Below are 70315 nucleotides of genomic sequence, written 5' to 3' on the forward strand. Positions count from 1 at the left end.
ACAATTAAAATGAAGACAAAAAGCAACATGAGGAGCTATTTAAAGGAAGAGGGGAAATAATTACATAAATATTAAATGAGTCAGTTACTGCAATTATATCCTAAAGTTCCTCTGAATTTCTGACGGCCAAGGCAAAAAGAGAAACAAAGAAATATGATCGTTTATATCATGCTCATTGTATGGCAAAAGGGAGCTTTTTTCTGGAGAAACAAACGTTTCCCTGGCAATAAATTCTCTGAGAAACTTACCACATGGATCCTCAGGAAAGGAATGTGGAGTAACAATGAACAGCCTTTAATTACATATGCCGCTTTCAGGCCCCAAAGAAGCATTTTTCAAGTATCCACCCCTTATCTGGACAATCAATAAAAACCAAGAGATTATGGCATCTCTATGGCAAATTAAGCCAACATGGTTCGAGTTTTTGTTTTCTGCTGGTTTACATTAAGGAATAAAGATTAGAGGCTTGAACTGAAACATCCCATAGCTATGGACTGGGTCTCTGAAGTGTCCGTTTTCTCTTGTCCCATGGTCACATAAGATTATAATGGGTAAAGGTGGCTGAAAGGTACACAGGAACCTTGTACTATTTTTGCAACTTCTTGTTAGTCTTCAACTATATAACCATATACATTTAATTATAAAATTAAATACACATATAAGATTTTATATATATGTATATAATTTTGTTGTCTTGTGCACTTTTGGCTAGGGTTGAAGTTGAAACAAGAGTAAACCCTGAGTAGTACCTGAAGTGGCAATGCCAGGCCTACAGGGTTGATGTGAGAGCACAGCATGTGTCATAAAGACTGAGATATTTGGGGCCGGGTGCGGTGGCTCACATCTGTAATCCCAGCACTTTGGGAGGCCGAGGCAGGCGGATCACAAGGTCAAGAGATTGAGACCATCCTGGCCAACATGGTGAAACCCCATCTCTACTAAAAATACAAAAATGAGCTGGGTGTGGTGGCGTGGGCCTGTAGTCCCAGCTACTCGGGAGGCTGAGGCAGGAGAATCACTTGAACCTGGGAGGCAGAGGTTGCAGTGAGCCAAGATCGCACCACCGCACTCCAGCCTGGACGACAGAGTGAGACTCCGTCTCAAAAAACAAAAAACAAAGAACAAAAAAACAGGAAACCTGACATACTTGACTTCTCAGAGGTGAAACCATCTTCTCTTGAAAATAAAGCACAGATGTGAACAATTGCAAAACTTCTCTTAAAAAATGTTTGAGGCCAGGCGCCGTGGCTCACACCTGTAATCCCAGCACTTTGGGAGGCCAAGGCGAGCAGAACGCTTGTGCCCAGGGTTCAAGACTAGCCTGGGCAACATGGTGAAACCACATCTCTACAAAAAATACAACAATTAGCCGGGCATTTTTGTAGTCCCAGCTACCAGGGAGGTTGAGGTGTGAGGATTTTAGAGTAAAATTGATCACCTGAGCCTCAGAGGTTCAAGGCTGCTGTGAGCCGTGATCACGCCACTATACTCCAGTCTAGGTGACAGAGCAAGATCCTGTCTCAAAAAATAAAAATAAAAAAGCTTTAAATATGTCCAAGTATCCTAACAAATATTCAGTTGAGACCTCCTTAGGATGCCATGTGATATAGCCAGATTCTTCATATTAATATCATGGAGATTTCCAGACATATACAAAAATCGAGAGAGAAGTCTAATGAATTCCTGTGACCCCAGTCCCCTACTTCAACAAATATCAACTCCTGTCACTTGTGGTTCATGAACATACCCCCACCCTCACCCAGAAGCCAGAGTGGTGAACCTGGAAGAAATCTAATGTATGCCACAAAACCCTCAAAAGGCCCGGGAATGATCAGGAGCAGATATCTCTGGAGGTGGAAGTGAAGGTAGGGCTGAAAACAGAAAAAAATCTGTTTAAGAAGCTGTTAGATCCACCTACTATCCAACACAGTGGCTAAAAACAGACCCACATCAAGTCCATCATCTTGAAATTTCAGAACACCAGAGTATAAGGAAAAAACTCCTCCAGACTTCCAGAGGAGTTAAGGAAAATTTTTATACAAAGGATCAAAAATCACAATTACAGGATACAAAATCAATGCACACAAAAGTTGCAATTTTTATATACTAACAATGTACTATCCAAAACGGAAATTAAGAAAACAATTGCATTTACAATTGCATCAAAAAGAATAAAATACTTGGGAATAAATTTAACTGAAGTGGCAAAAGACTGAAAACTACAAAACATTGCTGAAAGAAATTAAATACCAGTAAGTGGTGGATTGGAAGACTTGTTAAGATGTCGCCAGTACTACCCAAAGTGATCCACAGATTCACTGCAATCCCTATAAAAACCTCAATGACATTTTTGCAGAAACAGAAAAATCCATTCCAAAATTCATATGGAATCTCAAGGTACCCTGAATAGCCAAAACTATCTTGAAAAAGAAGAACAAGGTTGGAGGTCTCATACTTTCTGATTTCACAACTGCAACAAAGCTATAGCAATCAAAACAGTGTGATACTGGCATAAAAACAGACATACAGACCAGTGGAATAGAATATAGAGGCCAGATATAAATTCTCAAATATATGGTGAAGTGATTGTCAACAAGGGTACCAAGATCATTTAGTAGGGAAAGGACAGTCTTCTCAACAAGTAGTGTTGGGAAAACTGGATATATACACACAAAAGAATTAAGGTAGACCCTTACCTTACACCATATACAACAATTAACTCAAAATGAATCAAAGATCTAAACAGAAGAGCTAAAACTATAAAACTCTTAGAAAGCATAGAGGAAAAGCTTCATAACATTGGATTTGGCAATTACTTGGTGAGTGACACAAAAAGGACAGGCAACAAAATAAAAAATAGATAAGTTGTTTATGAGATTTGCAGTAATGTAAGCAATGCAGGCATGTATGTGAGATTTGGCTCCATACTAAATCTGGCATCATGCTTCATTGTATTAAAAACCCAAACATATTTTGTTTTCAAGTACACACATGAAGGCCCATCAGTGATAAACAGCTTGAGATTAAAAATTACTAGAAAGTCTCACCTTTTTTATTACTACTTAATCCAAGTGAATGTCACTTTAAATTAGTTTGAGAGAAATTCTAATCAATATAATTCCCTTAAGGACAAGGCCAGTGTTTCCTTAACATTAAAACTTTGTACCCATATCACAGTTCTTCTTCATTAAAGGAAAAGATCTAAAACCAACACAAACTATTGATTCAAGTGACTCACACTAGAACACTAGAAACAACCACTACTCAAACAGTTCCACTTTCATCCACCTCTCCAAACAATATATAATGTACTATTTCTTTTCAGAACTTATAAAAGCCTTCCACTAGAAACTAAAGAACATGGATGATTTTATACATATCCATACACAAGCAAAACACAAAGAAGAACAAACAGCAAACAAATAAAAATTAGAAGCAAAACAAACAGGAAACCAACCCCAACATTTCCCCACTCAGTCTACCCTGGAGACTACCATGTTACCCAGAGCCCAAAAAACCACATGATGAATATTTTATTCTTCATACACAATTCAATATCCTTAAGTCCACCAATATCACCATACATCCTGTGCAATCAAGAAATTCATTCTAGGTACATGACCTACTAGTAAGTACTCCAGTGCCAGCACTATTCATGCAAAACAGCAAACATAGTGGGAAGCAATACAAGCATGTATGTGAGATTTGGCTTCACACTAAATCTGGCTTCATGCTTAACTGTATTAAAAAGTAATTGCCAAACTGCCAATGCATTTGTTTAAAATATTTCTTATTTTGCCTTCATCAAGACTAAGAATTTTAACTCTGAAAGTGTTAATTATCCAGATTTCTCCAATTATCTATAAGGTTTTAAAGAATATTTTATTATCTAAACTTTCTAATTTATCTGTATGTGCAAAGAAACAACAAAAAAAAAACTACATGTGACTTACACAGACCATGCGTGACATGCCTGAGCTTTCCATCCAGTCCCAGATTTTATTCTTCAGTTTTCTTTAAAGAACCAATCATTTGGCTGGGCATGGTGGCTCATGCCTGTAATCCCAGCACTTTGGGAGGCCAAGGCGGGTGGATCATGAGGTCAGGAGATCGAGACCATCCTGGCTAACATGGTGAAACCCTGCCTCTACTAAAAATACAAAAAATTAGCCAGGCGTGGTGGCAGGCGCCTGTAGTCCCAGCTACTCAGGAGGTAGCTACTCAGCTACTGAAGCAGGAGAATGGCGTGAACCTGGGAGGCAGAGCTTGCAGTGAGCCAAGATTGCACCACTGCACTCCAGCCTGGGTGACAGAGCAAGACTCTGTCTCAAAAACAAAAACAAAAACAAAAAAACAGTTATTTTGCTCCAGGACAAAAATTCATCATACAAAATTCTTTCTCATACAAACTTACTATCTTCTCTTTATAACCAAAAAATATATCTTCATATCCATAACTTTCTCTCCCCTACCTTGTTGCATAAAAATATTTTCTCTTTTTTTTTTTTTTTTTTTTTTTTGAGACAGAGTCTCCCTCTGTCACCGAGGCTGGAGTGCAGTGGCTGGAGTGCAGTGACGCAATCTCGGCTCACTGCAAGCTCTGCCTCCCAGGTTGGCACCATTCTCCTGCCTCAGCCTCCCTCGTAGCTGGGACTACAGGCACGTGCCACCATGCCTGGCTAATGTTTTTTTGTATTTTTAGTAGAGATGGGGTTTCACCATGTTAGCCAGGATGGTCTTGATCTCCTGACTTCGTAATCTGCCTGCCTAGGCCTCCCAAAGTGCTGGGATTACAGGTGTGAGCCACTGTGCCCAGCCATAAAAAAATTTTTCATGTCCGTAATTTGAATTAACTTTTAATAACTTCTAAGTTAGACAAAATTATTTCTTTCTCACTAACAACGTCTTTTGGCCCATTTCATATACAGAATTATATATTAACTATAATTCTTATCCTTAATAACCTTAAATTTTAGTGAAACCCTAAAAAGCAAGAAATCCTGAACTATCAGATATGAGCATTTTATAGATGAGAACAATTCCACAACTTTTAGAAACATATTTCTCCATATCATAACCTTTTTTTTTTTATTTTTTGAGATGGAGTCTCACTCTGTCGCCCAGGCTGGAGTGCAGTGGCGTGATCTCGGCTCACTGCAAGCTCTGCCTCCCGGGTTCACGCCATTCTCCTACCTCAGCCTCCTGAGTAGCTGGGACTACAGGCACCTACCACCACTCCTGGCTAATTTTGTTTGTTTGTTTGTGTGTTTGTTTGTTTGTATTTTTAGTAGAGATGAGGTTTCACCGTGTTAGCCAGGATGGTCTCGATCTCCTGACCTCGTGATCCGCCCGCCTTGGCCTCAGCCTCCCAAAGTCCTGGGATTATAGGTGTGAGCCACCGTGCCCAGCCCATAACCCTTTCGTAATTGGAAATGACCCAGATACCTAGATAGCCAATGAGCATCAAAAATAATTTTAAGATTTTAAGTTACACAAAAAGTTTACCTAAAACATTTATCCCATTGACATGTATTTGGTTTCTTCATTTTTAACAGTTTATCTAGATTACTTCTGAAAACTGAGGTATTAGACACAATTATACAAAGTTAGTTATTTCCTTGTTAACCATTTCTTTTTTTTTTTTTTTTTTTTGAGATGGAGTCTTGCTCTGTCACCCAGGCTAGAGTGCAGTGGCACACTCTTGGCTCACTGCAACCTCTGCCTCCCAGGTTCAAGCAATTCTCCTGCCTCAGCCTCCCGAGTAGCTGGGACTACAGGCGCATGCCACCACACCCAGCTAATTTTTTTTTTTTTTTTTTTTTTGTATTTTAGTAGAAATGGGGTTTCACCGTGTTTGCCCAGGCTGGTCTCGAACTCCTGAGCTCAGCCAATCCGCCCACCTTGGCCTCCCAAAGTGCTGGGATTACAGGTGTCAGCCACTGTGCCTGGCCCAACCATTTTCTTAATAGCCAGTGAACATCAGGTGCTCACCTAAATAAGAGCCTCAAAGTTAAATACATAGGTATTTTTGCCAATAACTCAGAAGATTCACCTAACAACATTAAATTAGTCTCATCTGTCAAAGAAGGCATACCAAGATCATTTTGTTTTGGCTAGATTAACAGCTTTATAACCTTCTATGCCAAACACTGAAACCTCAAAATATCTAGCAGAGATGTATATAAAACCCAAACAAAAATATATGCTGACAATTCTGAAGACATATTTTCATTCTACCAATAATTTTAAAGCCAGTTTGTTTAGTAAAGATTTACATAATTCACGTGAACTTGAAAATTGCTTGGACTTTTTTACTTAATGTATGAGTGCTCTTTCACTTATAAGCCAATTTGGTAGATACAACATGTAACAATAAGTGTACATACAAATAAACACATACAAGTAGACACACACACAAACGAAAATCCAATAATTTTACCTTAGAACTCTAGCCATGAAATGCCAATACAAGCTCACTGGTTTTACATGGTTATACGTTGTTTGCCCCAATAGTTAATCCAGTGAAGAATGTGAACCAAAATTTTGGGTAAAGCAGTTTCCATGGCAGTTTGATTTTTAAAGGCCAAACTTCCCCAGACTCCAGAGAACACTGGGGCTAAACAGCACCAAAGGAAAACATCACATATTAACCAGGCCCAACTCTGCTTAGAACAGCAGCACAAAAGCCTGGATCCGTGCAACTCCATCCCACTTTTCCATTCAACAGCAAAGTCTAGATTCCAAACAAGATTGGGGCCAAACAGTATTGCAAAAGAATATCAAGTTGGCTAAATTCTGATTTCCCATGACTGTATCAAACACACACAATCACCAAAACGCTATCCAACTGCTGCAGCAACAAACAAGCCCCTAGTGTCCAAACTGAAACAGCCAGGGTGCTCCCTTTCTCTACTGGTTGGGCTTGATCGACCTGCAAATGGAAATTCCATAAAGAATTTCCCAAATTGAGAGGAGCTGATCCCACTGTCTGGTACCCAGAAGAGACACTCACTTGCCGGAACACAACACACAATTACAAACAAGTCCCCAAGAGTGTCCATACTGAAACAGGGTGCTTCCCTCTCAGTCAGTTGGGCTTGTTCCACCTACAAATGGAAATTCCTTTAAAATTTTCCCAAATTGAGAGGAGCAGATGCTGCTCACCTATCTGGGTACAGACGTCAAATTTCAAAGGCAGTTCTTCCAAGGCAATCAGGAACAAAGTTGGGGCTAGCTGTGGCAGGGCCAGAGAGAGATGGAAATTCACCTCCAGCCAAAATTAGGTGGGCAGCTGCTTAGGAGGGCTTCTGAGACTGCCAGCCCACAGCAACCGAGCTGCCATGAGCAAGACATTCCCGGTCAAGGAAACAAAATATATTGCTGAAACACCAGGAGTTTGGTCAAGGTCCTGCTGCTTGCAGCATAGAAAGCCAATCACTGGCTTTCTATTATTATTAATAGAAATTAATAATTTCTATTACCAAGTATTACCAATTTCTATTACCAAGTATTACCAAGGAAGAAGGCTTTAATCAGGTGCTGCAGCCAAGGAGGTGGGAGCTCAGTCTCAAATCCATATCTCTGACTGACTAAAACGGGGGGTTTATATACTAGGGAAGAAATGTTACATGGGAAAGAAAACGAGAACTAGGGAGGGGCCAAGGGCCACCTGGTGCAGTGATCTGGTGAGTTTCAGTTCTTTGACATTTCCTTTTTAAGGAGCCTGAAGGTCCTTTCCTGAAGAACGAACTCAGATAAAACAAATACAGGTTTCAGGCTTTAAGAGCAGAAGGGTCAATTTCTATGTTTATTCAAAAACAACTGTCTATGGAACTATTGAGACAGTTTCATTAGCAATATGTACATATAAAATTTCGCAAATGAAAAAACAAAGCAATTATTAACTTTAGGAAACACAAATTATTGTATGGAAAAGAGAAATGAATCATTGTATACTACGTGGCTCAACTGTGACCAGCAGTTATATAAATCATAATTAAATTCTGACTATTGATCTACTAAAAATTAGGAGGATGAAAGGATGTGAAGTATGCGGGGGCAGGGGAGGGTGCTGAAGGAAGGCTAAATCCTCGTCTTTCATAGAGAGAAGTCAATAGAGAATGCCTAAAAATGATAAGTCAAAGAAGCAATGTAAGCACATTAAAGCAGAGTATGGAAGTAGATATCAAAAGAATTAGCTAAACTAATTGAAATTGTTGCCTCTGAGGATTGAGAAATTGAATGGAATGTAGAACAAGAGATACTGTTATTTGTAATAAGCCTTATAGGGTTATTTGACTATGAGCATATATAGCTTTCATAAATAAATTAATAAAATATTAGGAAAACCTTGCTTTCCTTCCAGTTTACTATTGCAGGCACATTTTAATTTTTCTCCCCTTATGCATATGGGAAAACTGACAAGGATATCTGTTTTAAAAACAAAGAAAAAAAAAGAAAGAGTCAAAGCAAAATAGAACGAATTAAGAAACTAAAGGTTGACTAGAGGAGAAAACTTATCTTGCGTAAGAAGATGGGTGAGAAAGTGTTGGTGTCAGTCTTGGCTCTGGATGAAGGAAAGAAAAAACTTCAGACAAGGTCTCTGCATGACAATTTCTAACCAAAAGTCCCTACTCAGACAAGTTTTAGTCTAGAATTTGCATTCAGTTTGTGGCTCAAGGCGGTCTTAGCTGAAAATTTACCTTAAAAGGACCCCACAGTAGTAGTGTCCCTAGGCCCCAAGCAGAAGCAAATGCAAATTTTCTCTGGAGGAGTACCTTTTAAATACAGGCTTCAAAGAATTCCCATAAATAGTGTTCTGAGGAACATGAGCTCACAATCAAAAGTCACTAAATACTTGAAAAAATAAACCACCAGGAGTGAAAATCAACAAAAAAAATCAAACTACAGAATAAAACCAACAAAGACTCATAGCTAGTATGTTTATTAAAATAAGAAAATTTCGTGTCTGAAAAAATAAAAAAGGAATTTGAAAATAAGACAAAAAAGCAAAAGTCTTCCAAAATTGCATAGGCAGATTTGAAAAGGAACCAAATAATACTTCTAGAAATGAAAACTATTATAATTAGAAGCTCAATGGACAGATTGAACAGTAGATTAGACACATCTGAAGGGGGAATTTGTGAGCTAAAAGAATAAATTGCCCAGATTGCAGCCCAGAGAGATAAAGATATAGTAAAAGACAAAGAGGAGAGAGTGGGATAATGCAATGTATGTCTAATTGAAGTTTGAGAAAAAAAGAATGAGGAGAGGCAACATTACAATAAGGCACAGCCAAGAGTTTTTCCAGAATTGATGAAAGATGCCAATCATCAAATCCAGGAAGCCTAATGGATCCTAAGCAGGGCGCATGGGACAGGAGGACAAGGCAACTAGAACACTAAGGGTGCTGTTGGGAAGATGGAGGAAGAAACTCACTGGGGTCTAGCTGGCCAGAAAAGGGAGTAAATCTAAAAGGAGCCAATTTGGTAGGCAAGAAATTGAGTTGTGCAGGAAGAGGGGGTTCTCAGTTCAGTCCAAGATCATGTGTGTCATGCATAGAGCAGTTACAGCAGTTGTGGTCAGAGAACAGTGCTAGAGTGAAAGACCTAAAGCATGGCATCAGGGGAAGCCACAGGAGTGGGTGCTGGCATGGCGTGGAGGCCAAGGTCACTAATGCTGCAAGTTCAGCCTTGTGGGGCTGGGGTGAGCCGTGGATCCTGGTGGACACTGCCATTGCCCAGGATGATGCCAGCACCTGAGACAGGGAGGATGACTCAGGGGAGAAAGTCCTCAAGGAACAAGGTATGAGTGGACACACCTGGAGAGGCACAAAGAGGTCTGTCTCCAGGAGCAGGGGTTTTGCACAAGGAGAAAGACTGGCAGTTCAGAAGCCAACATAGGTCAGCAGAAGAGTGCCATCCTGCTAGGATGTGGAGAATGGGAGAAGGGGCAGCCTTCATGGGTGGGGGCCTCTGTGCAGGCGGATCTGGGGGCTCAGGAGAGGGGCTGGGCTGGGGTGGTTCTCAGTATTCACCTCATCACTCTGAAGTATGCTGCTTCACTTCTCCATCTCTCTGCAAGACAGCAACATGGCTTATCGCTGTACCTCCGGCATCTGGGATTGAGTGCTCCACAGTAGGTGCCCAATAAATGTTTGAGGAAGCAGGGAGGGAGGGGAGGAGGATCGGCTCTGCAGCAGTGCAATGGACATGCCCACATGAGTCCTGTTGTCCCTTACAGAACCCAGCAGGGACATGCTCAGCACGGCTCCCACCGCAAGGTTGAACGAGCAAGAAGAAACTGGGAGGATTATCGAAATGCAACGCCTCGAAATCCAGCGCCTCAGAGACCAGATCCAAGAGCAAGAGCAGGTCACAGGGTTCCACGCCCTCGCTGGAGTCCGGCTTCCTTCCCTCTCCAACTCTGAGGTAGACTTAGAGGTGAAGACCAACTGACCCCCTCTGGTGAGCCATCTCCAGCCACAGCCAGAAGAAACACAGCATGTCTGTCCCCAAGCCAGACTTGCGGTTGGAGTCTGTATGGTCCCTGCAGCACTGACCCAAGCAACCTCTTTCTCTTGCCCTGGGGAATTTGGGACACAGAATAAAGGTGTTTGCCCACACCTTGTCTAACTTCTGCTTAGCTGGGGGGCCGAGGCCAGGAGAGGGAAAGAGGAGAGGCTGAGGACTGGGGGCTCCAGCTCATCTGAAGCCACCTCTGCTTGTCTCTGTCTGGGCACAGGACTGCCTGGCACTGAGGGATCACACTGGACTGGGGGCTGGCTTTCCTGCTACCCCCTTTCTTCCGGGCCTTGCAGATGGGGCTCCCTGCTTCTCCTCGCCTGGTCTCTCCTCTGCCAGCTCAGTCAGGACCAACGCCTGCTCATTCCTATCTCCTTCAGGAAATGCAGTGAGGCTTTCTAAGGACTTTTTTTTTTTTTGAGACGAGTCTCACTCTGTCGCCCAGGCTGGAGTGCAATAGCGCGATCTCGGCTCACTGCAAGCTCTACCTCCCGGGTTCATGCCATTCTCCTACCTCAGCCTCCTGAGTAGCTGGGACTACAGGCACCCACCACCACACTCGGCTAATTTTTTGTATTTTTAGTGGAGACGGGGTTTCACCATGTTAGCCAGGATGGTGTCCATCTCCTGACCTCGTGATCCGCTGGGATTACAGGCGTGAGCCACCGCACCCAGCCACACTCAGCTAATTTTTGTATTTTTAGTAGAGACGGGGTTTCACCATGTTGGCTAGGTTAGTCTCGAACTCCTGACCTCAAGTGACCCACCTGCCTTGGCCTCCCAAAGTGCTGGCATTACAGGCGTGAGCCACCGTGCCCAGCCTCTGAGGGTTTTTTTTTTAAATCTGTGTAAAGAAGAAGGAAAAGATGACAGTAAAATAACAGACATGGAAGTGTTGGAAAAATTCCCCAAAGTCTTACATTATCTGCTCACCCTGTTCTTGGAACTGTAAGTAGAGCCCTGCCCTCATTTCCCTTGCCTCCATGTCATTCTAGACTTGTCATCTTTGTTCTGCAGGGTCCTGCTCTGCTCCTCCATTTCTGGGGTGAGAGAGGATGCACTTCTCCCTCTGGTTGTTCCTCTCAGGCCCCATCCTGGGAGACCCAGCCACACACAGGTACCAGGAGAGATAGTTCTTTATGCATTAAAGAGCAAAAGAATATAATCCAATGTCCCTCTCTTCTCCCACCTGCAGAAGCCAGACTCCCCTCTAATACCCAAATAAGAAATATTTAAGCCCACAGTCCCTGCTGGTCCCTGCTGGTCACCTCTGGCTGTCTTAAACCTGGCATTGTCCCATCTTTCCCTAGTCACTTTACTGAAACTGGGCACTGCACATGGGTTGACTTTCACAGAGAGCTGAGGCTTGGCAGTCACATTTGGCAAGGTCTGCCAAAGGCTGGGGTAGCAGAAGGAGCACGCAGGCAAAGGCCGTGGAGCAAAGGGCTCCACAGGGTCTGCAGGGGACTCTGTCTGCTGAGCAACAACCCCCACCCAGCCTGCACCCTGTCACAGCAGCCAGCCCATTCCCCCATGCTGGCATGTTCTTCACATGTACTCGCCCCACTGGGAAGTCAGATCCAGAGAGCAGGGAAGGATCCAGGCACCCCCAGAGAGGTTCAGCTGCAAAGATGACAGCCCATTACATTATTATGACGGGTAGGTGGGATCTTCCAGGACCCAAATTCCTCCACTCCAAACTAGCATGTTGGCTTCACCTTTGCAGAAGAAATGGACTTGAAATGAGACTGGAGATGAGGGGCCAGCAGGGGCAGATTGTGCAGGACCTTGAAGGCACACAGAAGCTACGGGCCACCCAGAGGCTAACGCTAAGGCGCTGGGACTCACTGCCGCTTCTCACCAAGCTCTTGCCACATTGGCATCCTTTCAGTTCCTACAAGAGGCCAAGGTCTTTCCTGCCTTCAGCGCTTTCCACATACAGTTTCCTCTGCCCCCTCTGCTCTTGCCCCCACACCTTACTTTGTGAACTTCTATTTATCCTTTAGATCTCACCTTAAATGTCACTTCCTCAGAAAGGCAGTCCTTGACTCTCTCCCATCTAAACTGCACCCACCGCATCGTTTTTCTTCATAATCATCACTGTAACATGTCTGTTTAGTTGCTTAATATCTGTCTGTCCTGCTAGGAGAGTTCTACAGGGTAAGGGGTGCAGTAGTGGACAGAAGGGATGTTTGGTTGCCCAGGTGAAACAGGACAGTGGCTTGGACCAGGATGATGGCAGTGGGGAGGAAGAGACGTGAACTCTTCGGACCTAAGGACTGGTAAGGATTAGCCAAACCAAGGTGCATGGAACAGGGGCCTGGGAAAAAGAAAAATGCACTAGAAACTGGAGCTTTCCTGAAGACCAGAAGGAAATTCTTAATGGCTAGGACATATCAATATTCAAGTGGTAGATTTTTCAACTGCAAAATGTCTTAGAATCGAGATGTCACATTTCACGTACAAGATGGACCTTGGTTCGCAGACAAGGAAATCAAAACCAAAGAGGAGTAAAGTGACTGGCACGTAGTCACACAGGCAGGGGTGGGGCCGCAGGCCAGTCGGCCCTATGACTCCAAAGGTGCTGCTCTTATGCACTGCACTGGAGAGATGCCCAAACAAAACACCATAGGCCAAGTGAAGGTTATAGGAACTTGAAACCCTGGGAGTCTAAATCAGAAGTTAAAGGAGTGGAAACTGGCAGGCTGAGCTAACCTAAGCCTAACCTAAACCTGGATGCTGTCCAGCTGGTGAGGAGGAAGTCTGGGCCAAGGGAGGGCCCCACCCTAGCAGAACCTGGCACCTTGGCCAGCAGGTCAACAAGGTCTTTTCTTGGCTGCACAGGGGTGCACACAGCTTCTTGTTAGTAAATGTAGGGCCAGAGGTTCAATCTTGCTTATGTCTCCATGTTCTGTCTTCAGTGCTTGCTCCTAATCCACCCATCGGGAGGCATTGGTTCTCTAGCATCCGAGACCTCCGTCCACTTTGTCTATCCAGACTCCGTGGGGAAACTGAAGGCACTCACCCCATTGGTGCCCCCTTTTCCTTCACGAGTCTCTTCATCCAGTTTACTGCTTCAGCCCCCTCAGTGCTGGAGCAGGCCTAGCAGTCACCTCCTCCTGTAAGCAGCCTTAGGGCCCCTTAGGGCCCCCCACTCAAGTGACTAGGCATTGGCACACAGACTCCACTCTTGCTCTCCCGGTTGCAGTCCATCATTGAGCTCTAGGTACTCATTCAATTCTAGTGTGATGGCTGGTGCCTTTGGGGAGTGCTGTACCTCTTTGGTATAATAGCCTCCAGAATTCCTCACTGGGCCCCTCACCTTCTTCTAGAGTTTTGGCATCAGCTGTGGCCAAGCCGTGTGAGCTACCTAGCTGAGACTCCCGTGGTGTCCTGTTACCTCAACACTGAAAAGCCTGACCTACAGAAGGTTCTAGCATCACTGTCCTGCTTCTTATACAAAATATGGCCAGCCATTGCTGGTCCCAGGAGGTACCTGAGGGCCTGGGAACATCTGTGTGCCCAGGCAGGACCCCCTTATAATCATTCCTCTGGATTCGGAGTGAGAAGTGAAAGGGAAGGCATCTTAGGGCCAGGAACAGGGGTTCACTCTTTCTGAACTCCAATGGGGTGAGCTCTCCTAGACCACTGGGGTTCAAGGGCCTACTTAGGCTTCAAGCATGTCTAAGATGTGCCCAGACTGCCCTGAGCTGAGGTGGGCTGGGGAGCAGATTTCCAAGAAAATAAGCCTGCTCTGTGCACCTGGAAGCAGGGGGGACTAGCATGACTAATCACCTACTATGACCAGTAGCATACACGAATTTGTATATGTTGCTCATCTACTATGTGTCACATGGTGGGATTTGGCAGGGACTACAAATAGGAATTAGTGCTAAAACACCTACTGCATGTATTAATATATTAAGTGTATTGTGAGTGGAACTATGAGAATGTTAGGGAAACACCTGAGGTTTGGTCCAGGTCCTGCTGCTCACCACACAGAAAGTCAATCACTGAGAGGACAAGTATTGCCAAGGAAGAAGGCTTTAATCAGGTGCTGCAGCCAAGGAGATGAGAGCTCAGCCTCAAATCTATCTCCCTGACTAAAACTAGGGGTTTATATACCAGGGAATAAATGTAACAATGTGTAAGAAAACAAGGACTACAGAGGGGCAAGGAGGCATCTGGTGCAGTGATCTGGTGAGTTTCAGTTCTCTGATACTTTTTTTGAAGGTCCTTTCCTGAGGGAGGAACTCAGATAAAACTAATACAAGTTTCAAGCTTTAAGAGCAGAAGCATCAATTTCTGTGTTCCTCCAAAAGAACAGTCTGTGGGAGTCTTGGGCCAATTTCAGTGCTCACTTTCTATTTATCAACTGCTCAATCATAAGGAATCTGGCTGTCGATCTTTCTGGCTGCTTCATGCTGAGGAGGGGTGTCGTAGGCAGCTCCATACCATGAGTGACCATGTGGCCACTGAGGAATCAAAGGTTAAGCTAATATAGAGTTTTCTTCTGAAACACAATCTATGTCTCCAGTCTGCCACTTCCACCAAAGACGAATCATAGCAGGACCAATCTACCTGTAAAATAGGCTTCAGTCCCATATGCTTGACCTGATTATCTACACAAAGTGCAGCGAGAATCATTGCCAACATAAGCTCTCCAAAACTGGCTTTGCTGGAACCTATCATAAGGCCATTTCAGTCAAAGCACTGGGAAAATAACCAGTTCCTCCAAGTGTGTCCCATTACAAAAGAAAACAGGTTCTTATTAAATGTATGAAAACAAACACATTGCCATGAATTAAGAATATTTGGCTGGGCACGGTGGCTCATGCCTGTAATCCCGGCACTTTGGGAGGCCAAGGCGGGCAGATGACGAGGTCAGGAGATCGAGACCATTCTGGCTAACACGGTGAAACCCCGTCTCTACTAAAAATACAAAAAATTAGCTGGGTGTGGTGGCAGGCGCCTGTAGTCCCAGCTACTCGGGAGGCTGAGGCAGGAGAATGGTATGAACCCAGGAGGCGGAGCTTGCAGTGAGCCGAGATCATGCCACTGCAGTCCAGCCTGGGTGACAGAGTGAGACTCTGTCTCAAAAAAAAAAAAAAAGTACAAAGAAAGCTGGGCACGGTGACTCACGCCTGTAATCCCAGCACTTTGGGAGGCAGAGGCAGGTGGATCACAAGGTCAGGAGATCGAGACCATCCTGGCTAACATGGTGAAACCCCGTCTCTACTAAAAATTAAAAAAAAAAATCAGCCGGGTGTGGTGGGGGGCCCCTGTAGTCCCAGCTACTCGGGAGGCTGAGGCAGGAGAATGGCGTGAACCCAGGAGGCGGAGCTTGCAGCGAGCTGAGATCACGCCACTGCACTCCAGCCTGGGCAACACAGTGAGACTCCATCTCAAGGGGAAAAAAAAAGAATATTCACAAATAATTTCCAAATTCTGGAGAAATTAGGCAGCGAGAGAAACATGTTTCAAATTCTGTTTACAAAAGTATACTCAATACACTTAAAGTATATTTCAAGGATATAAATAGCTCAAAAGAAAAAAATTCTCCAGACTCTGAAAAACAAAAGGAATCAGCAATATTCCAAACAACAAAAGCCATTAAAAACTTATTTCAGTCCCTTACTAGTTCAGTCCATGCAATCAACTCCTGCTCTGCTTCATATTGGGATATGAACACATTAGCCTTTCAATAAGGGCCCTGAAAGTTTTCTCTCTAATCCAATGGCACAATCTCCAAAGTTATCAGAAACCTGTGTTCAACAGTACAGTGTGGCACCATCTTGGCTCACTGCAACTTCCACCTCCTGGGTTCAAGAGATTCTCGTGTCTCAGCCTCCCAAGTAGCTGGGAGGCATACAACACCACACCCAGCTAATTTTTGTATTTTCAGTAGAGACAGGGTTTCGCCATGTTGGCCAGTGTGGTCTTGAACTCCTGGCCTCAAGTGATCCACCACTTCAGTCTCCCAAGAGCTGAGATTACAGGCATGAGCCCCCATGCCTGGTCCCAATTTTCTATTAAAGAGCAGATCAATACTCCAAGACAACCCTGTTATTCCAAAACATGGGCCCAGACGCTGGCCTTGCATCACTGTCCTGAGGATTTGACTGGTATCAATGCTGAAAATTTATCGGGTTGGTGCCTTCTTGAGGCTCAAGAGTCAAAGCCCTGTAACTTAACAGCACAAGCATTAGTTAATAGGATATTTATACCTCAGAAAGTCCTGTCGTTTTCTCTAACATGTTACAAATTAAAACACTGTGATTTGGTATTTAGGAATAACTGCCTGCAGTATTTCAAACCAGTGTATTAAAGTAGTTAGGTTACTCACTGCATATGTCTAACTGCTAGTATTCTAGTGACAGAACTGTGACCCAAAGTATCAAAAATGTGATAAGCCCTATGCCAAACTTTGATCAAACTAAGACAACTTTTTCCTCTATCATTGAAATATGGTAAATGCAAATATCAGTTTTGGAAATTCAATATGAGAAATAATCTCCTTTCACTTAAATACTGAGAGGTGAAGCTGGCTGGGCTTCTGGGTCGTGTGGGGACTTGGAGAACTTTTCTGTCTAGCTAAAGGAATGTAAACACACCAATCAGCACTCTGTGTCTAGATAAAGGTTTGTAAACACACCAATCAGCACTCTGTAAAAATGCATCAATCAGCGCTCTGTGTCTAGCTAAAGGTTTGTAAATGCACCAATCAGCACTCTGTAAAAATGTACCAATCAGCACTCTGTCAAAATGCACCAATCAGTGCTTGTGTCTAGCTAAAGGTTTGTACATGCACCAATCAGCACTCTGTAAAAATGGACCAATCAGTGCTCTGTAAAATGGACTAATCAGCAGGATGTGGGCGGGGCCAAATAAGGGAATAAACACTGGCCACCCGAGCCAGCAGTGGCAACAGGCTCGTGTCCCCTTCCACACTGTGGAAACTATGTTCTTTCGCTCTTCACAATAAATTGCTGCTGCTCACTCTGGGTCTGCATGCACTACCTCTTTTTTTTTTTTTTTTTTTTTTTTTGAGAAGGAGTCTCGCTCTTTCACCCAGGCTAGAGTGCAGTGGCGTGATCTCGGCTCACTGCAGGCTCCGCCCCCCGGGATTCAAGCCATTCTCCTGCCTCAGCCTCCCGTGTAGCTGGGACTACAGGCGCCCGCCACCTCGCCCTGCACTACCTTTAAGTGCTGTAACACTCACTGTGAAGGTCTGCGGCTTCACTCCTAAAGTCAAGGGAGATCACAAACCCACTGGGAGGAACAAACAACTCCGGACGCACCACCTTTAAGAGCTCTAACACTCACTGCAAAGGTCTGCGACTTCACTCCTGAAGTCAGCGAGACAACAAACCCACCAGAAGGAGGAAACAACTCTGGTCATGCCACCTTTAAGAGGTGTAATGCTCACTGCGAAGGTCTGCAGCTTCACTCCTGAAGTCAAGCGAGAACACGAACCCACCAGAAGGAAGAAACTCCAGACACATCTGAACATTGGAAGGAACAAACTCCAGACACACCATCTTTAAGAACTGTAGGCCGGACGTGGTGGCTCATGCCTGTAATCCCAGCACTTTGGGAGGCTGAGGCGGGCGGATCATGAGGTCAGGAGATTGAGACCATCCTGGCTAACACAGTGAAACTCCGTCTCTACTAAAAATACAAGAAATTAGCTGGGCGTGGTGGTGGGTGCCTGTGGTCCCAGCTGCTCGGGAGGCTGAGGCAGGAGAATGGCGTGAACCCAGGAAGTGGGTTGTAGTGAGCTGAGATTGCACCACTGCACTCCAGCCTGGGTGACAGAGCGAGATTCAGTCAAAAAAAAAAAAAACAAAAAACAGAACTGTAACATTCACCACGAGGGTCCGTGGCTTCATTCTTGAAGTCAGCGAGACCAAGAACCCACCAGAAGGAACCAATTCTGGACACAATACTATAGAACAAAACAAGGACAAAGTAAGAACAAGTACAAAACAATTTCTTCTCAGCTATTTTAAAAGCACATGATCACACTTCCAAGACTGGTTTCTAGACACAGTACTGACAACTGATTAGGTAAATTTTACTGCCAAAATCTTCAAACCAGTGCAACACTTGCACATATTTTGTTTTCAAGTTACACACATGAAGGTCAATCAGTGATAAACTACTTGAGATAAAAAAAAAATCACTAGAAAATATCACCTTTTTTTATTACTACTTAATCCAAGTGAATGTCACTTTAAATTCATTTGAGAGAAATTCTAATCAATATAATTTCATTAAGGACAAGGCCAATCTTTCCTGAACATTAAAACTTTGTATCCATATCACAGTTTTTCATCATTAAAGGAAAGGATCTGAAACCAACCCAAACTATTGTTGACTCACCCTGGAAACAAACACCACGCAAACAGTTCCACTCTCATCCACCTCTCCAAACAACAAAATATATAACATACTATTTCTGTTCAGAACTTAAAAAAATAAGTCTTTTGTTTTTTAGCTCTAGATCATCAGAGGCAAGCAAAACCAACCAAATTCCAAATGGCTGGTGTGCTCCATCAATTCTTGCAGACCCAGCAAAGGCAGCTTAGGAATTCCCCATAAACAGAACAAATGATGACTTCCTAGAAATGCACAGAAAACAAAATAACTATTCACAGAACCAAATAAAAGCCTTCCACTAGAAACTAAAAACCATAAATTGTTTTATATATATACATACACAAGCAAAACCCAAAGCAGAACAAACAGCAAACAAATGAAAATTAGAAGCAAAAACAAACAGGAAACCAACCCCAACCTTTCCCCAACTTAGTCTACCCTGGAGGCTACCATGCTATCCAGAGCCCCAAAAAAAAACACGTGATGAATATTTTATTCCTCATACACAATTCAATATCCTTAAGTCCACCAATATCACCATACATCCTGTGCAATCAAGAAATTCACTCTAGGCACATGACCAGTAAGTACTCTAGCACCAGCATTATCCATGCAAAACAGCAAACCTAGTGTGAAGCAATGCAGGCAGGTATGTGAGATTTGGCACCACACTAAATCTGGCTTCATGCTTAACTGTATTAAAAAAGAATTGCCAAACTGCTAATGTATTTCTTTGCAATATTTATTACTTTACCTTCATCAAGACTAAGAGCTTTAACTATGAAAATGTTAAGTATCCAAATTTCTCCAATTCTCTATCAGGTTTTAAAGGACATTTTATTATCTACATTTCTTCAACTTATTAATATTTTTTTTTTTTTGAGAGAGAGTCTCACTCTTGTCACCCAGGCTGGAGTGCAATGGTGCAATCTCAGCTCACTGCAACCTCCGCCTCCCGGGTTCAAGCAATTCTCCTGCCTCAGCCTCCTGAGTAGCTAGGATTACAGGCACTCACCACCACGCCTGGCTAATTTTTGTATTTTTGGTAGAGACAGGGTTTCACCATGCTGGCCAGGCTGGTCTCAAACTCCTGACCTCAGGTGATCCACCCATGTCAGCCTCCCAAAGAGCAAGGATTACAGGCGTGAGCCACTGCACCCAACCAAAACTTTTTCAACTTTCTATTTTTCTCTGCATGTGCAGAAAAACAAGAAAAACTACGTACAACTTACACAGACTATGCACAACATGCCTGGGCTTTCCATCCAGTCTCAGGTTTTTTTCTTCTTGTTTTTTCTTTAAATAACCAGTTATTTTACTCCAACACAAAAAATTCACCACACAAGACCCTTTCTCATACAAAATTATTATCTTTTCTTTACAATCTTCTTTGCCAAAAATACATCTTCATATCCATGACTTTCTTCACACCTCTCTCACTTACTTACTGGTTCCTTAGTACTTTGTTTTATAAATAATCATTTTCAAGTCCATAATTTGAATTAACTTTACTTTTAGATAACTTCTGAATTAGACATAATTATTCTTTTTCTCACTAATAGCACATTTGTGGCACATTTTATAGACATAATTATATATTAACTATAATTCTTGTCCTTGGTAACCTTAAATTTTAGTGAAACCCTAGGAAGCAATAAATCCTGAACTATCAGATATGAGCATTTTATAGCTGAGAACATTTCCACAATTTCTAGAAACGTATTTCCCCACATCATAACCCTTTCTTAACTGGAAATGACCCAGATGTTAATGAGCTTCAAAAATAATTTTAAGATTTAAAGTTACACAAAAGGTTTTCCTATATTTATCCCATTTACATGTACTCAATTCTTTCATTTTTAACAGTTTATCTAGATTACTTCTGAAAACAGTTATTAGACACCATCATTTAAAGTTGGTTATTTCCTTGTTAACCAGTTTTTTCTTTTTTCTTTTGCTTCCTTTTTTTTTTTTTGGTTTATTTGTTTGTTTGTTTGAGACAGAGTCTCACCCTGTCACCTAGGCTGGAGTGCAGTGGTGCAATCTCAACTCACTGCAACCTCTGCCTCCTGGGTTCAAGCAATTCTCCTGCCTCAGCTTCCCAAGTAGCTGGGATTACAGGCATGCACCAGCACACCCAGCTAATTTGTATTTTTAGTAGAGATGGGATTTCACCACATTGGCCAGGCTGGTCTCAAACTCCTGACCTCAAGTGATCTTCCCGCTTCAGCCTCCCAAAGTGCTGGGATTACAGGCATGAGCCACCACACCCGGCCTAACCAGTTTTTTCATAGCCAGTGAACTTCAGGTGCTCACTTGAGAGCCTCCAAGTTAAGGGCCGGGCACGGTGGTTCACGCCTGTAATCCCAGCACTTTGGGAGGCTGAGGCAGGCGGATCACGAGGTCAGGAGATCAAGACCATCCTGGCTAACACAGTGAAACTCCATCTCTACTAAAAACACAAAAAATTAGCCAGGCGTGGTGGCAGGCGCCTGTGATCCCAGCTACTCGGGCGGCTGAGACAGGAGAATAGTGTGAACCCGGGAGGCGGAGCCTGCAGTGAGCCGAGATCACGCCACTGCACTCCAGCCTGGGCGACAGAGCAAGACTCTGTCTCAAAAAAAAAAAAAAAAAAAAAAAAAGAGCCTCCGAGTTAAAAACATAGGTATTTTAACCAATAACTCAGAAATTCAGCTGTTTTCATTAAACCAACAACATTCATTAGTGTTATCAAAAAATTTGCACAAAGATCATTTGGTTTGGGCTGGATTTATAGTTTTATAACCTTCTATGCCAAACTCTGACACCTCAAACTATCTAACAGAGACAAATATAAAATCCAGACACAAATGTATGCTGACAATTCTGAAGACATTTATATTTTCATTTTACCAATAATTTTAAAACCAGTTTGTTTAGTAAAGATTTACTTAAGTCATGTGAACTTGAAAATTGCTTAGACTTATTTACTTAATTTGTGAGTGTTCTTATAAGCCAACACAACACATAACAGTAAGTGTACATACAAATAAAAACATCTAGGTACGCAGACACATACACGAGCGAAAATCCAATAGCTTTTACCTTGGAATTTTACCCATGCCATAGCAATACAAACTCAGCAGCTTTACATAGTTACACTTTGTTTGCCCTGACAGGTAATCCAACTAAGGCTATGAGCCAAAATTTTGGGTAAAGCAGTTTTCATGGCAGTTTGATTTTTAAGGGCCAAACCTCCCCAGACTCCAAAGAACACTGGGGCTAAACAGCACCAATGGAAAACATCACATATTAACCAGGCCCGACTCTGCTTAAAACAGCAGCACAAAAGCCTGGATACCTGCAACTCCATCCCACTTTCCCATTCAACAGCAAACTCCAGATTCCAAACAAGATTGGGGCCAAACAGTATTGCAAAAGATTATCAAATTGAATTCTAATTCCTCATGCCTATATCAAATACACACAATCACCAGAACACTATCCAACTACTGCAGCAACAGAAAAGCCCCTAGTGTCCAAACTGAAACAGTCAGGGTGCTTCCTCTCTCTTCTGTGTTTGGGCTTGATCAACCAGCAAATGGGAATTCCTTAAGGAATTTCCCAAATTGAGAGGAGCTGACCCTGCCATCTGGTACCCAAAAAAGAGGCTCACTTGCTGGGACATAACACACAAGTACAAACAAGTCCCCAAGAGTGTCCATACTGAAACAGTCAGGGTGTTTCCCTCTCAGTCAGTTGGGCTTGTTCCACCTACAAATGGAAATTCCCTTAAACATTTTCCAGGTTGAGAGGAGTAGATCCTGCTGTCTGGACCCACAAAGGACACTCACCCATCTGGGTGCCTAGCTTGAGTCTGAAGCTCTATCTCATCAACTATAGCTGCAGTGGTGGGTCGCAAAACATAATCTGGGTGTTGGGATTCTTCCTTGCAGTGAGGATGGTCATGGTGAGTGGGACCAATACTCCAAAAGATGTCTATCTCGGGGAACTATCACTCACTGAGAAGGGAATGGGTGCCTGGAGGCATTGGAAGCCTGTAGGTGCTATGCCTTATGCCCATTGTTTCCTGAGACTGCCCTCAGGATGGCAAGAACAGTGCCTCTCCACTTACCACTATATCTCCAGCACCTGCACAACACCTGGTCCACAGGAGGGATACTATCAATGGATGCTGAATGAACTAATTCTTTTTCTTTTTATTTTTTTTTTTGAGATGGAGTCTTGCTCTGTTGCCCAGGTTGGAATGCAGTGGGACGATCTCGGCTCACTGCAACCTCTACCTCCCGGGTTCAAGCGATTATCCTGCCTCAGCTGCCTGAGTAGCTGGGATTACAGGCACGTGCCACCATACTTGGCAATTTTTTTTTATTTTTAGTAGAGATGGGGTTTCACCATGTTGCCCAGGCTGGTCTTGAATGCCTGACCTCAAGTGATCTGCCCACCTCAGCCTCCCAAAGTGCCGGGATTACAGGTGTGAGCCACCGTGCCCGGCCTAATTATATTATTTAATCCCCCTACAACTATATAAACTAAGTTCTGTCATCCCCATCTTACAAATGAAAGAGACTGAGACACATGGAGGTTAAGCAGTTTTTCTCCGGTTATACAGCTAGAGCTGGGGCTTGAAACTTCAAGATCAATCTAGCTCCAAATCCAGTGTTCTTTCCACTATTCATTCATTCATTCAACAAATGTTTATTGAGCACCTACTCTATGCCAGTCCTATTCCAGCAGGTAGGGATAGGACAGTAAACACACACAAATCCTTTTCTTCATGAAGCTTACAGTCTAGGAGACAAAATTCCAGATTGATAAGAAAGATATATGGCATGTCAGAGTGACAGTGCTAAGGAGAAACATAAGGAAATAAAAGACATAAGGGCAGGGGATAGGAAGTACTGGGAGGTTGCAATTTGAGATAAGGTGGCCAAGAGGTCTCCCTGAGAAGATGCCATTTGAGAACATTCCTGAAGGAGGGAGGAAGGGCGGGGAGGGAGGGAGGGAGCCATGTGGGTCGGAAGCATTCCAGGCAGATGGAGCTGCTGGTGCAGAGGCTCTGAGGCAATAGGAATGAAGCCAGAGAGAGTCTTAAGGCCGTTGGAGGACTCTGTTCCTCTGAGGAAGGTGGGCCGCTGGAGGGACTCTGCATCTCTTAACTGGATCACTCGGGCCACTGGGTTGAGAACAGCCTGTGGTGGGAACATGGCAGCAGCTGGGAGACAGCCCCACAGCCTCTGTGTTCTCCCCACAGTACTCCCATTCGCCACCTTCTTGTGGATCTGTGGGTGGTTCATCTGCACCTTCCGCTCTGTGCCCGCTGCCGCCTCCTCCTCCTGACCTTCACCGTCACCAATCTGAATTACCCCAACAACCTGTGCTTTGGGGCGGAGTTTAACAGCCCTGTGAGGAGCCTGCCTTTCCACTTGACTCCAGGTTACTTGATAAGACCCAGAACTAGAATAGAGACTTGCCCAATCAATGTTTAAACCAACGAAGCTTTTAGGCTTTGTTTCTCCCCTCCAAAAATTTCCCTTCAAACCCCTAAGGGAAGGGGAAAAGGAAGGAAAATTTCATGGGTCCCCCGCGGCAGCTCTGCCTGGGACAGCTGGCCCATGGGTCTGGCTGGGACTGGACCTGAGGACCAGGGTGGGTAAATAAATGTCAGATGTTTGCAAGAGGGATCTGCAGCCAGCAAGCCCTGTTGGGCCCCTGGCTCCCCCGCTCCTCTGAGTCAAGCCCCTTTATTATAAAGGGGATACCTTTATAATGCTTTGCAAAGTGGCGGGACGAACACCTGCAATGTCACACCACTGTCTCCCTACCCCACTCCGCCCAACCATCCTCCTGATACAGCCTGCACTGACCTTCTTCTGAGGGGAAGGACATCTAAAGCCATGCCATGCAGTAAGGACACAGCCACATGACAGATGTGGTGCCTGGGCATTTGCAATGTGGCTGGGATAAATGAGATGCACTGTAAGTATAAAATAATACCTACCACATTTTCAAGACTTTTGGTTCACACCTGTAATCTCAGCACTTTGAGAAGCCAAGGCAGGAAGATTGCTTGAACCCAGGAGTTTGAGAACAGCCTGGACAACATAGCAAGACCCCCATCTCTATTTTTAAAAATAAAAATAAAATACCTTGTACAAAATAAAACTGTAAAATAGCTCATCAATAACATATATAAAAATGTGTTTTGGAATTAAAATATATTAATTTAAATGTATTAATTTCATGGGTTTCTTTTTCATTTTTGAATGCAGCTATTAGAAAAGTTTAAATTATTTATATATGAGGCTCACACTGTATTCCTTTTTTCTTCCCCGCGCCCCACCCCCCGGCCCCCAGACGGAGCCTTGCTCTGTCACCCAGGTCGGAGTGCAATGGCGCAATCTCGCCTCACTGCAACTTCTGCCTCCCAAGTTCAAGCAATTTTTCTGCCTCAGCCTCCTGAGTAGCTGGGATTACAGGGGCCTGCCACCATGCCTGGCTAATTTTTGTATTTTTAGTAGAGACGAGGTTTCACCATGTTGGCCAGGCTGGTCTTGAACTCCTGACCTCGTGATCTGCCCACCTCAGCCTCCCAAAGTGCTGGGATTACAGGCGTGAGCCACCATGCCCGGCGGCTCAGGCTATATTTCTAGTGGACAAGACTGTTCTAGAATTATGACTGGCCTCCAGTCATCTCCACGGAACAAAGGAAACAGATGCAAAAGCAGGTCGAACACCATTATTTTGTGAACTGATAATGACAAGATAAGGGTGATCTTGTTTTTCTTTTCTAGTTCATACACATCAGGAGGAGAAAGCAAGAGACATCACAGGGGCTGATCCAGGAGATGAGGGACAGCCTACAACAGCTCCAGCCAGCCTGCCCTTCACCAGTCCAGAGGGTGGGGTCTGTGGTGCCAGATTTGCCTATTAGAAGCTCCAACCATGTCCCTGTTAAACTTCAGAACCCTCCATGGGCCCCTTACACAGCCCAAGTGCCTCATTATGGGCCTTCAAGACCCTGAACAGCCTGAGCCGAACTTGTCTTTCCAGCTTCATCTCACATGCTTCCTGCTCAAAACCCCCACAGCTGTCAGTTCACGCTATCATTAGTCTGCTAATCAATCATTCAACAAATATGTATTGATTACATCCTACATACTAGCTACTGAGGTCACGATGATTAGCAAAAGAGGCACTGTCCGTATACTTGCTGGGGACCACACATCTAGCAGGGAATGCCAGGTAAATACATAATAGGCAATTAAGCACATTGCAGTGAGAGTAGCTGTTGGGGAAGCACAGGGGCCATGGGTGCACCAAAGAGGCACCTAAACCAGCCTGCAAGTCAGGGAGGGCTTCCTGGAGGAGGTGGCATCTCAGTTGAAGAATGCGAGTCACCCAGACTGAGGCTGGGGAGTGGCAAATATCCCAGGCAAGGGAGAACTCTTGAGTTCAAAAACTGGAAGGGCAGAGAGGAGGGCAGGGTGCCAGTGGCAAATGACTGGCCTGGTGTATATGGAAGGGGCTTTATGAGCCTTGTGAAGGAGTGTGGCATTTCTTCTGAAGTGTTTATTCTGGGAGCTCGTGTCTCCGGCCTGAAAGGCCTTCACCCCTCCTCCCTGTTCACTCAAATCCTGCTTCCCCAGTAGGAGCCAGTCTGTGGGGCAAGCCAGGCATTTGACAGAGAATGAGCAAAGGGCTTTTGGAGGCTCCAGCCTAGGGCCAAGGGATGGAGGTCCTGGGGCTGTGTTTGGGGGTCTGCTGGTGTTGGAATTTGGGGCTAAAGCTGGGTTTGAGGTTGGCGTTGGGTTTGGGGGCTGGATTCAGGAACAGGAGTTGAGGTTCCGGCTGAGCGTGAGGTTGGGATCTAGGACCTTAGTCCAGAATTTGAGTTGGAGTTAGCAGTTGGGGGCTGAGGTTTCTAGCCAGATTTGGGGTTGGATTTGGAGTTGGGACTTTAATTGAATTTGGAAATGGGGCTGGGGGTTGGGGCTGAGATGTGCGGCAGGAGCTGGGGCAGGGGTGGAAGCTGGAGGTTCTAGCTAGGGTTTGCAGCTGCAGCTGGAGTTAGGGGTTGGTTTTGAAGCTGGAGCTAAAGCTAAATCGGGGTGGGAGCTGGGAAATGGGTTGGCGCCCAGGCTCTGGGGCAGATAGACGACATTCCTCCTGCTGCCCAGGTCTGCGAATTGTGTTCCGAGCCCTAACTGCAGCGGACAGAAGCCCCTCCCTTCCCAGGAATGCCTCAGCCCAGCAGAAGGAGCAGTGCCACGTCAGCCAATCGGCTCAGGCCCTGCCCTGGAAACGACACCTGTTCATCCTCCTCCCCCCAGGCTCACCTGAGTGCAGGTTAGGCAGGTGAAGTGTCTCGCCGGAAACCAAGCTAGAGTGTGCCCCGCCTGCTCGGCCCTGCCTTATCGGATGGGACCCAGCACATCCAGGCTTCTCGTGAGTTCCCCCATTGTCCCCCAACGCCCCGCCGCCCCCACGTTCTCCCACTCGCTTTTCCCCTGAGAACCTCCACCCCGCCCCCATTCTGGCCCCCGTTGTCTCAGCACACCTGTGCAAGCACTTTCAGACCAGCGAAATCACAGCCCAGGGGAATGCTGGGACTGACTCCACGGCCACGCCCACCTCTCCCACTTCCTTGAGGGCATCGGCACCAGCCCCCGCCCACCTGGGGGGTAGGGGTCAGCCTCTGCAGAGGAGTCTCCGGGAGGACAGATACCTCGTCAGGATGTAACCTATGAACGGCCACACAGTAATATTCCCAGAATGACCCAGGACCTACGTCTTCTGCCCTGTCCTGCCTTGGAGGGGTAACATCGTTTTCATGTATTCAAAAAGCACGCTTTGAGCATCTATGAAGGCTCTAGGCCCCACTGGAATTCTGAAACGAAGATGTCAGGTGACTCATCCCCACCCCTCAGGATAAATGTTATTGTCCTCACTTTTCAGACAAGGAGACTGAGGCTGTAAGAGATGAACCACTCAGGCTTCCTGGCCCCTCCCCCAGACCCCTCTCCTGGGCTCTGCAGGGCTCTGAGCTGACTAACCCACACCCACAGTTAGCACAGGCACCAGCCTGCTTGCTTCTGTCTCTGTCTTCCGTTGCAAAACTGGGGCTCCTTGAGGGCAGGGACCTCATGTGCTTTATTTTTGCCCAATGTGAGACATGCTGTCCTCTGGAGGACAGGTTAAATCAGCAGCCACCGTTAGGTGCCTGGCCATGCTCCCACCGGTGGGAAGGACTGGAGCTGGGGGTTCAAATCCAGAGCCCTCCTTTTTCCTTTGCTCCACTTTAGAGAAATCATGGAGGAGGATGGCATGGGGGAATGGCGAGTGTGGAGAAGAGCAAGGGGAGCAGAAAGACCAGTGAGGAGGTGGAGGCAGGAGCTGAGGATACGAGAGCAGGGAGCTGGCTAGAGAAATGTTTAGAGGTGGAGCCCCAGGGACAGGATGTGGATTAGATACAGCAGAGGGAGGAGGAGCTGGCTGAGAGGGTGGTGATGCCATGCCTGAAGTGAGGAACACAGGAGGAACAGGTTGGAGTAAGATAATGAGCTTGGTTGGGACCTGTTGCATCACAGGGACATCAAGGTGACAATTGACTCAGGAGGGAGATGTAGGTTGGAGAGAGGAACTTGGGAACTGGCAGCTTATATCACCAAACTCATGGCTGTGAGATTGGATGGAATGTTAGGGGAAGGAGGGTGTTAGGGGTCTGGTCCTAACCCACAGAGAAGGAGGAGACACAGCCCTAAAAGAGAAGTGTCAAGGTCAGTCAGGCTTCTGGTTCCAGAAGGGTTAAGTCATAAGCACCCCCTCCGTCCCCACAGCTCCCCCCCAGGAACCAGTGGTGACAGCTGAGGCCATGTGAGTAGATCCTGAATGAGGCTTTATCTCTGGCTGTTCGTCCCATCGTCCACCGTGGCACCAGCTCCCCCAGCCAGCCGGGATGGGACCAGCGACTGAGACAGCCAGAGGCAGAGAGGTCAGGGCCTGGGTGAGGGGATACCCTGGAGGGTTTTAAGGGGTATCCTGTGGGCGGGGTACTCCCCTGGGGTCATCGGAGAGCCATTCCCAAGGGACAGTGCTGCAGAGGGGGCTATCCCAGGGGACATTCGGGGGGAACACCGGGGTGGATTCTCAGGGATCATCCCCAAGGCTCCCAGGTAGGACTATGGGGGACAGGTGGGCTGGGAAGGTAAGACTGTGATCCTTCCTCTACAGGTGAGGGTGACCATATCCTGGAGTGTGAGAGGAATGGGACTCTGGGCCTGTAGCTGCCAAGCAGGTGGCAGGTGCTCCAGGCTGTGATCTGCACCCTCTGACCCCCGACATTGACCTCCTACCCTGACCCCTGCCTGACCGAGCCATGTCTGAACAGGAGGGTCAAGCCCCAGGGGGCCGGGGGCTGCCCCCGGATATGCTGGCAGAGCAGGTGGAGCTGTGGTGGTCCCAGCAGCCGCGGCGCTCGGCGCTCTGCTTTGTCGTGGCTGTGGGCCTCGTGGCAGGCTGTGGCGCGGGCGGCGTGGCACTGCTGTCAACCACCAGCAGCCGCTCGGGTGAATGGCGGCTAGCAACGGGCACTGTGCTCTGTTTCCTGGCTCTGCTGGTTCTGGTGAAACAGCTGATGAGCTCGGCTGTGCAGGACATGAACTGCATCCGCCAGGCCCACCATGTGGCCCTGCTGCGCAGTGGTGGAGGGGCCGATGCCCTCGTGGTGCTGCTCAGTGGCCTCGTGCTGCTGGTCACCGGTCTGACCCTGGCCGGGCTGGCCGCTGCCCCTGCCCCTGCTCGGCCGCTGGCCGCCATGCTGTCTGTGGGCATTGCTCTGGCTGCCTTGGGCTCGCTTTTGCTGCTGGGCCTGCTGCTGTATCAAGTGAGCGTGAGCGGACACTGCCCCTCCATCTGTATGGCCACTCCCTCCACCCACAGTGGCCATGGCGGCCATGGCAGCATCTTCAGCATCTCAGGACAGTTGTCTGCTGGCCAGCGTCACGAGACCACATCCAGCATCACCAGCCTCATCTGACGGAGCCAGAGCCGCCCTTCTTCCCACACCGGCCTCAGCGTCCCCAGAGCCGAGCCAGGGTGTGAGTGCATGTGGACATTGAGTATACATGAGTGCGTGTATGCCCCCAGGCTGGGTCAGCTCTTCTGTGGATTGCATGGCATGTGATTAAGAGCCCATGTGTTCCCACATATCCGTATCATGTGAAAGTTAATGCGTGCCTCCTTGGAACTGGGTGTTTGTGTCCATGGAACTTCCTCTCTATATCTCAGGTCAGTAGGCGCAGAAACGCCTCATGATGAAGATTCTTGAGCCCCGTTTCCAAAACCCGTCAAATCCAATCCTGTCCTGTAACATCCATCAAGGATTTCCTTAGGGGTGACTGCTGCCCACCCAAGACTGCACCAGTGCCTGCTCATTGAGGAGAGTAACTGCTGGCCAGGCAGAAGGAATACGGGCTCTGCAATGAGACACACCTGGCGGGGACTCTCCCGTTGAGCACTAGCAGCTGGAGGAGTTGGGAGTTCGTGGCTATCATGGTTGTGTTCATCGATTGTGGGGATGAGATGTCATTGTGTATGGAAGGCAGGGCTCGTGGCTGATGTGCAATAAAATGGCGGCTGCCGTTGTCATTGTCTCCATCTCAGGATCTCACCTCAGAGACCCTTCCTCCCTTACCCCAAGCCCCGCCCCATCCAAAGCGAACTCCTCACTCCTATCTCAGCCTCATAAACGGTGCCTTGAGGGTCTCCTCAGTCAGGCCTGTGGTTTCTCCTCTTAGGTAGGGAGAGGACGGAGTGGATGCCAGCCTTGGGAAGGTGGTTGGTTTCCAGTCCCAGGGAGAGGTGAGGGACCTCAGTCCTTCACATTTGCTCACATGCTAGTTCAAGATGAGGCCTTAAGTGTTTGGTGTTATCAGCTGGTTTCTCTGGCAACTGCACCTCCCTTTGGCTGTGCCTCTTCAGCGGATTCCCTGAGGGTGGCTGGGAGGCTACGGCTCCCTGCCCCACCTCTGAAACCAGAACATCCCGCGTCTGGGCAGTGGCTGCACCAGCTGGCCTGCTCTAGGTTCCTGGGCATGGGAGAGGTGTTTCAAATCCCCTAGGGTGGTGAGAGTCACTTCCTGCTTGGAGTCAGCCCTGGGAGGATCTCCCCTCTGTAGCATGCGGTGCCATTTCCTGGGTGATGGAGTTCCACGGGAAGCAGCACTCAAGTGTTTCATGATTTCCTGCTTCTCGAGGTGCAGACTGCATGAAGCCCGTGGAAGAGGCCCAGAAAAGCAGGGAAATGAGACCTGTCTCCAAAGAGACGTTACAGTAGAGCTACAGCGGCTCTGACAACAAAAAGTTGGCTTTCAGCAGAAAAGGTCAAGGATGTCTCCTGGAGAAAACACCAGGCTGACAGATGAGGGGAAGAGTGTTGCCCATGGAGGGAGGGAACAGCGTGAACAGACCTGGGAGAGAAAGACAAGGCGTGTCCCAGAACGCCAAGGACAACAGAAACGGCTCCCCTGGGTGCTCCAGGGGTGCCTCATACCCACCATATTCAAAACTGACCCTGCTCCTCTCATCTTGAATGAGCTCCTCTCTCACCCGGAGGTGCCATGCTCAGGGGGCATCTAGGGTAGAGACTCGTTGCAGTGCTAGTTGACACCGTCACTGTCTCCTCACCCAAGTCCAGTGACAAATCACCAACTCCTCTGGTTTGCCTCACACAGATTTCTCTGACAATCCATATCTTCATGCTCACTGCCCAGAAGGGACCCTGTTCATTCCTGCCTGAGTGGCACATCAGCCTCCTCCTCTCTCCCTGCTTCTGCTCTTTTCTCTTCATTCCCCTTCCCCCTGCCATGCACACACACATCCCTTGAGCCAGAGTGATCATCCTAAAGCTAAAACGAAAATCTGCCTCAGAGCCTATCTGTGGCTGCCCATACCTCAGCCTTCCCAAGTGCTGGGATTATAGGCATGAGCCACCGCGCCCAGCTGACATAGAGTAGGTTCTTTATTGGATGGATGAAGGACTCCGGCATGGCCAGATGGCAATGAGTGTGCAAAGAGCAAGGAAAGACCCACCTATAACTGGGAGGGGATAGGGAAGGTAGGCCACTGCCCCTGTTGGCCCTGAATCTGTCCCTCCCAAAGCCCCCTGCTCTCTACTGCAGTTCTCACTCTTCCTGAGTTCCCAAGAGCAATCTATCACTATGACCCACTCCTGGCCTGATATAGGACTACAGAATGTCCTGCTTTCCTATAATATGGGGAGAAATACCCTTTCCTTTAATCTGAGACAGGGTTAGACTCTTTTGCAATTCTCACATTATTTCTTTTCTTTCCTTTTCTTTTGAGATCAAGTCTCACTCTGTCACCCAGGCTGGAGTGCAGTGGCGTGATCTCTGCTCACTGCAACCTTTGCCTCGCAGGTTCAAGCGATTCTCGTGCCTCACCCTCCCGGGTAGCTGGGACTACAGGCGCATGCCACCTTGCCTGGCTATTTACAATATTTCTTTTAAGAAACTAAAGAAAAAACAGAAGCACAGAGGCTTAGAAAATGGGGAAAGAGAGGGTTACCTGGCATAAGCATCTGACTGAGCAGCTGCCGTGGGTGAGTCCAGCACCAGGCTCTCCTGGGAAGGACGGGGGATGCAGACTAGGACTTATGGCCCCAGAGCACTGATCCCATAGGGTAATGGACACCCAACTGTAACAGGAGACAGGTGATGGTACCAGCTAGGTGAGGCACGGGCAGGGAAGAAATGTGTCTACCTCCTCAATCACTAAAGTAGGCTTCCCACAACCTCTTGCCTTCAGCCTGCTCAAATCATTTCACTAAATACTTTCTCTGCCTCCATTGCAAACAGAAGCCCACTGGCATCTCTGTTCTCCCTCTGTAAAGCTGCTGCCTCCTGACTTCACTGCCCCCTCCTGCCCATCCCCTTACCATCTAGTTAAGGTTCTGTGGCCATCATTTCACCTGCTCTTTGACAGACTTGTCAAGTCCTTAGCCCCCTGCCCTTGGGTCCCACCCTCCCAGCCAAACCCCCTCCATAGACAAATCCACCCATCTGCCTTGGATGCACCTGCCCCACTGTAAGTGGCCATTAGAGAAATCTGCATAGCCAGACAGCCTGCTGTCACTGCGAACTCCTCTATCAAGTTCTCAGCTGAGGCCAGGCATGGTGGTTCATGCCTGTAATCTCCGCGCTTTGGGAAGCTGAGGTAGGTGGATTGCTTGAGCCCAGGAGCTCAAGACCAGCCTGGGTAACATGGCAAAAACCCCGTCTCTACTAAAAATACGAAAAAGAAAAGTTCTCAGCTGAATCTGCACTGCGGCTCCTCAGTGACACTGCCTTTTCCTGGTTGGCTTCTGCTCCTACAGTGACTCTGAAGTTCTCTCCACCCTCTTCACCACCCCCACCCCACATCCCCTCCCTCTGCACTCACCTCCCACCCCCAACACCACTCTCAGCAGAAGACTTAGCCTCCTCTCTTCTTGAGAAGGTGAGAGCCCGTGACAGGAGCCCTTCACCATGGCTCCCACCAAATCCCTTACTCCTACTTGTCCAATGGCCTTGGAATTTGGACTTTGTCCTCAGGACACTGGAAAACATGGAAAGACTTTCCCCAGGGGAGTAGGGTACCGTGGCCAGAATAGGATTTGGGACATGCTGGCTGCTGTGTGGAGCCAGGGATTGGCCTTAGAAGAAAAAGAATGAGAAGAAATGGCCAAACAGCCTGTCTCAGCTGGCCACTGAGGGACGAGAAGCAGCTGGCCCAGCTAGAGAGGTTAGGAAGAGTATCCCGGAAAGAAGGAGTAGCACAAAGAAGGGTCCAGATCTGGAAATCTAAACTGGCATTGGATGAAGGAAAAATCCAAAACAGGGGCTGATGGAGAGACAGCATAGCCTGGTCTGGACCTAGAGGCTTCCATTGGTAGCAGTGAGGTGGAGAGAGGAGCTTGACACATGTCCCTCCTGGGTTTAACAGTCAAACTCTAGGTTCTCAGCCATGTCCCTTCATATCTGAGACTGGAAGAATATGCTCTAGAAACTGCCAAATCTGGTCCAGTCCAGGTGGTCCTCACATCACATCCAGTCACATCTCACAGGAGACCTCGAGCCTCTGGACACCCAGGTCTCAGACCTTGGAGGAGCTTCCTCCAGGCCCCAAGGGACCTGCACGTGCCCCATCATACTCAGCTCATGCGGGAGCACAAGGACAGGGGCTGCCTTCCTGCCTTTTACAGGGGACCTGTGAGACTCCCCTGGGCATAGCCCTGGCAGCCACCCCAGATACCAGGAGGGCAACAGAAGCTGAGGGCCAGGCCCAGCCAGGGACAGGACACACCAGCTCTACCAGCTCTACCCTCATGACCTGCTCTCCCAAAACTGGACCTTGTACTTTGAGACTTCAGAGCCCCTATTCACTATAGAGGGTAAAGGTGGGAGGACCCAGCCCAGGCAAGATGAGAGTCCAACAGCCGAGACGGTCCTTCTCTGAGTCTATTTCATCGTTACTTCAAGGTGAGATAATGGTGTTATTGCAGAGTGAGGTGGGCAAATTGCAGTGAACTTGTTTGAGCCTCATCTTCTCAATCTATAACATGGATTAAGCAGGGCTGTTGTAAGAAAATGCTAGAACAGCCTGGTGTGATGGCTCAGGCCTGTAATCCCAGCACTTTGGGAGGTCGAGGCAGGGGGATCACTTGAGGTCAGAAGGTCAAGACCAGCCTGGCCAAAATGGTGAAACCCCACCTCTACTAAAAATACAAAAAACTTAGCTGGGCGTGATGGCACGTGCCTGTAGTCCCAGCCACTCAGGAGGCTGAGGCAGGAGAATCACTTGAATCCAGGAGGTGGAGGTTGCAGTGAGCCGAGATCGCACCATCGCAGCCCAGCCTGAGTGACAGAGCAAGACCTCCATCTCAAAAAAAAACTGCTACAACAACATCAGTACTATTATTCTACAGCATCAGAGATTCTATTTCAAACCCTTTGCTGTCCTGACCAGATCTTCCAACCTAAGTCCTGAGAAAGAGACAGTCAAATCCCCAGCGGGAAGGGAATGAGGAGGAAGGAGACGGGGCAAGCGCCTCCCTCAGGATGAACACAGGTTACCTCTTATGAGGAGTGCCCACAGGGTACCCACAGGGATATCACTAACACTGCAGAGCACTTGCTCGGTTCCACTTGGCATAGACTCATTTACTCTTGCTAACTTTATGAGGTAAGTACTGTTATAATCCCCATTTCACGGAGAAGTTGGGGCACTGAGAGGCTAAGTAACTTGCCCAAGGTCTCCCAGCATACATGGCCGAGCCAGGATTTAAATTCAGGTAACATGTGCCCTCAACTCACCTTGTCAGTCTGCTAGGATACTGCTGGAGTTTCTTTTTTTTTTTTGAGACAGAGTCTGGCTCTGTCGCCCAGGCTGGAGTGCAGTGGCGCAATCTCGGCTCACTGCAAGCTCCGCCTCCTGGGTTCACGCCATTCTCCTGCCTCAGCCTCCGAGTAGTTGGGACTACAGGCGCCCGCCACCACGCCCGGCTAATTTTTTGTATTTTCAGTAGAGACAGGATTTCACCGTGTTAGCCAGGATGGTCTCCATCTCCTGACCTCGTGATCCGCCCACCTCAGCCTCCCAAAGTGCTGGGATTACAGGCGTGAGCCACCACGCCCGGCTTACTGCTGGAGTTTCTTAAACGTCATGTTGGTGGCTTTGTGTGACTCCATCTTTGGCCTCCACACAGTGCAAGGAATGTGGCCTTGCCTTTGAGATAGCAGGATGAGACAGTGGGTAACTGGGTTGGGATTCCCAAGGCAGAGTAGGTAGTGGCAGCTACCAAGGAGTGGAGGACAAGGTGCAGGGCTGGGGGCAGAGGCAGGCAGGGCCAGGACCCAAAGCCAGAAGAGGCCAAACCAGAGAGGGCCTGGCTGAATCCCAAGCTCCCAACACCCCCAGCCCTTTGCGCCTGTTGGCCCAGGTCATGCTCCCTCTTTGCAGTTGGGGCCAGGGATGCAAATCACAGTGGGAAGAAATTCCTCCAAGGCATCAAGGCCTTGAAGGACAGGGTCCAAAGTTCTTGTGACTACAGGGCCCTGCTCAGCCAGTCTTGCCACCCACAGCAGGTTCTGAGGGGAAGCCCCGGCTTGGGCACCCTGTGGGGCATAGGCTCAGCAAAATCAACTGCGAGTCTGGGATCAGGCCCCTACCTTCTTCTCCTGGGTCCCTCAGAGGTTCTGACTGAGGCCTCAAAGAGTGCAGAAGAACAGGGACAGCGAAGCATAGAACTGCACGCAGGGCAGCTCCTCTGTGGTGGCAACGGAAGGAGCCCAGGGGCAGGGGGTAGGCCCAGCTGCCTGGGCAGCAGCTTTTCCTGGTAGGCCAGGACATGCCCCTTAAGTCAGCCTCTGGGGTCCTCCTCCAGGGTCTCAGGCTGGGCAGCCTCTGCTCTCCCCAGGCCTGTGAGGGGCACACCGTCTCTGGACTCAGGAACCATGGCCAAGTTGAGGGTCACGTGAGCTGGGCTTCCCTCCTCTCTGCTTCCTCCAACTCCCCTGCCAGGCCTTGGTCCGCTGACAGTCTTGAGATGTGTTTCCCACTCCGCTCCTCTCTGGCAATCTCATCCATTCCTGCTCTCAGTGACCCTGGTGCCAAGTGTTCCCAAGCCCGTGTCTGCAGACTAGACTTCTCCCTGTGAACCCAGCAGCCCCAAGGCATCTTCCCTGGAAATCCCGTATGCAACACTGAATCCCCATTGCCCCGACCTGCTCTTTGTCAATGTACCCAGTAACCAAGCCAGAAGCCAGGGTGGTTTTTTCTGACACCTCTACCTACTCCCCATATCCAAAGTCAACAGGTCCTGTCAGCTCTTCCTCCCTCTTGTCTCAGAGTCTGTTCCTATGTCACCCCTTAGTCAGGTCTTATCACCTTCTCTCAGTGTCTCCCCTCCAATCCGTCTCTGCACAGCAGCCAGAATGATTATGTCATGCCCTTGCACAAAAAAAAGTCCACAGATGAGCTTCCGTTGCTCTCAGGTTGAAGTGTGAGCTTGGCATCCAAGGCCCTAACAGATCCAGTCCACTCTTGGGCTTCCTCACTGCCATGGGCACCCCTCAGACACGACACTCAAGTCCTCTTTAATCTCCTGCCTCTTTCCCAAGCACCTCACTACATTTGCCAATGTCTCACTTTCCTTCTGTACCAGCTCATTCCTCAAAGGCTGACACTGTACTTGGGGAACACATGGGGGTGGCTGCCTGGCTCATGAGAACTGCCCCTTGTCTGAGAATGATCTGGAACAAACAGATGGGCTCCCCAAACTATGCCCCCCACTCATAGCAGATTGTGCTTTAAGCCCATGTATACTTGACCCAAACTGGGCCAAACTGATTCTCTTGTCTGAGCAGTCTGGAAGTCCTGGTTACAGAGACTCCCATCAGTGCCCCTAAACGACAGGATGCTAGAGGTGAAATGCCTGACCTCTGGCTGCTGGGACCGCCTGCTTCCTACTGTCCCTTTGATTCTATGCAACAGCCAGGATTCTCCCCCAAAGTCCTTTCTATTGCTTGCAATTAAAAACAGCTTAACTCAAGTCTTTTCCGTCTTAAAACTAGCTCCCTTGTGCAAGAATCTGAGGATACAGAATAAGACACAGTCTGGGGCCTCAGGGAGCTCCCAGTTTAGCTATGGGGGCAGGCATAGTAAGGGGCAAGTATGAACTGTCATAAAGATTAAAATAAGCCTGTAAATCCCAGCACTTTGGGAGGCAGAGGCAGGAGGATCACTAAAGTCTAGGAGTTCGAGACAAGCCTGGGCGATACAGTGAGACCCCATACCTATAAAAAATAATTAGGCATGCGCGGTGGCACATGCATGTATTCCCAGCTACTTGGGAGGCTGAGATGGGAGGATCACTTAAGCACAGGAGGTCGAGGCTACAATGAGCTGTGATAGCCCCACCATGCTACAGCTTGGGTGACAGGAGACCCTGTGTCAAAAAAAAAAAAAAAACAAAAATGGCCAGGTGCGGTGGCTCACACCTGTAACTAGCACTTTGGGAGGCCGAGGAGGGCGGATCACCTGAGGTCAGCAGTTTGAGACCAGCCTGGCCAGTATGGCAAAACCCCATCTCTACTAAAAATACAAAAATTAGCTGGGTATGGTGGTGGGTGCCTGTAATCCCAACTACTCGGGAGGCTGAGGTGGGAGAATAGTTTGAACCCGGGAGGTGGAGGTTGCAGTGAGCCGAGACTGCGCCATTGCACTCCAGCCTGGGCAACAAGAGCAAGAGTCCGTCTCAAAACAAACAAAAAGATGAAAACAAAATGTGGACAGGACAATACTAGAGAAGGACTCATGGAAGGTGTCCTGGAAGGGGGAACATCTGAACAGTGTCTTCTAGCTCTGGGTCATAAAGCCCAGCTCAAGAAAAATAAAAATGAGTGACAACTTTTTATTTTTATTCAAAATGAAAATAGATTTATTAATTCCTGTGAAAAACATATTATAACCAGATTACCCACTTTATTTATAGCAAAATATTTCATTAAGAACCTGCCCGGGCACAGTGTCGCACGCCTGTAATCCCAGCACTTTGGGAGGCCGAGGCAGGTGGATTACCTGAGGTCAAGAGTTCGAGACCATCCTGGCCAACATGGCAAAACCCCGTCTCTACTAAAAATATAAAAATTAGCTGGGCATGGTGGCAGACACCTGTAATCCCAGCTACTCGGGAGGCTGAGGCAGGAGAATCGCTTGAACCTGGGAGGCGGAGGTTGCAGTGAGCCCAGATGTGCCATTATACTCCAGCCTGGGCGACAGAGTGAGACTCCGTCTCAGGAAAAAAAAAAAAAGAAGCTTGGCACTGGTTTTCACCTGCACAAATGTTACCATCTGGGCATATCTGAAATGCTGGCAGGTAGGCAGGCCATCACAGTCACAGAGGATATAGGAGAACAGTAGCATAGGCAGGTGGACCAATGTGAGCAAAGGTGCCTGGGGAAACTGCGTGGAAAGTGGTGGGAGGGAGAATAATATTTAGTTAGAGAGTAAAGTAGGGGAAGGCAAGAAAAGAAACCAAGAGGCCCAGAGGCATGATCACAGAGGGCCTTATGTCCACACTCAAGCCTTTGTTTGGCTTTATCCTGAGAACAGCAGGGAACCATTGAGAGTTACTGAGCAAGACAGGGTCATTGTCACTTTGCTGGCTAGTGTCAGGGAAGTGGGGTTTACTCCATCCCTGGCCAACCTTTAAGCCCCAGCCACCTCTGTCCCTGAGGTTCGAGGCCCCCATGTCATAACCACTGTCCTTAAGCTGTCAGGCATGGAGGGAGTGGGGAGGGTCCAAAGATGGGAGCTCAGAGGGAGAAGTGGTCCCTGCTACCCTCTGTCCCCAGCTCGCCAGTCCCAGGCTGAATGTAATTGTCCTCGATGAAGCCATCATCATCCTCATCTTCAGCCACCTGTGGGCGGCCCCCCCTTCCTGTCTCAGGCAGTGGGCGGTGCCGGTAGCTGGCATGGTATCGGCGGCAGAGGTGGCATTTGGCAGCAAGTGCGATGAGGAGCGAGAGGACCACAGCCCCCAGCACAAATCCTACCAGCACAGGCCATGCCCGAGCCCCAGTGCCTGGGCCAGGGGCCACAGCAGACGCTGTGGGGAGCTCCGAGGGCCCCACAAGTGCTGCAGAGAAAGGGACAGCATTATAGGTGAGCCCCAGAGGGGGCTCCCTGGAGAAACCAAGAGGGCTGCAGGTAGGGTCCTTCCCCCAACCCCAGCACCTAAGGGGAGGCTCCCCACCCCCATCATCCTCCCACTGTCACTCACTTTTGTTTGTCTCATTCATGGAGGGGCCTGATGACACCAGTGAGTCTCAGCCTCAAGCAGAAAGAGCCCTGGCTCTGAGGAGGCCCCCAGATGCCAGGCAGCCCCAGGGCACAAGTCCTAGAAAATAACACAGGTATGGGTGTCAGGGACGGTCACAGGGTGCACTTTCCAGGTCACACTCACAGCCATGGTAGCACTGCACAAACTCTGGGGACTGGACAACTGACCACACCAGCTGTCCACAGAAGAGAAACTGGCTATTTGTAAGGGACCATCACAGGGTTTGGCTCTGGAAGCTGCTAAAAAAAAAAATAAATTGTAGAACTTACTGAGCATTCCTTATAATTCAAGCAGCAGGCATCATGCTCACAAAACCCAGTAAGGTAGGTATAAACATTATCCCCACTTTATAGATGAGGGCTCTGAGGCTGCAAAAGGTGAACTGACTCAACCAAAGTCTTCAAGTTCGAACCCAGAGCCCAGTCTGTTGCACTGCTTGGTAAGCTGAGGATGGGAGACAGGGGCAGAGGTGGGTCCTGGCTCCCAAAGGTCAGAAAGCAGCAATTGCTTGAGCTACCCAGCCAAAGCAGAGACCACATATGGGGAGGGTGATGCAAGTTCCTACTGAGGACAGGGGCCCTGGACACGGCCAGAGAGGCCCTGGCCCTTCTAAGTTGAAAGCCGCTGCTGCCCACCTCTACCCTCAGCCCTTCAAGCAAACCCCTGTCCTTTCACCTCTACTCACAGGAGGCCCACGCTCTGCCCCCACAGGGAGGCTCAAGCCAGGGAGTATCCAAATGAGGATCACCTAAGTGAGGAAATTATCACCCAGGGCTGGGGAGACCTACAGGAGGAACACTTCAATTAGGGGAGTAGCTGGAGGAAGATCATCCAGGCATGGAAACACCTGTAGGAGGAGCACCTGAATCAAAGGAGTGTCTGGAGGAGGCACACCTGAATCTGGGGAGTATCTAGAGGAGGAGCATGGAAGTTAGAAGTACCTGGCAGATGAACAGCTAGGGCAGGAGCATATCTGCCAGTGGAGCACCTGAACCAGGGGAGTCCTTGGGGGCAGAGTAGCCGGGCTAGGGAAGTACTTAGGAGAGAAGTTGAGGGGAGTACCCCAATATATTCTCTGATACAAGTGCCTTCAAAATCCGCCCCCCCCCACCCCCTCACGTCCAACCTAGCATCAAGCCCCATCACGTCTTCCACTAAACATCTCTGGAATGACAATACCCTCTTCTCCACCCCACTGCCACAGCTGAGTCCAAGCCACCTTCCTCTTGTACTCTAGCCATAATCTCCTAACTGGGCTCCCCACCTCTGGTCTCTTCCCCAGAGTGATGGGCCTACAACCCAAATCTGACCCCATCACTAGCCTGGTTAAAATCCCTTCAAAACTCCCCATGCCCCACAGTGCCTTGCAATCCAGCATATGGCCCTCAAGCCAAACTCTTCTTCCTCTTCTCCACAGTTCCCTCCCCAGCACTTCAGACAGACACACACGCCCTCCTCCCACTCAGCCACCCTCCTGCTCCCTGGCCACGCCCTCCTCAGTTTTTAGGGCGCCAGTCTGTCAAGGCCAAATCAGACCACACCTGCCTGTGAGGTTGTCCCTGGACCTACCCTGGGTGACCTGTCACCATCCTGCCCAGTCAGCCACCAGTCAGAACCAGTCATTGCTAGGCAAGCAGCTTCCCCCCGTGGGCAAGGGCTGGCTGACGGATCTGTACCCTGGTGCTGCAGGGAGCTGGGCGCTCAGCCCCTCAGTGTGGTGCTTATGAAATTAACGAGGGGAGCGTGAGAGTGAATATACAGGTGGGAGCGGGAGAGACGTCCTGGGAAGGAGAGGTCAGCTGCTCATTCATTCCTCAGCCTGCCGTGGGCCTCATCCTAGCACTAGGTCCGCAAAACATGAGAATGTGTTACACTGGAATGAACTGAATTCAATCTGACGTTTCTAAGGTTGTACTCCTATTCCTTTCCTCCCTGCCCTGTGAATTCTTCCCAAGAAGACACACACACACACTAACCTTCCAAGGGTGCATATACACTCCCCAACAGGCCTCTGAACTCACGGCCCACACTGACCTGCCCATCCCCCATACGCACAGCCCCTCCCCCCAGGTCGCACTTTCCTCCACCAACAAACACCCCCTCTGACGTGCACAGACACCTACCCCAACTCTGATGTGTAGCTTCTTTCCTGCTGCCAGGAGCCCCTTGGGGATCTGTGCAGAGCCTGGGTACCCCCTCCCCGGCCCCCCCGGGCCTTCTCTTCTGTTCCCACCTTCAAGAACTGTGCACAATCCGCGGAGTAAGCTTCCGGCTGGGGCCGGCAGAACCTGGACAGGTGGGCGGGTCAAGGCCGAGCTTGGCTCACCTGCGGAGGCAGTGGGCGGGGCTGAAGCTGCAGGTTCGGGCAGAGGGCGGGCTGCGGCAGCGCCTCCAGTGGGGAGGGATCATTCTACCTCTCCCCCAAGCTTTTGCCAAGAACTTTATGGGTGTAGACCTCACCCTCACCCCCCAATGCTGGGGATTTGTACAGCTGGGATCCAGGGAAGGGTCCAGCGGGCCCTAGAGGGGCAGACACCTCAGCAGGCAGGTGCTCAGGCTGATAAACAACTGAACGTCTGGTGACTGGTACAAAGTCCAGAGTTGAAGAGGGAGCTTTGCAGGCCTGTAAGGGTGGTGGGCTGGAACCAGAGCGGGTGGGGAGGGCATTCTTTCCAGGCAAAGCCAGAAGGACCAAGAACACTCCCAAATTGCCTACAAATGTGTGTGTAACTGTGCAGGGGGTGAGGGGTGGATCTGGATGGGGGCTCAGCCTTCATCTGGATCTCAGGATCCTGTGACCCCACAAGCCAGGCTCTGAACCTCTCCTGGGTGCTCTCTGATTCCCTTTAGCTTTACTCCTCGTCTCTGGGCCTGGTGCCCCCTGTTCTTCAAGCTCCAGTTCAGGAATCACCTTCCCTGAGCCCTCCCTCTACCCTGCAAGTCCCCACTCTTCCATGCCCAGAGCACCCACTGTCACAGCATTCCTCATAATCTTGTGATTATTCGCTCTCCCAGGGTGGGGCCAGGCTTTGACAGCCTGCGGCTCCCAGCACAGTACTGACCCAGGGCAGACTCCCCGTAACTACCTAAGGGAGGAAGGACAGCACGTGCCAAGGCCTGGAGGCCCCAAATTCACAAGGATAGGCAGGGCACAGTGGGAGCAAGGGCTGCAGAAAGGCCAAGCATGGTGGCTCACGCCTGTAATCCCAGCACTTTGGGAGGCCGAAGCGGGTTGATTGCTTGAGCCCATGAGTTGGAGATCAGCCTGGGCAACATAGGGAGACCCCATCTCTACTAGAAACACAAAAATCAGCTGGGTGTGGTAATGCTCACCTGTAGTCCTAGCTACTGGGGAAGCTGAGGTGGGAGGGCTGCCTGAGCCCAGGAGTTTTAGGCTACAGTGAGCCGTGATTGCGCCATCATACTCCAGCCTGGGTGACAGAGCAAGACCCTGTCTCAAAGAAATAAAAGGGGGGTACAGAGAGGAGATGCAAACAAGGCATGGTAGAACTGTGGCTGGAAGGTGGAGGCCACTTCACACTTGGCCTTGAAGATCTTAGGATGAAATCTGAACCCTCAGGGTCATCCCTTCCCACCTTTCCTGCCTCCTCTGCTGCAGCTACACCAAACTATTTTCTTTTTTTTTTCTTTTTTCTTTTTTTTTTTTTGAGACAGAGTCACTGTGTCACCCAGGCTGGAGTACAGTGGTGCGATCTCAGCTCACTGCAACCTCCAGACCCTGGACTCAAGCGATTCTCCTGCCTCAGTCTCCCGAGTAGCTAGATTACAGGCATGTGTCACCACACCCAGCTAATTTTTGTATTCTTAGTAGAGACGGGTTTTCGCCATGTTGGCCAGGCTGGTCTCGAACTCCTGACCTCAAGCGATCTGCCCGCCTCGGCCTCCCAAAGTGCTGGGATTACAGGCATGAGCCACTGCGCCCGGCCACCAAACTCTTTTCTGTTCCCAGAACCCACCATGCCCTCTCATCTCCCTGGCTCTGCAGGCTCTGTTCCCTTCTCCTGGGACTCCTGCCTTCCCCACTCTCCACTGCACCCCTGCAGATGGTGGCCCTTCTCCCCTATATCCCTGAACATGTGGGGTGTGATTTTCTCTTTAGTTTCCCTGCCAACCTGTAAACTCTGGGAATGGACTCTGCATCTGTCTTGTTTCCGTCATATCCCTCATATAATATGCTAAAATGGCAACAGTATACCCTTCTGAAACAAATTTGAGGAAAGAAAGGATTATCCTGGATGGGGCAATGCGGTGCCAAGGAGGGCTTAGGGTTTTACTTTATTTTTGAAGCAAGGAAATCATGAGATTCAACTGATATTCATTGAGCACCTACCGAGTCCTAGACACTGTGCCAGGTTTTGTTAAATTGAGGTGTTCATATACCATAACCTAATTCATGTAACATAAAATTCCCCATGTTAGCCATTTCCGGGTACACGATTCAGTAGTGTTTAGTACATTCATAATGTCCTGTAACCATCACTCTAGTTCTAAAACATCTAAACACCCCCAAAGGGATACCCCTGACCAGTTAAGCAGTATTCCCCATGTCCCTTTCCCCCTGGCCTTTCACGACCATTAATTTGCTTTCAGTCTCTATGGATTTGCCTGTTCTGGATATTTCATATAAATGGAATCATATTTGTGCCAGCTTTTTAATGAACGATTTCACTTAATCCTTGTAACCATGCTATGAGATAGATGTTAACTGTCCCCTTAACAGAAAAGGAAAATGAGGCTGTGAGAAGGTAATTGGTATGAAGTCCTGCAGAGGAAAACAAGCAGAGGGGCTGCATATCCATCATTCAGTAATTTACTCAATGAATATTTTTTGAATGGCCACCAGAGTCACAGCCAGCCCATATGTCACACATTGCTAAATAGCAGATGGCTATCTGCTGAATGGCCCCACATCGTGGAGAACAGAGGGCAGACTAGGTGTCAGCACCCGCGGCTCCTCAGCCAGGAGCTCTGATGCAGTGAACAACCTTTACAACCTTCTGTGGCAGCCCTGACAACCATGCAGTAGGCTCTGTGCTGGCTTCTGGGACAATTTGTGCCACCATAAAGCTTCCATTCTGGTGGATAAGACGAACAATACACAAAGAAATAAATAAGATTATTTCAGATAACAGTAAGTGTTGGGAAGAAAACAGCTTCATGATAGCTCCATGTGAACATGAGAGGCAGGTGCTACGTTAGTCAGAAGAGGGGACTCACTGAAGAGGGCACATTTGAGCTGAGATCTGCCTAAGAGTGAGACAGAGATTGTGCCAATATCTGGGGGCAGAGCATTCCAGGCAAAGGGAACCACCAGCACAAATGCTGAGATGCCGGAGCACAGCTGGCTTGTTCAGCTACAGCAAGGCGGCTGCCTGAAGGAGTGCAGAAAGAGGGGGGCAGATCCAAGGGGCTATACCAGGTGCATGTCAGGAGCTATTCCTGAGGGGCCTCATCAGATCCCTCTGGGAGATGGGAAGCCACTGGGGGTTTGAGCAGAGGACAGCTGTTTGCATTGTAAAGGAACCTGTCTGTCTTCTGCATGAAGCACGGACCAGGGGAGGCCAGTTAGGAGGCTGCTGTGATCATCTAGGGGAAAGGATATGTGGCAGCCGGGAAGTCTGGTGGAGGTGGGGACAAGTGCTCAGACTCCAGATATATTTTGAAGGTAAAGTTGACATGACTGGCTGATTAAATGTGGGGCTTGAGAAAAAGAAAGGATTCAAGAATAACTCCAAAGTTTTGGCCTGAGCAACTGGAAGACTGGAGCTGTCGTTTAATGAAGTGGGAGGAGTCTGGGAGGGAAGCTTTGGGAGGGAAACTAGGACTTCAGTTTTGGACACATTGGATGCCTGTGAGCTATCCGGTAGCATCCTAAGTAGAGTGTAGCATCAAGTGGCCTGGATGCAACAGGCGGTGGGGACTAGAAACATACACTTAGGAACTAACAAAATGTAGATGATTTTCAAAGCCAGGCGTCTGGATGAGATCCTCAAGGATAAGTATAAAGAGAGGAAAGCCCTGGGATGTGCCAGGAGTAGAGGTCAGGGTAGGGAGGAAAAGCAGGAAAGGAGACCAGGGAGGGGCCCACGTGGTAGGAGGCAAATACGGGACAGTCCTGGCCAGGGAAGAAAGCGTTTCAAGGGCAAGGGCTTAGCTAGCTTGGTAAGTCAAATGCTGCAGGAAGGTTTGTGAAGATAAGGAGTGAGAATTGACCTTTGAAATTGGTGAAGTGGAGATCACCAGTGACCTTGACAAGAGTAGGGGTTTTTTTGTTTTTGTTTTTGTTTTTTGAGACGGAGTCTTGCTCTGTAGCCCAGGCTGGAGTGCAGTGGCGTGATCTCAGTTCACTGCAACCTCTGCCTCCCAGGTTCAAGCGATTCTCCCGTCTCAGCCTCCCAAGTAGCTGGGAGTACAGGCATGTGCCACTATACCTGGCTAATTTCTGTAGTGGAAACGGGTTTTCACCATGTTGGCCAGGCTGGTCTTGAACTCCTGACCTCAAGCAATCCTCCCACCTCGACCTCCCAAAGTGCTGGTATTATAGGCACGAGCCACCGTGCCTAGCAATGAGAGCAGGTTTTGTTTTGTTTTGTTTTGTTTTGTTTGAGATGGAGTCTTGCTCTGTTGCCCAGGCTGGAGTGCAGTGGCGTGATCTCAGTTCACTGCAGCCTCTGCCTCCCGGGTTCACACCATTCTCCTGCCTCAGCTTCCCAAGTAGCTGGGACTACAGGCGCTCACCACCAAGCCTGGCTAATTTCTTTGTATTTTTAGTAGAGACAGGGTTTCACCATGTTAGCCAGAATGATCTTGATCTCCTGACTTCGTGATCCGCCCATCTCAGCCTCCCAGAGTGCTTGGATTACAGGTGCGAGCCACCGCGCCCAGCCAAGAGCAGTTTTAAGAGACAAGAGAGTGTTCTGGGGACAACTGCCTGATTGGAGTGAAGCATAAGTATGGGACCAGAGGAAGTGGAGACCACACCTGCAAGGAATTTTGCTATAAAAGGAGCAGGGACATGGGACTGACATTGGAGGGGGTGTGGGACTAAGGGAGGATTTTGCTTTAAGGGGAGGGGCTGTTAGACCATGTGTGGTCTGGTCTCTTGGCCAGAATAAGCCAAGAGAGCCTGGAAATTGATGATGCAGAAGGAAGAGAAGGGACAAGGCAAGTGTGGAGTCCCTGAGGAATCGAGAGGGCGGGGTCAAGTGCACGGGGAGGGTTGGCCTTGGACGGGAGCAGCAGAGTCCCTCTGAGTCAAAGGAGGAAGGTGCCTTAGACAGGTAAAATGCACGAGGTCTGTGATGGAGCCTTAGGAAGCTTTCCCCTGATGGCTTCTGTTTTTCCAGAGACATAAGAAGCCGTGTCCTCAGCTGACTGAACAGCAGGAAGGGGGTGCTGAGGCTGAAGAAGAGAAGAGGTGTGAATTCACCACCCCAGAGCATGGCAGAGAGAATGGGCCCAGCCGTGTAACGGGCTTGCCAGACAGCCTCAGGCCTCCTTTAAGGTCGATGGGCATGGTCAGTTAGGGTGTCTGAGTTTTTTCCTTTTCTAGTCCCTCCAAGTGCAGGTGGGGAGAAGATGGAAAGAGGGGTTTCACCAAGATTAGGGATTTGCTGGGCAAATATGATAAAGCAAGAAGGGAGTGGGCAAAGGAGCTGAGCTGTAGACAAGGGAGTGGTTGTAGCGATGGCCCACAGTATCTGGTCAGGTTAAAGGGGGAAGTGGGTACAGAGGGGTGCAGAGAACCCAAAAAGGTGGTAGGATCGATGGATTTTAGGATGGGTTGCTGGTGTACTAGAGAGAGGGAGTAGAAAAAATAGATAAACAGGAGGTGGTGGGCAGATGGCGGCAGAAGGAAATTGAAGTTACACGAGGGATGCAGTTTTGTTTTGTTTTTTGGGTTTTTTTTTTTTTTTTGAAACAGTCTCACTCTGTCACCAGGCTGGAGTGCAGTGGCGTGATCTCGGCTCACTGCAGCCTCCGACTCCCTGGTTCAAGCGATCCTCCTGCCTCAGCTTCCCGAGTAGCTGGGATTACAGGCACGCGCCACATGCCCAGCTAATTTTTGTATTTTTAATAGAGACGGTGTTTCACCATGTTGGCCAGGATGGTCTCTATCTCCTGACCTCGTGATCCACCCACCTCGGCCTCCAAAGTGCTGAGATTACAGGCATGAGCCACTGTGCTTGGCCTGCAGGTTTTATTTGTTTGTTTGTTTGTTTTAAGAGACCGAGTCTCACCTTTTCCCAGGCTAGAGTGCAGTGGCGCGATCATAGCTTACTGCAGCCTCTGTCTCCTGGGCCCAAGCAATCCTCCCGGGTAGCTGGGACTACAGCCATGTGCCACCACGCCCAGCTAATTATTTTATTTTTTGGAGACAGGGTCTCGCTTTATTGCCCAGGATGATCTCAAACTCCTGGCCTCAAGCTATGCTCTCACCTCAGCCTCCCAAAGTGCTGGGATTACAGGCCTGAGTCACCGTGCCTGGCTACATGCAGTTGTTGACAAAGACAAGTCCTAGGATATTAACGATGGAGTGGTCCCAAGGTGCAGTCTTCAGACCAGTGATGGTTTTGCTCTTACCCAAAGCACACGATTAACTCAACCTTCAAAATCAGAGGTCTATAGATAACATTTGAAAACCTCTGTTAATCAGTGGCAGAGCTAGAATCCAAACTCGGGCTTCCGACTCTCAGTCCAGCACCTTTTCAGTGGCGCAGCAGCTAAGTTCCTCTGCTCCTGTGAGTAAAACTGACCATCCAGGTGTTGGACTCCTCAAAATCTTTGGAGTGACAGATCGCAATCACTTCCTTTAAAAAAAATGTGATTGTATTTCCTAAGAAAACTCAGGGTGCTGCCACCAGAAGATCAGGGAATGGGTGCTGAGCAAGCAAAAAACCGAGGTGCCCCAGCCCCTCCCCACACCTGCTCCCTTCCGCATCAGACACAAGCCCTCCCTGCAGCAGATGGGACTTCTAGCTTGAGGGCCTTCGCCTCAGGGTAGCTACAGAGCCCTTCTGAGTAGCCGATGAATGCAGGAAAATGCATGTGTGCACCCAGTCACAGATATGCTCACAGGCCGGGTGCTAATAAGATGCTCCGTAAAAACTTAATGGATGAATGAATGGTTAGAATTCCAGGCAACTCACTTGCTCACTCCAGATTAAGAACTGGTGTTACGGGCTGGGCGCGGTGACGCTCACCTGTAATCCCAGCACTTTGAGAGGTTGCAGCAGGCCAATCACTTGAGCTCAGGAGCTGGAGATCAGCCTGGACAACATGGCAAAACCCCGTATCTACAAAAATAAAAAATTTTTTAAAAAAATTAGCCAGCCATGGTGGTATGCACCTGTAGTCTCAGCTATCAAGGGGGCTGAGGTAGGAGGATCACTTGAGCCTTGGAGGTCGAGGCTGCAGTGAGCTGTGATCGCACCACTGCACTCCAGCCTGGAAATGAGACTCTGTCTCAAAAAAAAAAGGAACTGGTGTTAACACTTTCCACTCTGTGTACAGGGACCTCTGTTCTGTTGTAAGCAGACGCCCCTTTTGAATCAGTAGAGGACACTTTCTTTCTCTTTGTAAGAGAAAAGGCTTTCAGCCTCTTCCAGCCCCGGCCTCCCAGAGAGGAATTAGCCCCTTCTTGGGACTTAGGACCGTCCTTAGGGACACCACACTCTTCCTCCTTCATTCAAGCTCCACCTTCCCAGAAGGCTGCCTTTCCCTATTCCTAGTCTGCCCTCCCTGACCTCCTAGACATGCCCTGGCATTGGAAGTCCCACTGAGGGCTGTGCTTGAAGCTTGGCGAAAATGAGCCCTCTGACCCAGTTATCCCTAAGAAGTCACAGTTCCCTGAGTCAGCTCAAAGGATCTATCCTCAGTGGAGCTTCCCAGGAGACTGAGACCAGGAAATGTTTCGAGACACAAATTCTAGGGTTTCCTTACTTCTTCAGGGGGAGACCAGCCTATCCAGGGCCATGTATGCCATGAAACCCTGAGGGGGAGAGCTCACCAAGCCTCATGGATCACCAGTCACACCACCCTGAAACTCCAGCGTGATTATGTCATGGAGCTGCCACATCGGACCTAACTTCGGGTTCATGGGATAATTTCTTCCCAAGCCACCAGCTCCACCTCACCACATCTGACCTAGGAAGATAATTAGATATCACACATGCATGGTGTAATGATGGCAGTCTACGAATCCCCTTGGTTATTATCTCTGGGGTAGCCAGGTCTCGCAAGAACAGAGCTCAGCAGGCCTGCCAGGGACTACCACACCCTCTCTTGAGGATGTCGTGTCCATGCAGCTGGCCGGAGGCCGTAGACCCACCGGACGGAGCTGCCCCACCACGTTGCCCCTCCCAGCCCTGCCTCCCTGGGCCCCAGCAATACCAACAGTCATTTCTGCCACATTCTTGCTTTCTCATGGGGGCCCTGTTAGAAAGGGGAAAGGAGGAAAGCTGGTGCCCACTTGAGACCCCAGCTCTGAGACTCCAGGGGTATTGGAGCAGTTCCCATGGAGAAATCCTCTGGGGGCAGGCAGCACTTAGGCCTGTAGGAGAGGTCTCTCCCCAGGGGAGCAGGAAGCCCACGCCTGTGTGCTGGTGCCATAGTTCACTCCACCTCCCCAGTGGGAACCAGTGTCCCTTCCTTAGGGTGCGGGCAAGGGTGGAGCTGCAAAGCACCAATATGCCTTCAGGGAGAAAGGGCTAGGGAAACAGGAGTTGAGACACTGCCTTCAAGCCTTTCCTTGTCATCCCTGTGTCATCACGAAATAAATCATGCATCATGAGCACTAATGGACTTGTGTTGTCACTACCTCTTATCCTCAAAGTAAGACTGAAGCCAGGGGTGGTAGCACACACCTATAGTCCCAGCTACTCAGGAAGCTGAGGTGGGAGCATTGCCTGAGCCCAGGAGTTCGAGGCTGCAGTGAGCTATGATTGTGCCACTGCACTCCAGCCTGGGTAATAGAGCAAGACTCTGTCTCTAAAGTAATAGTAATAATAATAATAAAAAATAAACAAAGTAAGATTGAACAACCAGAAAGCAGCCCCCATGTGCGGCTCCTGCGAAGAATGCATGGCTGTGGCCCGGGGCAGCTTTGTCTCATAGAATGTGTTTTGTATGCTAAGTAGGCTGCTGTTGTTTGAGGCAGAAGGACAATGAGTCACTTGTGTCGTGTGCTATTGGGTGTGCTATTCTTCTAGGATTTCAGAGTGACCTGGGGTGAAGCAAGGACCTGATGGAACTTAAAGGCAAGACATCCTTAAAATTCATGCCTGCCCATCTCTCCTGGTCAGTCCTCGCCTTTTAAAGGGCACCACTCCATGATCGCACAGCACAGAGTTGAGCGCATTGTTTTCCAGAATAAAATCGCAGATGCATGCTGGATACAAAAGGATTGTTTTTCTTAAATCATTTTTAAGAGTTTGAGGGATGACATGCAGATGAAAGCAGCCTCCCTGGGTGTGCTGGCCTTCTTCCTGTCTAGGTAGTGTAGTCTAACAGGCCTTGGGCATAGTTAAGCCCCCTGGCTGTGGATCAAACTGTCTGGGGTCAAAGCTGAACACCACCACTTAACTAACCAGAGAAGACCGGGCGCGGTGGCTCACGCCTGTAATCCCAGCACTTTGGGAGGGGGAGGCGGGCAGATCACGAGGTCAGGAGATCGAGACCATCCTGGCTAACACGGTGAAACCCCGTCTCTACTAAAAATACAAAAAATTAGCCAGGCGAGGTGGCAGGTGCCTGTAGTCCCAGCTACGCGGGAGGCTGAGGCAGGAGAATGGCGTGAACCCCAGGGGGCGGAGCCTGCAGTGAGCGGAGATCACGCCACTGCACTCTAGCCTGGGCAACAGCGAGACTCCGTCTCAAACAAAACAAAACAAAACAAAACAAAACAAAACAAAAAACTAACCTGAGGATGCATCTGTTTCCTCATCTACAAAATGGGGATAATAATAATGACAGCCGGCTGGGTGCAGTGGCTCACGCCTGTAATCCCAGCACTTTGGAAAGCCAAGTAGGGCGGATCACCTGAGGTCAGGAGTTCGAGACGAGCCTGAGCCCGACCAACATGGAGAAACCCCGTATCTACTAAAAAAAATACAAAATTAGCCTGTAATCCCAGCTACTCAGGAGGCTGACGCAGGAGAATGGCTTGGACCCAGGAGGTGGTGGTTGCAGTGAGCCGAGCTTGTGCCATTGCACTCCAGCCTGGGCGACAGAGCGAGACTCCATCTCAAAATAATAATAATAATAATAATAGTGACACCCATCTCAAAAGGCTGAGAGTCCATGGGGTGTAGCCAACACCTTTTCCCGGCACCTGTAAACCTATAGCAACTGTTAGCCATTATAATTGAGGTTTGTTGGTGTTCTAGCATAAGACTCTGCATTGCTGGGTAAATTCCATTCTGACCAAAGTGGGTAAAAGTTTGTTATGCTTTATTAAGTATGCTCTGAGCTTCTAACTGCCTGAACCCTATGTGGGGGTTGATTTCAGTTTCTGACCTCACAGGACTCCTCTGGGCCAAATGGCCTTTGTCAAGCAGTTTCTACAAAAGGGACTTCTTTCAGAGCCTTGTTGAATTAACTGGGGCTTCCTTTAAATAAGGGCTTGTTTTTAGAAGCTTTCTTTTTCCAACAAGGAAAAGAACACAATGGATTCCAAGTAATCTCCAGTCCTCATCACAGCTTGTCACAAACACCTGGCATGTCTTTTCTGACCAGAGTGAAAACACACACACACACACACACACACACACACACACACACACTAGCTTCAGGGACGCAGCCTCAGCCTGATGCTCCAAAACCATTTACTGCAAACTTCCTCTCACTACAGAGTTATTTCCTGGAAGAACAACAAAAATTGTTTTTGAATTGACAATATGGCTTTAGTTGCTGCTGAAGTTAAGTGAAAGTACCATTGTTACTATTAACCTAAACAAAATCTTAAAAGAATTACTTTCTTTTTCTTTTCTTTTTTTTGGACCACAACAACAACAAAAAGATATTTTTCCTTTCTTTGCTGATCAGTAGGAAGAATGATTTATCAGTAAAGTCAATTTCAGGCAAAGGCAGAACTTAGGAATTGGGCTAAAGTGTTGCTTATTTCAACCAAAAGAAAACTTTCTAATTTGTTTGGGCAGCATTTACTTGGTTCTTCGAAAAGCAATTGTGACAAACGGTACAGAGAGTTAAGGCACTTGCGGCATATAAAAAGATGCCAGCATTTGGAGTTGCACATAACAAAGAAATATCTTAAATACTTTTCAAAATATTCTAGGAGCCAAGCCACAAGGGCATGCTTCAGGAGAACACAGGAATGTAATTTGGGAGGAAAATTGCAACTACCCCTTCGCTTTAAAATCACTGAGCAAAACAAAGCAGCATTCTACTTCACATACTGACTTTACATAGTTTATATATAATAGTTTGACTTTAGGAAGCAAAGATGGGACTCTCACTGTTCATTTTTTATTTATTGTTTTTTATTTTTTGAGACAAAGTCTCACTCTGTCACCCAGGCTGGAGTGCAGTGGCATGATCTCAGCTCACTGCGACCTCTGCCTCCCGTGTTCAAGCAATTCTTGTGCCTCAGCCTCCCAAGTAGCTGGGACTATAGGCGCGTGCTACCACATCCGGTTAATCTTTTTGTATTTTTAGTAGACATGGGGTTTCACTATGTTGGCCAGGGTGGTCTTGAACTCCTGGCCTCAGGCGATCTGCCTGCCTCGACCTCCCAAAGTGCTGGGATTACAGACATGAGCCACCATGCCGGGCCTCTCACTGTTTATTTATTTATTTATTTATTTATTTATTTATTTATTTTTTTTTTTTTTTTTTTGAGACAGAGTCTTGCTGTCGCCCAGGCTGGAGTGCAGTGGCGCGATCTCGGCTCACTGCATGCTCCGCCCCCCGGGGTTCACGCCATTCTCCTGCCTCAGCCTCCCGAGTAGCTGGGACTACAGGCGCCCGCCACCTCGCCCGGCTAATTTTTTATATTTTTAGTAGAGACAGGATTTCACTGTGTTAGCCAAGATGGTCTCGATCTCCTGACCTCGTGATCCGCCCACCTCGGCCTCCCAAAGTGCTGGGATTACAGGCGTGAGCCACCGCGCCTGGCCTCACTGTTTATTTTGAAAAATAATTGCATGGTCACCCATGTAACCCACCCCAGTCTGGCAAGTTTAATTGGGAGAGGTCTCTGTTACTTAGAAGAGTACCAATTTGACACTTTAATTCAGATAGCCCTGACTTCATTTTTGGGAGCAACTTGGAGAGGTTCATTCTTTCCCCCCTGACTCATCCTCTGTTGATCCAGTCCCAAATTTCACCAGCTTTTTTATGCATAATTTGCACAACAATTTCACCCAAATGGATCTCAACGGAGCATCGTTTCTGCAAGAAGACTATGGAGTTTGTTTATAGAGAAAATTAAATCAAATTCATAGACATTTTTAAGAGTCTGTCAGATGTTTCCACATGTATTTACATGTGGTCTAAAACCCTAAGGGCATTGTAAGAAGCCACACAAAAGACCCAAATGAATGTTCTAAGGGGCACAAAGCAGTTTGTTGTCTGAGCCACCTGTTAAGGGAAATGAGTGGAACTTGGAGAGTCAGGCTTTCCTGTCCCTCTTGATCATGATGGTCACTTGGAGAACAGTGAGTCCAACCCGCTGGGGTGGCCACAGGGGATGACCTTTACTTTCCTAACATAAAAGAAAAATTAAAAAAAAAATTCTTTGACTGGTTTCCAAATGCGCACTCCCTCCAAAGTGGAACTTAATACCACAACAGATATTCACCCTGTGCAAATACAGGTTGAGCACCCCTAATCCGAAAATGTGAAATCCGAAATGCTCCCAAATTTGAAACTTTTTGAACACTTTGTGATGCCACAAGTGAAAAACCCACACCTGACCTCATGTGATGGGTCATATATATCATATGAAATACCGTTTAAAATTACCTTCAGGCTATGTGCATAAGGTATGCATGAAACATAAATGAATTTCATATTTAGACTTGGGTCTTATCTCCAAGATATTTCATTATGTATATGCAAATATCCCAAAATTCAGAAAATCTGAAATCTGAACACTTCTTGTCCCTAGCATTTTGGATAAGGGACACTCAACCTGTACAAGCAGTATGAATATATATTCCTATTTTTTTCTTTTTTAGGCAAACGCTAGCATACGATATACACTTCAGTACCTTCTTTTTATCACTTACTAATTAGCATGTCTTGGATAGCTTTTAAAAACCAATACACAGACTTGGAGAGTTTCTTCAACTAATTACACAGCTGTTACATTTTACTGTATAGCTACATCAAAATTTATTTAACCATTTCCCCATTGATTGACGCAGGAATTGGTCCTAATCTCCTGCCATTACATACAATGCTACGATGAATAACCATGACATTTTGTACTGTGGGAGTATATCTGCAGGATAAATTCCCAAGAATGCAATTGTGAGTCAAGGATACATGTGTTCATGAATTTGACAGATATTGCCAAGTTGCCCTCCGTCAGAGTTACATCAACATGCCTATGTAGAGCATGCCTGTTTCCCTACAACCTTCCCCAGACAGCGTGTTATAAAACTCCCAGACTTCTGCCAAACTGATAGGTGAGTATGGTAGTGAGGAGGAGTTTTTTTATTTTTATTGTTATTTTTGAGAGGGAGTCTAGCTCTGTCACCCAGGCTGGAGTGCAGTGGCGTGATCTCGGCTCCACCGCAACTTCCACCTCCCGGGTTCAGGCGATTCTCTTACCTCAGCCTCCTGAGTAGCTGGGATTACAGGCATGCGCCACCACGCCCGGCTAATTTTTGTATTTTTGGTAGAGACGGGGGTTTCACCACATTGGTCAGGCTAGTCTTGAACTCCTGACCTCAAGTGATCTGCCTGCCTCGGCCTCCCAAAGTGCTGGGATTACAGGTGTGAGCCACTGAGCCCGGCTGTTAAAAAATAAATTAGCTTGAGTTGACCGGGCACCTTGAGTTTAACTCTATCATTATCAATTCAGTTTGTTTTGGGTTTGGAGGTTAGCCCTCCAATGTGTAGAACTTCATATTTGCATTATTTTTGGCCTATAACTTTCCAGTGACTGAGACTTCAAGATGTGCATTATGGCTTAAGTCTTCTTATGCATCTGCAACAGCAGATGTATACACAACCCACTCAAAATTTGTTTGTGCAGTAATATTTCATTTGGGACATATTGTTTGTAAACTGATGCTATTTAAATTACTTGCAGCATAATCTCAACACATGTAAAAATACTTTTACACTTGTAGGATATTGTTTTATAATACAAATTCTTGTGTACAAACTCCATTAACATTTTATTTATGTACAGATCATTATTACCGGTTTTTGTTTCCCATTTGAGAGTGGGGAGGGCAGATGGGCTCAGAGTCTTTGCATGTGCCAGGATCCTGCAGTCTCAAACTTTTCCATTCAAAGCAAATACCTCTGCCAATATCTGTGTCACTTCCAAGAAGAATGAATGCTGCCTAAGTGCTCTCCATACATTTGCAAAATGACATCAGGCCCCCCAGGTCTTCCAAGAACCAAAGGAAAAGTTCCACAAAAGTGAATCCTGCCACACAAACAGTCCCAGCACTTTCCAGCTCCTTTTTCGTTCCAGATTCAAAGGTCTGGCACCAGGATGAGCTGAAGTCTAAGGCATCCACCACTCTCCCCCTGCTCCTACTCCCATCCCACCCAAAGCCTTGTCCAGAGAAATCTCCTCCCAGCCTCAGGCCCAGGAATGGGAGTCTCTGTGGGTCACACATCGGTAGGGAGGTCTTTCCTGATCCTTTTCTATGCTACTCCAGGAGTCAAAGCGTCTCCTGGGACTTTTCAGGGCGCTTCAGAAGAGCCCTGGGCCTATACCAGCTCCACCAAGCTGCAGGGACCCAGCCTCCTGCGAAAAGTGAATGTGAGCCCAGTGCATTCAGAGGAGAATGGAGCCTTCACCCAGAACAGACTCTGGGAAGATGTCCCAGGCCCAGGGGGAGGGTTTGTACTTCCACACCTAAGTCACCTAAACTGACACCAGGTCTTATCCATCCCAACCATTCCATTCCGGGTCAGAGGGGTCATCGATTTAACCAGCAAGGCTGCCCATCCGACGGTTGCTCCCTCTGCTCCCTGGAAGGGCCTCCTCGTGGGCATTCTGTACCTACAGGTCTTGTTCTGTTCTGGGAACTGCCAGTGGTGGCAAGAGGTGGAGCAACGGGTGCCAGGGCAGGGAGAGGTGAGTCTGGGAGGGAAGCAGAGGCAAGATCCATGGGGCTTTAGAGACTTTGCCAAGGCAGTGGGACTGCTCCCGGGTTGTTGTCAGCCGTCAAGAGTGAGTGCACCTCCCTGGGCAGACTCCTGCTGCCCCAGTGCCCAGGGATAGGCAGGGGTTTGCTGCAAAATGAATGACACCTGGCAGACAATAAGCTTAAGCTTTCATTAGCAGCTTAAGCTGAGGACTATCTATGCAACTGACACTCCCTGTGTGCTCCCCTGGGTCTGCTTAATATGAGCCCTTGTGGAGCGATTGGGACCAAGAAAGCAAGGACTAAGTTAGAAGTTCAAGTCCCAGCCTTGCCACAGCCTCGGGGTGCCCGCGAGCACAGCAAGCCCGTTTTCCCGTCTGTACAACGAGAGAGGTACACAAGGTAGACTCGAAGGCTCTTTGTTGCCGGAGCCCTGTGTTCCTTTGAGTGTATGTGCTTCTCAGGCCCACATTGTGTTTCATATGTGAACTGCTCTCTAGGAAACCCATGTAACTGTCTGTGTCCTGGGGCACATACATGAGGACTCATGTGGGCCGTATTGTGTGTTTGCGCTGGGGGGAGGGGAGACCCCAGAACAATGTCCCCCACCCCACCCCCCTCCTCAATAGGCGGAAGCCACTGGCTTCCTCCCTTTCCTGCCTCCTGCCTCCTTTGTGCCAGCAAGACTGAGGACTGGAGGGAGACAGGGGATGGGAAAAATCAGTCCAACTGTCCCCAGGTCTGCCCTTACCATAACCTTCCCCCCACCTCAAGCGACTCCTCCCAGGCCTCACCCATCCCCAGCCTTGTGGGGGCCAGACTGGGGGGCCTAGAGGCTCAAAGGCAGAATAAGTCCTCCCACCCCCTACCCTGCCACCCCTCCCACCCAAGCCACCTCATTTCCTCTTCCTCCCCAGCACCGACCCACACTGACCAGCATAGGCTGAGCAGTCAGGCCCACAGCATCTGACCCCAGGCCCAGCTCGTCCTGGCTGGCCTGGGTCGGCCTCTGGAGTATGGTCTGGCGAGTGCCCCCTTTCTTGCTCCCCATCCTCTTCTTGGCTTCTCATGCGGGTAAGTCTCCCCTGAGTCCCTTACCCCATTTCTAGGCCCTGAGGCCCTGATTTCTACCCAAGAAACCCTATTTTATCGTAGAGACAGAAAGTAGGATGGTGGTTGCCATGGGCTGCAGGGAGGAAGAAATGGGGAATTTTGTTTAAAGGGCACAGAGTTTTTACAAGAGTTTTACTCGGTTTTACAAGATTAAAAGAGTTACAAAGATGAGGCCGGGTGCGGTGGCTCATACCTGTAATCCCAGCACTTTGGATGGCCGAGACGGGAGGATCACTTGAGGCCAGGAGTTCAAGACCAGACTGGTCAACACAGTGAGACCCCATCTCCATTTTGTTTAAACTTTTTTTCTTTTTCAAAAAAACACAAAGGATGGATGGTGGTGATGGTGGGACAACACTAGGAATATATTTAATCACATTGGGTTATATGCTGCTTACAAATGGTTAAGACGATAAAATTTGCCGGGTGTGGTGGCTCACGCCTGTAATCCCAGCACTTTGGGGGGCCGAGGCGGGTGGATCACGAGGTCAGGAGATCGAGACCAGCCTGGCAAACATGGTGAAACCCCATCTCTACTAAAAATACAAAAATTAGCCGGGCGTGGTGGCAGGAGCCTGTAATCCCAGCTACTTGGGAGGCTGAGGCAAGAGAATCGCTTGAATCCGGGAGGCGGAGGTTGCAGTGAGCTGAGATCACGCCACTGCACTCCAGCCTGGGCGACAGAGCAAGACTCATCTAAAAAAAAAACAGATGGTAGAATTTATGTTACATGCATTTCACCACAATAAAAAGCTTTGGAAAACAAGCCCTATCATCACTGCCGTCACTTTGATCCACTAGAAAGTGAGATCAAGGCCAGGAAAACACAGGCAAGTGCTAGAAATCACTGCCACTTGGGATCGGGGAGGAGTGAGGAGTAGCCGCTGACTGTGTTGGATCTGAGGATCCGTGGAGGGCCATTTTCAGGGGGTGTTCATAGGGTCATTGTGTTGGATTCATTCAATTGTTCACTGGACAAACATTTATTGAGCACCAACAATATTCCAGGAGTTGTGCTGAGTGCTGGGCCATTAGTTGAGAGGCTGGCAACCCCCAAGTCTGTACAATGAGATTAAATGATGCCAGCCTCCTATGGTTGTTATGGGGTTTAAATGAGAAAATGATGCAGAGCAGTTGGCATAGTGCACTGCGCTTGGTAAGGATTTCTGAGTAAGTGGCAGCTGATTCCTTCAGTCTGCTGGTCAGAGGATTAGAACACAGAGGCTGCCTTTGAGTGGTTCATGGTCTAGTGCAGAACACAGGACAGGGGAAGAGGGCTAAACAGGGACAGACACAGGAGCTCTAGAGGAGCACTGAGGAGGGGTCAGCTTATACTGCCGCAGGTAGGACACAAAAAGGGAGCCAAGGAAGATTTCACTAAGAGGGGTGGTCTTCATTCCAGGCAGCCAGAACATAAAAAATGCAAGTCTCAGAGGCATGGAGGTGCATGGGAGAGAAGGTGCCTGTTGGGAACACAGCAGGAGGGATAGCATGGGAGCAGTGTGGGGCTCAGCAGCACCAACATTATCCTGAGGGCAATAGGGAGCCATGGGAGGTCACAGGCAAGAAAGGCACAAGGTCAGATTTGGTCTTAGATCACTGTGGAGGATGAGTTGCAGAAGGAGGGGCTGTGGCTGTTGGGATGGTCCAGGTGAGTAAGGATGAGGGCTGAACAAAGGCAGGCTGGAGGGGTGGGGATGAAGTCAAGAAGCGTTCAGGAAGCAATGTGCAGAATTCTGTGTGATGGGGCAGGCAGCACAATGCTCAGCGATGTGGACTTTAGAATCAGACAACCTGGCCCTGCCACTCACTGATTGTATGACCTTGGGCAAGTTACTTAACTTCTCTGAGCCTCCCTTTCTTGGCTATAAAACAGGGATAATAACATCCACCTCCCAGGATAGCTGGGATGGTAAAATGAAACAACATCAGTAAAGTGCCTGGTGCATAACTGGCTGCCAATAAACACTCATTATCATGACAATGGGAGTAGAGATGACTCCATAGTTTGTGTCTCAGGTGGCGGGTGCTGTCCAGTGAGTCAGGGAGAACTGGAGAGGAGCAGGTTTGGGAAAAGCTGATGGAAATGCAGGTCCAAGCTGAAAGACCGTTCCCGAGTTACTGACTCAGAGGTGATGGTTAAAACCGGGGGAGTGGGCGAGCTTGCTCAAAGAAGCCAGTAGAATAATTACCAGGATCCTCCTCTGTAAATGGAAAGAATATCCACTTCACTGGTTGTGAGGATCCAGTGGAAAATGGGGGCTTGGTATGTGGTGGGCGGTCAGTAAATGCCAGCTTCGTTTGCTCATGGTAGCCTTTCAAACACTGATAAGCTAGGTGGCATTTAAACTAATGAACTGCTTGACAGTCAGCTAGCAGAGACAGAGAAGGAAGGGCTTGGCTGGTGGAGGGGTTTCTGGTCCTGGAGCTAAGGCAGGCTCGCAGGCTCTCCACCATCCAGCCTGGACTCTGACTCCACCTGGTCTCTCCTGCCTCAGCCTCACATTTTGTACTCCAGTCACACAAACCTGGAGAGCCCCCTCCACCTGCCATAATATTGCCACTGCAGGCCTTTGTCCAGGCTGTTCCCTCTGTCTAGGATGCCCTCTCCCTGCCCCTGACTTCTCTCCCTCCCGATTGTCCTCATGCCAACGTGCCCTGCTCCAACTTTACCTCCCAGGAAGCATCTCTTCATCTCCCTGAGCTCCCCCAGGCTGGATCAGGGGTCGCTTCTCTGTGCTCAAAAGCACAGCGCCCTACATTTGGCAGCTGTGTTCAAGACTGTTCCTCCAACTAGGGCGTGAGCTCTTTGGAAGGCAAACAAAGACCAAGACCCACTCATGTCTGTGTGTGTCTAGGCTCCAGGCCTTGTCCTGGGGCTGCCCTCCCTGGCTCTGGGCCCAGCCCCAAGCTTAGCTCCATTTCTTTTTGTTTTTCTTTTTCTAGAAAATGAGGTCTTGCTATGTTGCCCAGGCTGATCTCAAACTCCTCTGCTCAAAGGATTCTCCCACCTCTGCTTCCTTAAGTGCTGGGATTCCAGGCGTGAGCCACCGCACCCAGCCCTAGCTCCATTTCTGTGCCACAACCTTCTGGCTGCAAAACTCAGCCTCTCCCACCTCAAATCCCAGCCCACCAGACATTTCTAGATCTCCATAGTGACAGAGAGGGGGACCCATGGGACACTTCTGTTCTGGCTGGCTCTCCTGGCCTGCACTTTCGTGGTGGAGGCAGGGAAAAGTGGCTCACAGCAACCTTTGCAGGGCAGTTTTAGAGACGAGTGGGGAAACAGGACTGATAGAAATAAAGTGAGGAAACGGAGACAGGGAGCACAGATAATTCTTTCCGAAAGCTGGGGCGAAAGGGGAGCCATCTGGCAGGAGAAGGGAGGGGACACGGCCAGAGAAGGATTCGTGGTTTTGTTTTTGTTCTTTTAGAATGAAGAGACTTGAGGGAAAGAGGCCAGTGCGCATGGAAGGGGAAAGGAGGGGGATGGGAATGCATAATAAAGTGAGGCCTGTGGGGTCTGAAGAACCGGGCAGGGGAAGGAAGAGGGGTGAAGGTTGGAGACCCTCTTCTGAGTGGACGGTGGATCAGTAAGACCACAGGGCTGGGGCTGGGGGCTCTGGGGCACTAGGGTTGGCTGGGACTACAATAGAGTCACTGGTCTCCCGGCCCCAGGCGCGGCTGTGGACCTGACGCTGCTGGCCAACCTGCGGCTCACGGACCCCCAGCGCTTCTTCCTGACTTGCGTGTCTGGCGAGGCCGGGGCAGGGAGGGGCTCGGACGCCTGGGGCCCGCCCCTGCTGCTGGAGAAGGACGACCGTATCGTGCGCACCCCGCCGGGGCCACCCCTGCGCCTGGCGCGCAACGGTTCGCACCAGGTCACGCTTCGCGGCTTCTCAAAGCCCTCGGACCTCGTGGGCGTCTTCTCCTGCGTGGGCGGCGCCGGGGCGCGGCGCACGCGCGTCATCTACGTGCACAACAGCCCTGGAGGTGAGTCTGGCAGGCGCGGGGATGGCGCGGGGAAAACCAGGCCGCTGACCCACCTTCCACCCCGCAGCCCACCTGCTTCCAGACAAGGTCACACACACTGTGAACAAAGGCGACACCGCTGTACTTTCTGCACGTGTGCACAAGGAGAAGCAGACAGACGTGATCTGGAAAAGCAACGGTGAGAGGGGCATTTGAACTGGTGGGGCGGGTAGACCCATGGTTCTGAGGCCCCAACACTTTCATCACCCATGGAACCCTCAGCTTTGGCCCCTGACACACCCGACCTCCAGGGCCTCTCCTCTGTAGTGGACCAGGTCCCATGGGATGCGCCTGCACCCATCTTTTCTGTAGTTCTGAGCTGCCCTCCTACTGTACACAGAGGGCCAGGAGCCTGTGGTCAGCTGCCCCTTCCTTCTTAGCCCCAAATGAGCATGATGTTAAACTCTCATCTTTGACTCTCCCCTGGGAGTTAGCAGGTGCTGTCACATAGCCCACCTGGCGGACCGCATCCGTCCCCCTGAGGAAGAACAGAACTGGTAACATCGTGCCCAACACAGGCAGGGCAGGGTCTAGCCTCTCCCAAAGATCGGTCCAGCCCAGATCCTTGATGCCCAAGACAGCCTCATGCTGAGGCCTGGGTAGACCCGTGGGATCTCAGTCCCAGGCCTGTCCTCCACCCTGACCCTTTGGCCACCCCATAGAAGGAAGCTGTTTTCCTGTGTGGCCCCGAGATTCCTGCCTCAGTCCTCAGATTCACAACCCCTTGGCTGACTCTTGCATACCTGGGCTCCTGAGGGAGGAAGACCCTTCCCTTTGGCCAAGGGGGCTGCCTCCTGAGCTCTGGACCCCTTGAATTGACAGGAAATGTGAAGAGGCACAGGCAGACCTGGGTCTCTAGGCTCTCTGTTCAGCCCTGAGCAAAGAGGCAAGAAGCGGGTGGGGCAGCGACTGGGGCACTCTTCTAAGAGGGAGAGGCTCAGGGGAGAGACCCCAGAGTAGACGGCACTTGAATTGTGCTCATAGGAGAAGTGGGAAGACAAAGAAGGCAGAAAAGGAAGGAAGGGCATTCCAGGAGGAGGGACTGAGAAGAACAGTCGGGTCTGAAACACAAGGGTGTTTCTAGAAGAGAAACAATCCATTCAGGAATTCAGGAATGTTAGGAGTCAAGAAGGGTGTGAAGACAAATGGGGCTGGATGGCTTGGCCACGGCCAAATTGGTGAAAATGATGTCTAAGGAGCTGGATTTTTGTCCCGAGGTCACTGGAGAACCAGGAGAGTTTCAGGAGAGGAGTTAGAGAGGAGTCTGTTGTGAAAAATGACTCTGGCTGCTGGGTGGAGGAGGGACAAGAAAGGGTGACGCTGGAGGCAGAGGAGGCTTGTGAGGCCCTGGAGGCTAGGACCAGGGCAGTGGCAGTGGGTGTGGGGAGAAGCGGACTGGGTTAGGGGATGAGGAGGAGGTGGACTGAGCAGGACTTGGTGATTTACTGGGTGGTTGATGGAGCAGGAAGAAGAGGGCGCTTCTGAGCTTTCTGGCGTGGGCGTAGGCTCTCGTGGTGCCGGCCCCAGGTCTCATCACTGTGCGTGGGGCCCATTGATGTGACCTGAGCAGGGGTGGACAGAGAGAGGTGACACAACCCTCATGTAGTGCTGAGGCCCCTGACCCATTCATGTCCCCCAGGATCCTACTTCAACACCCTGGACTGGCATGAAGCCCAGGATGGGCGGTTCCTGCTGCAGCTCCCAAATGTGCAGCCACTATCGAGCGGCATCTACAGTGCCACTTACCTGGAAGCCAGCCCTCTGGGCAGCGCCTTCTTTCGGCTCATCGTGCGGGGTCAGAGGCAGAGGGCAGAGGTTGTGGGTAGGGTGGGAGGCTGGGAGCCCTATGGGTACTTCCTGTGGGTCCCCTGGAGCCCCTGGATCTCCAGTCCTCAGTGGTCAGGGGGGTGAGGGTCAGCTGCTGAAGACACCTTCCTCCAGGTTGTGTGGCTGGGCGCTGGGGGCCAGGCTGTACCAAGGAGTGCCCAGGTTGCCTACATGGAGGTGTCTGCCACGACCATGACGGCGAATGTGTATGCCCCCCTGGCTTCACCGGCACCCGCTGTGAACAGGGTAAGGAGGAGGGGAGCTAGGACCCAGGCAGGAGAGGATCCCTGACTGGGAGAAGACCCTAGAACCATGTGGGTGGAGCTTGGAGGGTGAGGGCGACTGGCAGGTCCTGGGCCCGGGGGCCCACAGAGGCCCATACACCCCACACACTCTCTTTCTAGCCTGCAGAGAGGGCCGTTTTGGGCAGAGCTGCCAGGAGCAGTGCCCAGGCATATCAGGCTGCCGGGGCCTCACCTTCTGCCTCCCAGACCCCTATGGCTGTTCCTGTGGATCTGGCTGGAGAGGAAGCCAGTGCCAGGAAGGTATGCCTAACCTACCCTCATGGTCCCTGACCAAGACAGCTGGCCACGAGCTTGACCCGGACCCTTCACTCTGCCTCTGACTTATGCAGCAAGCCCCCTGCCCACTTGACCAGTCCTTCTACCCTCAGCCTGTTGTATAACCTGTGCCCCATCTGCGCCCTCATCTGTGCCCTCATTGCCCCCTGTCCCGTGCCCCTCTAATCATACCTCCTCTATTCCCAGCTTGTGCCCCTGGTCATTTTGGGGCTGATTGCCGACTCCAGTGCCAGTGTCAGAATGGTGGCACTTGTGACCGGTTCAGTGGCTGTGTCTGCCCCTCTGGGTGGCATGGAGTGCACTGTGAAAAGTCAGGTATAAGCACTATGACCTCTGAGAGCCCCCCAAGATAAGTCGGCCTTTACCAAACACATCTCCCTGGTGGAAGAGACTGGTCCCTCCTTTTCCTACAAGGGTCCAAGTCCTGCCCTCAGGGAGCTTAGAGTCTGGTGGGCAGGGAGCTCTGGCAGGGAGTCAGTCTGGTAGGGGGCCAGTCCAGCAGGGAGCTCACTGCCAGCCAGCCATAGCGGAAAGGGCAGCAGCCCAGAGAATGTGGGAGCCCAGAGGATGCCCCTGGGCAGACTGAGCAGGTCAGAGAAGGGTCTGGAAGCAGGTGTGATCTGAGATTAGATATGAAGGACAAGAGAGAAATAACTGAGGAAAGAACAAGAGCAAAGACCCAGGGATTGGGGACTCAGGTTTGGGTGCCAGGACAGTGGAGTAGGGGATTGGGGAAATGGTCAGAAGAGGTCAAATCGTGGGGCCTTTGAATGAAGGCCAAAGAGTTTGCACTTCGTATGATGGGGCAAGAGGGAATTTTTAAAAAGGAAGAAGGTGGTCAGATCTCTGTTGGAGAAAGGACCCCTAGCTGCTGGCCGGGGAGCGGGAGCAGGAGACCCTGGAGGAGTCTGTACCTAGAGACCAGAAATGATGAGGCCTGGGCTAGTGTGCTGGCTGGGAGGATGGTGAGGGGCCTGCTGGCAGGTATTAGACGGTATCGGGAAGTGGGGAGGTGGTTAGCAAGTAGACTTTGCAGCTGATGGGATGTGGGGCTGGGACGCTGGAGGAGTCATGCGGGCCTTTGCTGGTTTTCAGGCTGGAGGGACTGGGTAGATACCTCCACTGAGAAACAGAACATGGATGAGGGGCACTTTGGTGGTCACGTGTCTGCCCCTGTGGGAGCTCCAGGATGAGTGTCCTCTCTCCCCAGACCGGATACCCCAGATCCTCAACATGGCCTCAGAACTGGAGTTCAACCTAGAGACGATGCCCCGGATCAACTGTGCAGCTGCAGGGAACCCCTTCCCAGTGCGGGGCAGCATAGAGCTACGCAAGCCAGATGGCACTGTGCTCCTGGTCAGCCCCAATCATCCCAACCCACCAGCCCCGCAGGCCACTTGCTTTACAGCTGATCCCTAAGACCCTCTAGTCCCTCAGAACTTTCTGCAGGGCCCACCCATTGGCCTGCCTGACCATTGCTCACATGAGGTCAGGCTGATTGGTGAGGGGCTGCCACTGGGCCTCCGTCCTGCCATCAGTCCAGACGGACACCTGGGTGCCTGCCACAGGGGTGCTCATTCCCTGTGACCTGTCCCCTTCCCCCATCTCTTTTAGTCCACCAAGGCCATTGTGGAGCCAGATAAGACCACAGCTGAGTTCGAGGTGCCCCGCTTGGTTCTTGCGGACAGTGGGTTCTGGGAGTGCCGTGTGTCCACATCTGGTGGCCAAGACAGCCGGCGCTTCAAGGTCAATGTGAAAGGTCAGTGTGAAAGGTCAGATGTCCTAGGTCCACAGGGGATGGACGGTGAGCAGAGTAGGCTCTAGCTGATGCTGCTTAGGCTGGAGGTACTAGCAGGAAGGACAAGGACATCTAAGGTCATAGCCTAGCACCAGACAAAAAGAGGGGTTGTGGTCAACCAGAGGTCCAAGCTGGGCAGTGTCAAGGCTGGAGTACCTCTTAGACCCATCTGGAAAGGACATCCCGTGGCCAGAAACTGGGGACACTCTCCAGCCCCGCCCTTCCTCCTGCCCAGCCATGCTGTCCCCCACCAACCATCACACACACACAAGTATACCTTTAACTCTGCTCTGGGATGCTGCCTCCCATCTCTGAGTCACCCCACAGACACTCAGTGCTAGCCCAGGGGAGCATATGGGGCTGTGGAGCTCAGAGGGTGACCAGCTTGGCTTCCTAGAAGTGGTGCATGCCTAGAAATCTGCCAGGTAAATAAGGAGGGACCTCCCAGTGCCCAAAATTACTCAGACCAGAGCACCCCCACCCTGCTCTAAGGCTTCCTTCGCCTTCTCCAGCACCCTAAGCCTTAACCATTCACACCCCTGCCACCCCCTGACCCTGCTGTCCCTCTGCTCCTGCCACCCCATGTAAGGCCCCTCTCTCACCTTCTGCTTTCTCGTTGCCACACTCTGCCTCCCACGTCCTGGCCATCTCCCCATCCTGTGACTATGCATGCCTCCCTGCCATCAAGCCTCACCTTCCGCCTTTCTCTTCTCACTCTGCCCAGGCTTAGGAGCCAGACAACCTGGGCTTGAATCCTCTCTCCACAAATTCCTTGCCCCATCACCTTAAGCAAAGTACTTAACCTCTCTTACTTTGTTTCTCTCTCTGTGAAATGGGGATAGTTAGCACTTGATGGGGTTGTTACGAAGATTAAATTAGATGATGTATTTAAGCATTTAGCACAGTGCCCGATACAGGGTGTGTGCTCAATGTATGTCGATAATTATTGTTGTCATTATTTAAAATGTCACCTAGTCCCTAGATTTTTATTGTTCTCTGGCAGCTCTCACATATGATCTGCAGCTGGGCCCCCTCTTCTGACTCCAGATCATTTGGTGGGGCCTCCATGAAGTGGGGCATCTTCTCTGGAAGTCTGGTTTTGAAGTTGGTGTGGAAAGTAGCTGCTGTATGGTTCAGAGGCCCATTTTATATCCAGCCACTTCCTGGACATCTAATCCCCTGCATGAGCCAAAGGCACCAAGGGCTTCTCCGCACCCAAAACGGACCTTCATCTCCCCCAAATCAGCACCGCCCTCCTGACATGCCCATTGCTGCCTGACACTCCCTCAGCTTACAGCACGGCATCCTTTTCCTCCCTGGCTCCCTCCCTCTTTCCTTCCTTCCTTTCCTCTCAAAAAGCCCATCTGGTAAACATTTGTAAGAGTCAAGGGAACCTGTTAAAAGCACTAATGCAATAATCTGGAGAGAAAAATTGGGGGCCAGAATAGGAGCAGCAATCATGGGGTGAAGAAGTGGGGCAGGAACAAGAGGCTGTTTTGGAGTAGAATTGGATAGATCTGAGGTGGCCTGCGCAGACAGAGCGAGTTCAACACGTGGCTGTATCTCCTCCTAGTTGTGTGTCCTTAGGCAAGTTATTCGGTCTCTCTGAGTCTCGTGTTTTCATAATGCAGGGTAATGAGCCCTGACAGAAAGGTGGCTGTGAGAAGTAGAGGTCATGCTGTGAAGCATGTGGCGGGGAGCAGGTGCTTCAGTGCCGGTGCCATTTTTTTTTTAATAAGAGAGTGGTGAATGAGGGCAGGGGCAGAGAGCAGAATGATGCCCAGGTAGTCTCTGTGCCCTGGGTTTTGGCCCCTTCTGTCTACCCCCACACTGCATGGGAAGAGTGCACCCCCAAACCATGTCTGGCCATGTCACTTCCTCATCTACCATCTTTTGGGACACTCTCATGCCTTTATTGCTTAATCCCAAGCTACCCAGGGGCCTGAACTTTGTCCTCCCTGGGCCCTGGCCACTATGATCACCTGTTGAACTTGGTGTCCCTCAAGCCCAGAGGGTCCCCAGCTCGAAACAAACGTGCAGAAGTGGACTGGATAGGCTGCGTGCCCATGCCTTACCCTGAGTCTCCTGGCAGTGCCCCCCGTGCCCCTGGCTGCACCTCGGCTCCTGACCAAGCAGAGCCGCCAGCTTGTGGTCTCCCCGCTGGTCTCGTTCTCTGGGGATGGACCCATCTCCTCTGTCCGCCTGCACTACCGGCCCCAGGAGAGTACCATGGACTGGTCGACCATTGTGGGTGAGTAGGGAGAGAGTTGGGGCAGGACAGAGGTGTTGGGTAATAGTGAAGGGATACAGTGAGCAGGAGAGGGAGGGCAAATGGTGCGAGGGGGCTGAAGGGAGCATGGCAGCTTCTAGAAGAGGTGGGGGCTGAATGATGTGTGCTTTACACCGCACGCCCAGTGGACCCCAGTGAGAACGTGACGTTAATGAACCTGAGGCCAAAGACAGGATACAGTGTTTGTGTGCAGCTGAGCCGGCCAGGGGAAGGAGGAGAGGGGGCCTGGGGACCTCCCACCCTCATGACCACAGACTGTCCTGGTGAGAGGCCAAGAGTCATCCCTTCCTGTGCCCCCGGGGGTTACTGTCCTGTCGACCCCGGGGACCCCCTGCCTTTCCCATTGGAGGTTGTTCTTCCGTATTCACTGGGGATCACTGTCCTGTCCAGCCCCAAGTACCTACTGGACAGTTCTGACCCCTGACCTCTGGCCCCAGAGCCTTTGTTGCAGCCGTGGTTGGAGGGCTGGCATGTGGAAGGCCCTGACCGGCTGCGAGTGAGCTGGTCCTTGCCCTTGGTGCCCGGGCCACTGGTGGGCGACGGTTTCCTGCTGCGCCTGTGGGACGGGGCACGGGGGCAGGAGCGGCGGGAGAACATCTCATCCCCCCAGGCCCGCACCGCCCTCCTGACGGGACTCACGCCTGGCACCCACTACCAGCTGGATGTGCAGCTCTACCACTGCACCCTCCTGGGCCCGGCCTCGCCCCCTGCACACGTGCTTCTGCCCCCCAGTGGTATGTGCAAGGCGCAGGGATAGCTGGGGGTTGGGGGACTACGTGGGACGCAGGGACACATAAGACCTAGGAGACACGGGAGGCCATAGGAGACTAATGGACATGGAGAGGACACAGGACACACATAGGGTATTAGGCAGACGTGACCCCAGCGGGGACATGGGACTTGGGGAAGATCCAGGGTACCAGGAGGACACAGATCACCAGGAGCATGTGGGGAGAGCATGGGGAGGTCAGGGTTCATGGCGAGAACCAGGGTCATGGGAGGGCATGAGACTTGGGGAGCACAGGGCATGGGCGGATGTGGAGAGGACTTGGGATACAAGAAGTACAAGGAGAAGCAGAAGCTTGAGGGTGAAAGTGGCCTGGGGGAATGGAGAGGAATTCAGTCTGGTGGGGAGGAGGAAGTTGGCAGGGTGGCTCCTGTGCTTGGACCCACAGAGCAGGGAGCACAGCTAGAGCAGATGTGTCCAGCCCCACAGCTACATAGCCCAGTCCCATCTGAGCCTTGCCTTCCCCCACCCATCTCCCCAGGGCCTCCAGCCCCCCGACACCTCCACGCCCAGGCCCTCTCAGACTCCGAGATCCAGCTGACATGGCAGCACCCGGAGGCTCTGCCTGGGCCGATATCCAAGTACGTTGTGGAGGTGCAGGTGGCTGGGGGTGCAGGAGACCCACTGTGGATAGACGTGGACAGGCCTGAGGAGACAAGCACCATCATCCGTGGCCTCAACGCCAGCACGCGCTACCTCTTCCGCGTGCGGGCCAGCGTTCAGGGGCTCGGGGACTGGAGCAACACAGTAGAAGAGTCCACCCTG

At 49.6% G+C, this 70315-nt stretch overlaps 4 protein-coding genes across 10 annotated transcripts in view; 3 read left to right on the forward strand and 1 right to left on the reverse strand.

The window, feature by feature from the left end:
* CFAP57 (cilia and flagella associated protein 57) overlaps positions 1-10624 on the forward strand; it is an 88114-nt gene extending 77490 nt beyond the window's left edge. For all 6 annotated transcript variants that reach the window (XM_058442846.1, XM_032160511.3, XM_058442844.1 and 3 more), the window contains one exon: positions 10243-10624. In XM_058442846.1, coding sequence (XP_058298829.1) covers positions 10243-10457 — 215 coding nt within the window. In that variant the 3' untranslated portion in view covers positions 10458-10624. The remainder of the gene's footprint in view (positions 1-10242) is intronic.
* An 18120-nt stretch (positions 10625-28744) lies between these two features.
* On the forward strand, positions 28745-30547 carry TMEM125 (transmembrane protein 125). Its single transcript, XM_032160593.2, has 2 exons — positions 28745-28899; positions 29139-30547. Exon 2 carries the CDS (start codon positions 29284-29286, stop codon positions 29941-29943), a length of 660 nt encoding a protein of 219 aa, XP_032016484.1. The 5' UTR covers positions 28745-28899; positions 29139-29283; the 3' UTR covers positions 29944-30547.
* A 7827-nt stretch (positions 30548-38374) lies between these two features.
* On the reverse strand, positions 38375-42616 carry CUNH1orf210 (chromosome unknown C1orf210 homolog). 2 transcript variants are annotated; one of them, XM_032160595.2, is made up of 4 exons: positions 42344-42616; positions 41931-42133; positions 39748-39864; positions 38375-39603 (listed from the first exon to the last, which is right to left on the reverse strand). In XM_032160595.2, exons 3-4 carry the CDS (start codon positions 39764-39766, stop codon positions 39281-39283), a joined length of 342 nt encoding a protein of 113 aa, XP_032016486.1. In that variant the 5' UTR covers positions 39767-39864; positions 41931-42133; positions 42344-42616; the 3' UTR covers positions 38375-39280. The 2 variants fall into 2 exon arrangements, with proteins under 2 accessions (XP_032016486.1, XP_032016487.1); XM_032160596.1 differs by lacking the exon at positions 42344-42616 and having other exon boundaries at positions 42041-42069.
* A 15432-nt stretch (positions 42617-58048) lies between these two features.
* Positions 58049-70315, forward strand: part of TIE1 (tyrosine kinase with immunoglobulin like and EGF like domains 1) — a 21964-nt gene continuing 9697 nt past the window's right edge. The window contains exons 1-13 of the mRNA XM_032160513.2: positions 58049-58196; positions 61914-62228; positions 62296-62406; positions 63907-64062; positions 64209-64340; positions 64499-64639; positions 64862-64990; positions 65886-66031; positions 66290-66434; positions 68566-68724; positions 68889-69026; positions 69201-69497; positions 70032-70315. The exon at positions 70032-70315 is cut by the window's right edge and continues 7 nt beyond it. Of these exons, the coding sequence (XP_032016404.1) occupies positions 58139-58196; positions 61914-62228; positions 62296-62406; positions 63907-64062; positions 64209-64340; positions 64499-64639; positions 64862-64990; positions 65886-66031; positions 66290-66434; positions 68566-68724; positions 68889-69026; positions 69201-69497; positions 70032-70315 (2211 nt within the window). The 5' untranslated portion in view covers positions 58049-58138. The remainder of the gene's footprint in view (positions 58197-61913; positions 62229-62295; positions 62407-63906; positions 64063-64208; positions 64341-64498; positions 64640-64861; positions 64991-65885; positions 66032-66289; positions 66435-68565; positions 68725-68888; positions 69027-69200; positions 69498-70031) is intronic.

The sequence above is a fragment of the Hylobates moloch genome, unplaced genomic scaffold (genome assembly GCF_009828535.3).
Source record: "Hylobates moloch isolate HMO894 unplaced genomic scaffold, HMol_V3 SCAFFOLD_8, whole genome shotgun sequence".
Classification (NCBI taxonomy): Eukaryota; Metazoa; Chordata; class Mammalia; order Primates; family Hylobatidae; genus Hylobates; species Hylobates moloch.

Excerpts from the sequence above, each read along its gene's own strand:
- TMEM125 (XM_032160593.2), top strand. The coding sequence starts at position 29,284 with ATGTCTGAACAGGAGGGTCAAGCCCCAGGGGGCCGGGGGCTGCCCCCG.